The sequence below is a fragment of the Pteropus medius genome, unplaced genomic scaffold (assembly GCF_902729225.1).
Source record: "Pteropus medius unplaced genomic scaffold, Ma_sr-lr_union100, whole genome shotgun sequence".
Taxonomy (NCBI): domain Eukaryota; kingdom Metazoa; phylum Chordata; class Mammalia; order Chiroptera; family Pteropodidae; genus Pteropus; species Pteropus medius.
The window spans coordinates 4,397,007-4,469,095 of NW_024351730.1; the positions used below are offsets into that span (position 1 = coordinate 4,397,007).

At 32.9% G+C, this 72,089-nt stretch overlaps 1 long non-coding RNA gene and 2 pseudogenes across 1 annotated transcript; all 3 read left to right on the plus strand.

Annotated features, from left to right (window-relative positions):
* Positions 1–5,684: 5,684 nt before the first annotated feature.
* LOC120588025 (uncharacterized) lies at positions 5,685–46,175 on the plus strand. Its single transcript, XR_005649119.1, has 3 exons — positions 5,685–5,984; positions 43,579–43,645; positions 45,112–46,175. It is a non-coding gene; the product is annotated as an uncharacterized LOC120588025 (long non-coding RNA).
* On the plus strand, positions 33,758–33,865 carry LOC120588681 (uncharacterized; annotated as a pseudogene).
* A 16,077-nt stretch (positions 46,176–62,252) lies between the features above and the next one.
* On the plus strand, positions 62,253–62,371 carry LOC120588450 (uncharacterized; annotated as a pseudogene).
* The last annotated feature ends 9,718 nt before the right edge of the window (positions 62,372–72,089 follow it).

Consider the following 72,089-nt stretch of genomic DNA (forward strand, 5'->3'; position numbering starts at 1 on the left):
TAAGTAAGAATCACCATTGGGGGAGGCTGACTGAAGATAACATAGTAATTCTCTTTACGATTTTTATAATTTCTTTGAGTCAAATTATTCTAAAATAAAAAATGTTGAAAAAAAGAAAAGTCCTAAAATCAAATTATCGCTTTCTCTGTTATTAGTTATATGCATTTGGGTATATTATTATTCAACTTCTTGTCTAGGGCTCAGTTTTATCATCTGTAAAACGGGAAAATAATATCGTATCTATTTTATAGTATAATTGTGATTAAATCATATAATGTGTGTAAGTGCCCAATACTGTATATAACATAAACATAGTGATAAAACACTCAATTCCCTACTTTTTCCTGTAGCTTTTGGTTGTTAAGGTCAAATGAAATCTTGTTCAAAAAGAAGGAAACAAAATGTCTATATCTGAAAGCATTATCTGAACAAAGAAGATGTTCTCTATCCCTTGAAAAGATCTCAGTTCTCTTAAATTGTTTATCTTCTTCTTGGGTTCTTACAAACTGATAACGTATAAACTGCTATATCACCAATAGAGAACTAATTCTTGAGTTTTTTTTACTCATATCTAATCAGTAGATGCTATGGCCTAAACTTTATTGGCTTAGTTGCTTTTTCTTATTTATATATTTAGTAATACTTGATTTAAACATTTCTTTAGTAAGCAATTTTTAACTAATGTACATTTATTACTTTTTTTCCCCCCAAGTACACTGTTTGTAGGCCATGGATATTCAGCATTTTGGGCTTTCCAAATATCTGAAGGTAAAATAATCAAAATCAAAATTAAGAAATCCCCTACTCTGAAGTGATATCTTCTCAATTAGAGTATACATTTCTTGAGGGTAGAGACCACATTTTTTTTCCAGAGAGGAAAAATAGCAAGAATCTAATCCAGGGTTGGGCCAGTTTAATTCAGTGGAGAGTGGAGAGGCATAGGTGTTAATATTCTTCCCTCTTTGCCACACTTTAGTAATTTATTTGAGATTCTAATTAAAAGAGCATAATTATGGAAAGAAGCAGTAAGTTCCCAGAAGTCCCATTGCATTAGGACCAACTGAGGAGATTAGAAATCTTCATTTCAAAACAGAAAATGGAAAGAAAATATAATGAAAAGAGACAAAATTCAAGAAAGGCATGATGTGGTGCATATGTACTTGGTGACCATATATCTGTGTCACAGAACAAGGGGACACTCTGTGAAAGATCAAAAGGAATAAATTTAAGATGTGTAAAAGCGTGCATCTATTCTCATAGTGTATACTAAGGCTAAGGTATGCTTTACCACGAGAGCTGGATAAGAACAAATCCACAAATGTTTAGGTAAATTATACCTTTATAAATCTAAATCACAGACTTATATGAGTCTTGTATATCTTTTTAAAAAAACATTCTATAATGCATATGATACAGTTGATTTCAAATAACATGAGTTAAATAATGTATATGGGTAAATAAATGAACTTACAGACTCATTTATTTGACACATTTATTGAGTGGCCTCTACCGAGTTTCTCACACCATTCCAAGAGCCTAAAATTTATCACTACGCATAACAGATGCAAATCCTTGTGCTCAAGAAGCTTATATTCTAGTTAATAGAGAAAATAATAAACAATGTTAATTAAAATATTTAGCATACTAGATAATGAGAAGTTCTGCATGAAAAAAAAATGAAGAGCGAAGAGGTTAATGGGAATGTTCATTTAAAATAGAATATTCAGGAAAAGTCGCACTGAAGTGATATTTGCATAAAGATATGAAGCAGGTGAAACATCTGGCAGTGTTTTCTAGGCATTTCAGAGATGACAAAAAACAATATGACTGAAGCAGAGAAATTGAATGATGTGAGTGTGAGTAGCAGATGAAGAGAACAGGAAAGTAAGTGGGTTATTTTGAGGGGCAATCTTCTCAAATTTTAATTTGCACGTAAATCATGTAAATGTCACATTAAATTGATTAAAGTGAGTCAGGAGGTCTAGAGAGTTTGCATTTCTTAGAGCTTCCAGATGATGTTGATGCTATGGGTCTGTAGATCATACTTTGAATAGCAAAAGATTGGGGCTTTTGTGCCCTTGTAAGGACTTTGGATTCACTTTGAGAGTTGTGAGTGAATTGTGCCTTCACCCTGTTAGGTTGACATGAGCATGGGAACAAAGGAATAGAAGCCCCACCCAAAGACCTCCTTGAAACACGCATTTTATAGTTACAAATCGCCCCTGCATCCTGAAGAACAAAGGAATAAACGGCCATAAACCAATAGCTGGTTAAATCTGGCCACAAGTACGTGTGCAACAGTCCTACACTGACCTTTTTACCTCAGTCTAAGTATACCATCATTATAAAATCATGCCTATGCCCAAACATTCTAATTATATCTAATAAATCTAATTAGACTGAATTCTCAGTAACCACATGCACAGTAGGCAGAGTTATATAACAGTCAAATGTCAATCAAAATCACTTCATGTGCCAATCATCTAGAATTTGTAATCTCTCATCACAGCCCAAATATAATATTGACTTCCCCACTTCCATGAGGTTACAGCCCTCTTTGCTGTAACCTGCCCCTTCTTTGAAGCGTGCTTTAATCATACCTTTTGTTTCTTCGTGATTACAGATCTTTTGGGTGTGACCCTCTTCTTCTTTAAAACATACTTCAGTAAATCTCACTTTTTCTAAATCTTGCTAATCTGTAATTCTTTACTGTGTCAATGAAAATAACAGAGGTACCCCTCCATGCTACTGTGGCACGACAGAATTTAGATCACCCTATGGTAACACCCCCAAGCTATGTTCAAGTTCTTACTCCCAGCGCCTGTGAATATGACCTTATTTGGAAATTGAATCATTGCAAATATAATCAAGTTAAGCTAAGGTCACAATAGATTAAGGAGGGACATTAATTCAATGACTAGTGTCCTTATAAGAAGGGAGAAATTTGGACAAAGAGATACACAGTAGAGAAGCTCATATGAAGACAGAGGCAGAGATTGCAGTGATTCAGCTATGAATCCAAGGAACACTAAAGATTGCCCATGACCACCAGAAATTAGGATGAAACAAAATATAATCCTCCCTTATAGCCCTCACAGAGAGGACAGCCCTACCAATACCTTGATTTCAGACTTCTAGCCTCTAGAACTGTGAGACTATAAGTTTCTGTTGCTTTAAGCCACCCAGTTTGTGGTAATTTGTTATAATAGGCCTGGGAAACTAATATACCAAGTGAGGTAGAGGATAAACCCATTAGAAGATTTTAAGAAGAGTGGCTTGATCTGACATATTTTAAAAGAATTAATTATTCTGCTGCAGAGATGAGAATAAAGTAAGTGGACAGGAGCAGTATATAACTAGGAATATAAGTTCAGAGGTTATAGCAGTAAACCCAACTGGATAGTGAAGAAACGACGGTGATTTGAATCAGGGGGGTGGTGATGGTGGTAAGACATGGACCTAATACAAAACTGTTCTGAAACTAGTATCAACAAGATTTGTAATACGGTGTGAATTGTAAAACAAAACAAAACAAAACAAAACAAAAATATGAGAGTTAAAGAAAAAATTAAGATTTGGAGATTTAATGAGAAGGATGAAGTGTGTTAACTGAGATGGGGAACATGGTAGGAAGAAAAGTGGGGAGAATAGTAGAGGGAGATTAAGAGCTGTTTTGGATATGTTAAGTTTGAAATGTCTTATCATGCTTCCAAGTGGAGATGTTAAGTAGGCAACTTGGTGTGGGTCTAGAATCTAGAGCAGAAGTTTCAGCTGGAGATATAATGGATACAAATTCTTAAGAGAAATCACCATGTTTGGAAAAGATGCTGCTACATTTTGAGATGAGCATCAGCAAGGACAGTTATATACTTCTAAATCATGATCTTTAGTGCCACTTGTCATAAATTATACTGGGGCATATATCTGATCTGTGATAGTTCTGACATTGGTTATACAAATTATTAAGATGTGAGAGTCAGCATATAGACTTTTTCTCCTCGTGGCTTGTTATGGATTGAATTGTGTCCACCACAGAATTTGTACATTCAAGCCCTAATCCCAAATGTTATGGTATTTATGATGATATTTGGAGATGAAGTCTTTGGGAGATAATTAGATTTAGATGAGATCACAATGTGGGGCCTTATGAAAAGATTAGTACCTTTATAAGAAGAGCTCTCTCCCTGCACTTCCCATGTGAGGACAAAGTGAGAAGTTGGCTTAAATGTAAGCCAGGAAGAGGACTCTCACCGGAACCCTACCATACTACCAACCTGATACCAGTCTTCAAGCTTCCAGAACTATGAGAAAATATCTCTTCTGATTGTATGTCACTTACTGTCATACACAGACGATGCCACATTACCTCATTGATAACAACACAATTTTCTAAACTTCCTACAAAAAAATTCAATTACAAGTTCTATTTTGTAGATCTACAATAAATTCAATCATAAGACCTGTTTATTTATTTTTAATTTTATTTCATTAATTTCAAGTACATAGTACATTGGTTAGACATTTATATAGTTTATAAAACAATGCTCCTAATTGTTCTTTCTCTCCTCTAGCTCTACATCTAGCCATTACATTAATGCTAAATGCATTTCCTAAGCCATGCTCACCATCCCCATGACCATGTATCAACTACTGATTTGTATTTCTTTAACCCTTTACCCCATTTTCCCAGTCTCTCAACCTCCAGCCCCTCTGGCTATCACCAGAGTATACTCTATATTTGTACGTCTATTTTTTTATTAGTTTGTTCTTTTTGTTCCTTAGATTCTGCATGTATGTGAAATCATATGGTATTTATCATTCTTTTTAAAAAGATTTTGCTAACATTAGCTATCTTTGAGGCTACACTTTGTTTAAATTAGATTCTATATCTCACCATATGCCACTTATGGAGATTCTCTGTGTTTAATTATTTCTGTATAGAGATTTAAATAAACATAGTTTCTATCGTCTAATTCAGTGCATCTCAAAACTGTGGGCAATGGGTCAATAGCATCAGTATCATCTGCGTTTTGTTAGAAATGCAAATTATCAGGTCTAATCACAGACCTACTTTATCTGAGATGAGGCCCAGGAATCTATTTTTACAAGCCCTCCAGGTGATTCTGATGCATGCTACCATTTGAGAACCACTGTTGTAGTTAGTTAAATAACCAAAAAAAAAAAAAAAAAAAAAGATAGGCATTGATGTATGTATCCTATGAAACTTAATATTTCCTGATTTTCTAAAGAGAGTACATTGAGAAGCAGGTCTATCTTAGGTCCCATTGAATAGATTCTATTATTGAATATTAAAAAACGATTTTCTTGTATGAAGCTATTATCATCAGTCTATCTCAAGGTGTATATATCCTCTGGCAATAAACTTGAACAAGTCTCAAATATACTAAGAAATTAACCAACACATAAGGACATAAATGGGGAAATTTCTCTTTTACTTAAATATATGAATTTGAAAACATATATAAAAAACAGAAAGAAAACAAATGGTTTAAATATTCAATTAGTTTCAATATATTTTAAAAAAGAGCATATGACCAAAATTATAATCATGAACTAAATTCTAAGCCTAATGGGATTTTTTCCCTCTTTCTCTTCTGCACCTGCATAATGGACATGACCCTTAGCAGCTCTATCAATAATAGAAATAATGAGCTCTTCCATTGAATTTCACCCTTCAGAGTCATTTAATCTAATCACCAACTCTCTCATAAAGGCTCAGTAAAATTGATAGGTATTACTGACTGATTCTTCCTGGGTTTGTTGCCCTCTGATTGCATATGTGATGCCTAGGAAGTTCCAGTCCCTTCTTTCATACTTCAAAGCTCATATTTTAAAAAATTTATTTTTACACTAAAGAAAGACTGAGGCAGGAGAAGAATTGCAAGTGAATTGTCAATTTTAGAGGCACTTAAGAAGCGTAGAAAAGAGGAAGAACAAGGTCACCCCACCAGTGGGCTGCAAAGGTAGGAATGATGACACAGCATTGTCTGCACTTTCCCTGTATTTACGCTTGCAGTCATGCTTGCCTTGTCTGGTAAAATTCTCCTTAGGGGAGTATGGCTTCAGCTGCTCCTTCTCAATTACGGCCTGCTGTGCCATATGGAATAGTTAAAACCTTTCAATCTTGCCTAACACTGTGCATAACTAAGTATCATATGGTGGTAGTAATTGGGAAAAATTACTCAAACACTTTCAAAATTGGCAAAATTTTCATTGTCAATTTGGAGACCCCTGCTCTTTAAATGTTTTGGAATTCTTTTTAAAGCAAGTATTCTCACTGGCTATTGATCTGTGACAAACTTTCTATTTTTAATTTTTTCTTTGGTAAGACAACTTTGAAAGAGAGTGGAGAAAAGATAAATTTGGCTAGAAAACCCTATACTGACTATGACTAAGATTTTATTAGTTCAAAAAATGCAATATTTTCTAACTACAAACTTGGCATTTTCAGGTTCTATCTACTATATCCATAGAATAGGAGTTCAATTTAGATGTTAGAGAAAAACTTACATGTTTCTGATATTCTGATTATTTCTGCTGTCTATACTTAATATAGTCATTTTTAAACTTATTATTCTATTTGTATAAAGGATTATCAGCTTTTTCTATCTACATAAATAATCAGATAAAAAATTAATTATTGTTAAAAGAAATCCATTAGGCCATAATTAATAACCCCAAATATACTGATTATCAAGATAATTTATTGCCAGAACTTCTACCAAGGATATTTTCAGCTTAAGTTGAAGGGTTTCTTTAAATTTTGAGAAAGTTTTTCAAGCCATAATAAAATTTTTGTGAGTTTTACATTTTTCATTCTTAACATCTGGAGATTGTTCTGTGTTATTTTCCTATGTTTCTTTCAGATGCTATTCTATGATTTAGATTTTTTCAATTCTCAACTAAATGCAAAAAAAGTTTTTACCTCCCACTAAGTAAAGACTAATGTGATATAGTACTCACTCTTAGAGAACTATGACAGTATTTGGAAACATGTAGGAGACACTCTTATCAGACTGTTTCATCTTTAAATATTGAATTCAAATGTTACCACTCACATGAATGTTTTTCTGATTCTGAGAGGATGTTTTGTCTTTACCAATGTGGTAGCAATCATTACATCTGAACATTGAACATTATCTGCTTTTGCATCATGAGCCTTCTGTGAGCCTTTCAGGGCAGGATTTGTGTCTGATTCTTCTTCTTCTTTTTTTAACCACAAGTGATAATAGGCATAACCTTTGACTTTCCAGTGTTAAAATGCACTAAAAACATTTTTGTAATTATAATCTTAAATGTACACATAAATAAAGCCAAAATTAGACACATTGGAAAGGTAGGCATTGCCTGTGTTATTGAGGTGTTCTCAGAACCTAGAATTGAAAGTATCTTGGAGATAATTTAGTTCAATTTTCCTGGATTTCCAGGTGAAAAAAAAAAATGAAGGTTTAGAGAGTTTACATGACTTTCTCTAGGGTGCAAACTTAATTGATGTCATGTTTTGTGTCCATTATAAACTTTTGGGTCAATGATAGGTAATTGTAACATGTAAATGATTAGGTAATGTCATCAGGCAATTGAACATTATTAGATAATTAAAATTCCATTAATAAATTTTGCTCAAAACCAATACATTGTTCCACATAGCACCATTGTACAAGTAGAATCAAATTTTTGCTTTGGCTCTAAGCTCAGCAAAACCAGTTTAGACAATGGCTTCTTACATATAAAATGAGAGTGAATGAATGTATGTGTGCATGTATGTGTGTGACTGGACTCTGACACCTCTTAGAAAATGCCTAAAGTTATAGTTTCTAACACTATCACAAAATAATCAATACTATAGACTAAGAAATAGTATTATGTGTATCAGAGTCAAATAAATCTCAGAGGTGGATGAAGAGAGAGTTATATTGCAAAGCTACTGCCCAGTAGGATGGCTTTTTCAAGAATATGTATGACACAGTTTTTTTCTCCCTTGGTGAACAAAGAGCTTGTCACCTCCTCAACATATTCATTCTCTCATGTGTGGGGTTGTGTGACTCATGCTGACTTTCAAAACTTAAACTGCAACAAATTATTTGAGAAATACCTTTCATTATAATTATTTTTTGAGAGAAGCTTGCAAGCTGAATTAAGAGTGAGTCACAGTTATTGCAACAGCTTACTTTTTTTGTTTAATATAAGAGGGATGTTTTGTCTTGGAGATTATTTGCTTAAATTGTATTGATTATATATTTATATTTCTCTTCTTAATAAATTGTCACATGTTCAGTATTCATTAGCAAACTCATTTGCCATTAATATTTTCTACTGAGAGTTTTGAGAGTGAAATTTTAGCAGCTTTCTAAATCCAAAGTTAGTATCTTAAATACATTTGTTCACTTAGTCATTCAGTTTTCTTTGAGGTACAATGAGGTGCCAGATATTGTCATTTTCCTGATATATATGTGAGGCTCTGTAGGTATTTAATAAAATTTGAGCTACTTTGAATATTACCTTTACAAATTTCAAATGATTAAGGTTTTCTTTCTTCCTCCCCTCCTTCTTCCCCATCTCCCTCTCTTCCTCCCTCTGCTTTCCTCCACCCTCCTCTTCCTCCTCTTCCACTTCCTCCTCCTCACCCTTCCCATCCTTCCTCCTCCTCCCCCTCCTCCTCTTCCTTCTGCAAGACTACTTCATAGATTGCATTGTGTCAGAGGGCACATGCCAAATTGTTCTCTTTTAGTGATGTTAGCACTACAGATAATCATTGCTTTGATTCATTAATTCGTCAAGCACTGAAAAATCATGGTATTCAAATTGCATTGTTCTTTCTTCATTTATTAGTCGGATTATTTTTATAAACAGAAACTTGTCCTCTGCAAATTTTGGTTACTCTTAAGTACACTTTCTAGAGGACAGACAGGGTAAATGTTCTGTTTTTCCCCTTTATTTTCCAGTTTTTACAATAATGATTTTGTTTTCTAGCATATTTAAAATTTGACCACTGAATTTTTTTTTTTAAATATCATCATGAACTGATGGAATTAAATATTTTAATGTATTGTAATTCACTGCATTTATTATCTTATTGGCACTCAAATGGTTCTATCTGACCTAATGGAAGCTTATTAAATGATCCTTTGCCACTGAGGAGAAAAAAAAAGATGGCTGTAGTCATCCACACTCTTAGTAGCTAACTTTCAAGTGGAAGTGACTCAGCATTTCTCCCCTTCTGTAACCATGTGTCCAATAGGCATGTGAGAGCTTGTTATCTGGCAGTATGCCACTATTGTTTAACCTGTGTATAAAAGGCGCTGCCACCCTGTGAGGTTGGCTGCACTCTTGCTTGAATAAAGAGCTATGTCACAGTTACCTACAGTTCCCTGATTTTCTTCTAAATGCCAGACCCTGGTACTCCGGAACCTCGAACCCGCAGCAACACAGTCAGACCCTAGTAGTCTCTGACAGCTTCCTTAATTTCTGGTATGACAAGATATGCCAGACTCATTTTGTACATAGCATGATCTGGACGAAGAATCTGTCATTTCTCTCAGGAAACTTGTTTTTTTTAGTGAGAAGTTGTACTTAGCTATGAAAATCTGGATATAGATGTGCTCATTGCTACTGAGTGGTCATTGTTTCTAGGCTTTATTCCATCCTACACCAATGACAGTCTTGGAGTACAATACTAATACTACCAAATATGTAATTATTAAAAATATTCTAAGTTTATTTTTCCAGTTCTTTTAGTTCCTACCAAAGGTTATATCCCATTAAGGTTGTACAATCAAATTACTACACCTTAAAATCAATTGGAATATGTTTTCTATTTGTATTTTATGCCATTATATATTTATGTACGTTTACTTGTTTCATATTAATTTCAGTTTTTAATGACTTTTAAAAAAATTTTTGTTTTATAATTAAATGTTTATATTTTTCTTTCATAAAATTCATAAAACGATGTTTATTCAAAGAAATCTAGTTTCTATTTTCCTATTCCCTCCACTCTCTTTCCTCATTATAGGCAAACATATATACATATATATATACACACATATATATAATACATATATACATGTATGTATATATGTATATATACATATATATATACATATATACATATATTTATATGTACATATATATGGTTTATTTATCTATTTCTTTTTACTATTAGCAATTGGACACATATATATTATCCTCCCCTTCTTAGATACTTATAAGCATATTACATACATCTGCACTGGCTTTTTTATTTAACAATACTATATATTCTAGCAATTACCACATAGTTCTGTTGAGAAGAATTCCTTATTTCTTTTAAGTTATATTATTTTGCATTGTGTGACTATTCCATGGTTTATTTAATGAAACCCATGTGGCGGATATTTGATTTTTTTTTCTGTTATATACAGAGTAATTAAAATAAAATCTTTGAGTAGACTAGGATCCCACTTAGCCTCTAGATCTAACTACCAAATTACTGGAGAGTCAGATGAAAGAGGGACATATTAAACAATATTCAAGGATACAATTAGTAAAATTCACAATGTGGGAAATCCCACAGGAAAAATTACCTGAATTCTTCAACCACAAAGACAAATATGTAAGAAAAAAAGAAGATAGAGATGTAGATTAAAATGGAATTAGATGTTTTTGCAGTTATAATATGTAGATAATATTCTGGATCACAATTAAAACAAACTATTACAAAAGAGAGTTGTGGATTGTGTATTTGTTGACATTAAAGAATTATTTTTAATGCTTTAGATATAATAATTGTATTGCGGATATGTTATACATTTTAGAGATACATGCTGAATACTTATTTATAAAATGATATATCTGAGATTATTTCAAAATAACCTTGGGAGGGTAGAGATTGGTGCCAGTATAGATGAAGGAAATGTAGATATGAATTGACAAATGTTGATGCTGAGTGATATGTATGTGGTGGTCCATTATACTACTTTCTCTTACTTTGTTTATCTTTGAAGATATCTATATAATATTCTAAAAATTCAAGTATCTTTAATTAATTGAATATTCTCTTCCAGGGCAGGGTTATAATAGGTGCATAGTGTAATTTTCTTTAAAGATTCTGAAAATCTACATTTAATAAAGGCATTTATTGGCTTTTAGTTTTTTAATTTAAATTAAAAAATTTTAAATAAAAAAATTATTGGCTTCTAAAATATAAGAATTTGACTTAATATATCTTTTTCATGTAGGAACTAGTTTAGTTAAGCTTCTTAATATTGTAATGAATAAAGTATTATTTAGGATGCTTAAGTGTATAAAATGGGAAGGAAAGTTAGTAAATCAAGAATATGAAAATGCGGATAAAAATAAATTCCAAAATAGAGTGTTCATAGATTTTCCCCCTTTGATCATGATTTCTTCTCCCACAGGAGAAAAAAAATAAGATTGTTAGCTGGGACATCTTATGTCTTGTCCAAATTCTAGAAGCCATACTGAGAATGAAGTTGTAGATAGGCACACCAATTTAACTCCAGTAGCCATATTCAAAAAAGCATGACAGAAAAGTTGAATGAAATAATATGTGTAGTACAGGGAGAACTTAGTTAGTATATGGTGATATAATTTAGTACCCCAATGACTTTCAAAGGATCTACTCTGGTAAATTAAATGATGTAGCACACACATTTAAGTAGATATAATACTAGTATTCGAGAGGCTAGGAATATCAAAGTTTCGAAAGGCTTTATCAGAACATGGAGCAGAGGCCAGTCATGGGAGAGGGAAATATCTACAATTTGGTAACTAAAAAAAAGTTTTTTTCCTGTTCTTTCAGATCATACACAGTTTCTTTTAATGGTGATTATAGATAGTTTACTATTTAAAGTAAGGTTATTTACATTTTGACGTTTTACCTACCATCAAACATAAAGGGAAGAAGCAGGAAGTCAGAAATTGTCGAGTGTGTGAACTGAACTCCAAGATCCACAGCTGTAGGGAACCTGCTTGATTTACACACCATTATAACTCAACATCTGGCCCAGAATCTGGGTTAAGACAGTAATGTCCATTGCCTAAATGAATGTGTGCATGCTGCATAGGGTGAGAATGTAGACAAGGTGAAGGAAACCAATAAGCAAAAACAAATAAATAGGTACAAGTGTTAACTAGCTCATTCATATTCTCAGAATGGTTTACCACCTTACGATCTGGATTTCAAAATTATATTTTTAAACTTTCCCTTCCATCGCAGAACTCACAGAGTGAAACATTCCTTGACACAAATTTGCTCAGCTTATCATCTTTCCCTGAGGCTCTTACCTGCAAATTTAGCCTAATCATTTCCTCATTCATTCATCTTGTCAGTTTTTTTTTCTACTAAAAACCTGACTTTGAAAATTTTGTCATTATGTAGTAATATAAATATATCAATTTTATCAAAGATGATATTTAAAAAATTGCTCTTCTTGATAGAAGTCTTGTCTTGAGTCAGGTGAGAAAAAAATTCAAAATGGTTGTATTTAATATTTTGAGCAATATAGGTATAGAAATACTTCCTATATAAAGTAAGTCTAGACATGTTAGTAGGTGGCTTAGTCAATTACACGCCCCCAACATCTGGAACCTTAAGTCAGGTTTCATCACTGAAAGTGAAGGCAGACAAAGCTTATAAATTTATAATGAGAAAGTGCCTTCTTATTTTTTGAGAAATCTGTTTTAAAGTAAGAACTGACAAAAAAAAAAGAACAGTAAATTCCAGAGGCTGAAATTATACCTGTTGAAGTTACATGTGTTGAAAGAGGAGAGTGAGGTAGCAGCTTCATTTTTAATATCAATACTATATTCATATATTAATTATTAATTCGACAAATATTCACTGGGTATATATTATGTGGCAGGTAGTTTAGCAGATACTGGAGTTATAATGGTGAACTAGAAAAACAAGATCCTGGTGTGATTTAATGTGATTCTAATTTTGGAATGCAGAATAGGTGGGGTGGACACAGACAATAAACAAATAATAAAGAAAAGCATTAATTCTGTGTAACAATGAGTGTTGTGATTACAACAGAGGGGAATAAATGACAGAGATCAACAGAGTGGATATTGGGAAATTGCTTTCAATAGTGTGTTCAAAAAGGATGTCTTTGAGAATGTTTTTTATCTGAGATCTAAGATAAGAAGCTCTTTAAGTTAAAGCTATACAGAAGAATAGAAAGAAAGAGAGTGAGACTGGAAAAATATTGTTCTGACCCAGAGATTTTTGCACTTCTTTCCTCTGTCCATAAATAACTTGAGACTAAAGAGTGGATGGGGCTCCAGCATGAAAAGTATTTTAGGATATTTAAAATCCAAGGAGATAGTTACTGAAGACAGCTCTCTTTGAGATACTTTTAATTTTTAGAGACTATTCAGTCTGCTTTGTGGAGAATAGATCGAATGGATCCAGTGAAAAGAGAGACATGAGACAGGAGGCCATTTGGTCGACCAGGTGAGAGAACATAGTAGCTTAGAGTGAAATAGACATTGCCTGCATATATTTTGGAGCTAGAGCAAAAGGTACCTCTAAATTGATTTGATTGAGGGTAGGGGGTTGTGCTGAGGGTATATCATGCACATCTGTTTCATACTGAATTGTGTAATGGAGCTGTTGGACAAACCAGTTGTCAGAATGAATTTATATTCAATATTATAGTAGCAGCTTTCATTATGGATAACTCATTTTTCTGCAATAAGAGAGGTAATATGGGAATGTTACTGGTTTCCTTGAAGCTAAACTGTGCAATAGTGTCCCACTACAATTAAATTTCAATTTAACAGGTTTGTTTAAGTTTCTATTATAGGCAAGACCCAGTTATAGATGTTGCAAAAAGAATACCAGCTAACAATCATGGATACTTTCCACATGACAGATGCTATATCAAGCTCTTTACCTGATTACTCATGTAATGCTCATAAACCTTAAACATAAACACCAGTATTATTATCCCTATTTTGAAGAAAATTAAATGCAGAAAAGTTTTTTGAACTTCCAAAATCCCTCAACTATAAGTGGTGGAGCCAGACTTTAACCTCAGTAATTTGTCCCTTAAGCATGACATAATGGCCTCTCACATAACAAGATTAAGACTATCCCACATTTACATTATGCTTCAAGACTTTTCTATATGAATTAACTCAGATGTTCTCATTTTATTCTCATCTCATTCTGCTAATAACCAGAACATATCTCTGTGTGAGAGGGGGATTTCATTTGGTAAACGAATGTCTGTTCATGTCCTGCTCTGTATTGTTTTCTATAAGTGTCAGAGAAACGATGTTGCAGCCATCAAAAAATTCTAGGCTTGAATTTCCTCTGGTTAGTTATGTGAAATTAGCAAGGTATAACCTCTTCAGAGTTCCCTTTCCTCAACTATAAAATGGAAGACATTTTAAATGTTGTTAGTGACTGATTTATAAATAGAAATTAATTTTAGCAAGACTGTTAGTTGATCAAGCAAAATAGCCAGATATAAGATCAAGAACAAAAAATCAGTAACTTTTCTCATTAACAGCAACAAACAAATTAGAAAATATAATAGTAAAGAGTAATAAGGACTCCTTTCACAGCAGTAACAGAAACTCTCAAGTACTCAGCAAATGAACAGCCTTAAAAAATTCAAGCTATTTTAGTGTACCGTGAGAAAGTTTTCAAATGTTAGTAAAGGGCACACAAAAGACCTGAATAAATGGAAATTTTTATTATGTTTATACAAGGGAAAACTCAACATTGTTATTGTCATGCTGGTTCTCTAAATTCATTTATGTTGTAGTTTCAGTTAAGATTTTTATGAGATTCAGCAGTTTTAAAAATTCAGAAAACTAGCAATGAAATAATTTAAAGCATAACATTAACAATGAAATAATTAAAAAAACCCAAACAACAAAGAGTGGCTTGTTATACCAAATAGCAGTATATCATGAAGCTTTATAAATTAACAGTGTGTAACATTGGTTCATGAGTGAACAATGGCTTAATAGAATAGAAAGTCCAGAAAGTCCAGGTTTATGTGTATGTGCATATGTGTAATATGTGTGTGTATATTTTTTCATACATAAATACAAAAAAAATAAAAATTAGTGAGTGAAAAAAGTTCAATAAATGTCAAGAAGACTATCACTATAACATAAAAATATCATTATAATGTAAAATTAGATTTTTACTTCATAAACATGTAAAACAAAAATCTAAATAAATTTAAAGCTTAAACAGAAGGAAGCAAACAACAGATGATAATTAGGGAAATATAGGTTAAAATAGAAATACTCTTAATTTTAGAAAATTTAAGCAGTTACTGATGGCGATTGTTTGTGGACTTTTGGGCAATGTGCTACTCATACAGTAAAGAGGGAATGTAAACTGAATTAGGAATTTTTGAAGGCAATTTGCTAGTATTATTTGAAACAAAAATTTCATTAATGCCTGAAGTAGGTAATTTCTCTTGTAAATATATATCTTTGATAAAACAATGGAGGAAAATCTTTTACTAAGGTCATTAATCCCATTCATGATGGCTTGACCCTTATGATCTAATTACCTTCCAGAGGCTCCATCTCCAAACATCTTCACATTGGGTATAGATTTTAATATATGACTTTTGGGGGAACACAAATGTTCAGTTTATAATACACAATTAATCTGGTGTAAAGTTCTTTTAGCTATCTCTCAACAATTTAGATCAAATCTTGCCCTTCCTCACCATTTCTACCACTATTTTATTAATCTATGCCATCAACTCCTTTTATCTGAACTATTGCAGTCAGCTCCTCTATTTCCATTCTTGTCCTTCTACAATTGATTCTCCACTCAACAGTTTTGACTTAGCTTTTTAAAATACAAATCAGAGCATGTTATTCCTCTGTTCAAATCCCACTAAATGTTATTTTTCTCTCCCATTTATCCCCTGCCATTTTATTGGCCCTTGCCCATCTTTATACCATGACACCTACCTTATGCTCCCTGCTTTAGTCCAGTTGACTTTCTTGCTGCTCCTCTAATAAATACCTTTCTCTTTCAAGGACTTTGTATTTGTTGCTCCTGCTGACTTTTTCCCTTAATACTCTAGGTGTTCATATTATTCATATCTTCTTAGAACTCACTTCTTGAGGAAAGCTTTCTCTAACCACTCTTTTCATTATATCATGTCACTTTGAGCTATCCACTCAGGAAAGTTTATTATCTCTAATATATCTTGTTCACTTGTCTTGCCACTAGTTCCTTACTTTGTCTATTTTTTTTTTCTTCAGTGTGCTTAATTTCTACATGTTCTTATATATCCATATATTTCCTTTTTATTATGTTTTCCCTTTTAGATTATAAATTCTGTAAGGACAAGAATCTTCATCTGTCTTATTTTCATCAAGTATCTGGAACAGACAAAACACAAAGAAATATTTGTTAAGCAAATGAATAGTTATGTGAATTAAAGCTTTGTTTTTGGCACAGTGTTATCTAAGTCTTTATATAAAGGAGGAATAAGCCTGTGTAAGAGTAGTAATTCACCAAAAGCAATGAATAAATTAATAGGAGAAAGAAATGCTGGATGGCAAAGAATGGAAAGTAATAGGGTCAAGGTCATAAAAAGGAATTAGTTTTTAAAGAATGGGAGAAGAAGAAAGGCCACAATACTGGATTTGATAACGAAGGTAGGAGTCATATGATTTGGTAAAAGTGAGGCAGAACATGTTTAGTGAGAAGATTGAGAAAAGGGGAGAAATGTTAGCAACAGCCCATGAGTCTAATGTGATTTATCATTAGCACTAGTCCAGCTAAGATAGATAATTAAATTGGAAATTTAGGGGTTATTTAACTAACTTTCTTGTTCTATTTTTAAAATTCACTTGGCTATCTTTTAGGTTATAAGAAGTTAAGTAATATTCATGAATTATTGGAATACAGACTAGATAAATTTTGTTGGAAGGAAGATATCTGTAGCCAAACCTGCTCCAATAGTCACAAAATTTTCTTTCTATTAGTCATGAATCCTTCCATCCCACTTGCATTGGATTAAGGTCATTTAAGACAGGTATTACTGTAAAGAACAGAAATATAAAATGTACCAATTGGTAGGCACTCATATTTTGGTTATATGATACAAATACATTTATTTACATATTTGTTTATTTGTTTGTTTTTTGTATTAACCTAACTTGTATTTACCTGTTAATGATATCAAATACATTTAAACTGCATCAATTTAAATACCTGGTTGAGGTGGATTTGACATGGTATTAATGAAGGTTAAGTTACAGGACTCCTCATTTTCACAAAGTTTCTTCCACAGACCTAAGAAGATCCCTAAGAAGAATCCTAGTGATGTATTGACTGGGTAACTTATTATTATAAAATGTGGTGAAATAATATGTTTAAACCAAATGGATTTATAACTATAACTTTTCTCTGTTATAATCATACTTTTCCTTCCATTGTGTCAGTCATGGGCATATTTGTGTGCTAACCAAGGGATATTGAGTTGAGAATACATTTTATTGGACTGAGTGGGATTTTTTCAGTACTTTTCAGTGACATTTCTGTATGGTTTATTTAGGGCTAGCCATTCTGATATAGTAATGACCTCCAAGAATACTTCATCTTCTCACTCTTAAACCTTTCCTAGTACAGTGACTTGAAGGTAAAGGAACAGAGGCCCTATTGGGTCTTAAACACGTTCTATGGCACATGACACCAGAAAAATGTGTGTAGTGGAGAGATACAAATTTGAAATATATGACATCAGAAGCTAGTGTATCAAAATTCTTCCAATCAGTGGTGCAAAATTATAAACAAGGGATTCACTTCTTATTGATGACTAAGCAAAACACTATTCCTTCCAGTCTGGAGTATATAAATAAGAATAAAATGCAGAGTGCACAATTATGATTAAATTATACTCTTTTGCTCTTTTTGATCAGAATTAAAAGAAAAAAAATGGTCAGAATTCTTGGGTTCATAAGGGAAAAACACATAGCAGCACTATAAACAAATAGTATGTTTATGAATGACATTTCCTGTTTTATGTATCATAGATCACAGCATTGGATCATCTTTTAAAGTATCTGATGCATCTTCTAGTAATTCCAGGCAAAGCAACACCAAATTTTCTATTGACACATAGAAATAGCCAGAAAAAAAAAAACCACAAAATTTTCAGTACAAAATTTCATGTATTAATAAGTTACTATAGATAGTTTGCAAGTACTTTACACACTACTATAGCTCAATACACAATGGCCGCAATTTTAAACTGCATCAACGTTTTCCTTGTATATGCCTTAAACTCAGGGTAGTTTTGTATATACTTTCAAAATATTTGATTATACTAAATCTATCTTGGTAAAAGCCAAAAACGTATACCTCTCCCCACTCCCCACTAACCTCAGACATTAAAAATGTAAAAAATTTATTTCTTCATGGAAACTAAAACCCACGATGGTTAAAAATTATGAAAATAAGAGAAAGAATCACAATTGCTAAGAAAATGTAGACTACTAAAATCACAACAAAATTGATAGCAAATTATGTGATAAGAAAATATTTGCAAATCATATATCTGATAAGGGGTAATATTCACAATATATAAAGAATGTATACAACTCAATAGTAAACAATATGATTTAAAAACAAGCAGAGGAACTGAATGGACAGTTTTCTAAAAGAGACATACAAGTGACCAACAGGTACATGAAAAGGTGCTCAACATCACTAATCATTGGAGAAATCAAATGGAAACCATAATGAGATATCACCTCACACTTGTTAGAATGGTTATCATCAAAATGAGAAGAGAAAAAAAGTGTTGGTGAGGATGCAGAGAAAAGGGAACAGTTTTGCACTTTTGGTGAGCCTGTAAATTGGTTCGGCCAATATAGAAAACAGAATAAAATTTCCTCAAAAAAATAAAAATTTCCATATAATCCAGCAATCCCACTTTTGGGTATACATCCAAAGGAAATAAAATTACCACCTCAAAGAAATATCTTCACTCTCATGCTCATTGAAGTATTATCCACATAGTCAAGATATGGAAACAACCTAAGTGTTAGTCAATAGATAAATGCATAAAGACTTTATGAGATATATATATGTATATATGTATATACATATATATTTGTGTGTGTATACACACACACACACACACACACACACACACACATACACACACAGTAGAAAGTAGTAAGAAAGATGGCCATCTTGGTGTTTGCAACAATATGGGTGAACCTCGAGGGTATTATGCTAAGTTAAATAAGTCAGACAGAGAAAGACAAATACTGTATAATATCATTTATATGTGGAAGCTAAAAATGCTGAATTCATAGAACCAGAAACCAGAGCGGTAGTTACCAGGGGCTGGAGGGTGGAAGAAAAGTGAAGATGTTGATCAAAGAGTACAAACTTCCAGCTATAAGGTGAATATTTTCTGGAAATCTAATGTACAGCATAGTGATGTAGTTAATAATAATTATTTATATACTTGGAAGTTGCTGCATAGATCTTAAATGTTTTCACCGCAAAAAGGAATTGTAATTATGTGATATGATGCAGCTGTGAGCTAACACTAAGGTGGTGATTTTTGCAACACACGTGGATCAAATCAACATGTCATACTCCTTAAACTTACACAGCATTGTATGTCAATTACATCTTGACAAAGCTGAAAAAAAGAAAATTTGGGAATAAAGATACATCTAAACAAGGAAAATAATAAAAAAAAACAGAAGGTGACAGAAGTAATGATAAAGAAAAAGACAAATTTATATGGTCAAACAGAGCATGAAGAAGAGTAACGGCTTTACTTGGATGAGTTTGTTAACTGATAAGTACAGTGATCTTCAATAAATACTGTAATGAGAATAACTTTATTCAACATTAACAAATAATAGCTTGTTTATTCACAGTCATAGTTCTAGAATATTTTTAGAGAATCAAGGATAATATATAATGGAAAAAAGATTATTCTGAAATATATTTGGAAAAATATGAAAATACTTCAAACTCTTACAAGATCCTTGCTAGTAACTCTAAAATTTGCTTATATTTTTGTTTATCAGCTATTTATAAATAAGACAGATAATGTACATATTAGATTGATCTTCATACTGGATGAATACATCTAGAATCCTTAAAAGTTATAATCAAAGAAAACTATTTATTTGTACTTTAAAAATCAAATGAAAATTCACTAGATCATTGTCTTGAATATACAAGATAGAACATTCATTTCTATACTAAAATGCTAAGAGGAGTAGTTTATTAAATTTTTAAGTGAATGAGGTTTATTCAGAGGTGAAGATACAAAGGAGCATTTTTTAAGTAATTTAAATAGTATGATAGTAGTTAAAATTAATCCGTATTTTTCACAAGCACTTTAACAATCCAAAATAAAAAAAATGATTTATTTATCAAAAAGAGTTCATGAAAGATTAAAATAATTTAAGTATGGATAAAATAAAGTGATAAATCTAACAAATGAAGCATGAATTAAATGCTACTCTATTGCAGCTTCTTCATTAGACATAACAAACACTAATTAGTTGATAATTATTGTGCACTACTATAATAATGCAAAATTCTCTGAAAATTTTTAAACTTTTTTTGCCAACTGAAAATTATCAATTGGTGATTGTTTTTAACAAATGAATTCTGTTAGCTATTATTGTAAAATGTTCTTTAGCCACATTTGTGATCAGTCATACGACTAAAAGGTGATGATAAATAGCTGCTGCACACACTGCTTATGAACATTAACAAGTAGTTAGCATATGTATAATGTGCTCTTATTCCCTTATTCTCAACAGAGGAAAAGCTGCACTCATAGTATCTGAGGGTATTGACTATTTTTGGTATTTTACAATAGTAATTTTTTTTTTGCATTTGAAGTATTGTACGGACATGTCAACTCCTTTTTTAAAATAATAAGTGTAATGAGATGATCTGCCTATTGTAAAACTGCAAGTCCTGGAACATTGCTACAACATATTAAAGACTCTACAATATATTTTCAAATACATGGAACAGAAGCCTATACATAAATAAAATGCAAACTATTCAAAAACTTGATAAAGCTCAAATCATTCATTTTAAACTCTAAGTCACAAGACATTTTTAGAACATGTCAGAAAAAATATAAGAAATTATGTGCTTCTGATTTACATGTGTAGAAAAGGTATCTTGTTTTGTTTATTTACATTTATTCAGTAAAAAAAAATCAAGGAAATTAAGTAAAAATTGCTAAATCTAAGAAAATATAAAATCAAAGGATGGAATTGTTAGAAATTATTCTGACATCAAATTATGACAAATGTTTACATAATACCAAAGACAGCAATTTAATAAGAGGTGAGATAAAATCTGAATAACAGTAATGAATAGGCTCTCTTCTTGTTTATGCCTTTAAACATAGGGAATGAATCATACACATTAAAAATATTTTTAACTTTATTTACTATTTGGATTGCAGTAGTCACTGAATAAGAAAACTCGAAATGCAGAAAAATATTATACCTCATATACTAAAATACTTATAATTCCTTCCAAATCTGACTATAATATGAGAATTCTTACAAAAGTACCAAAAACAAGTTGTACAGCTAAAATAAACTATTTTAAATTATTATTTATAGAAAATTCAATCAATCATGCTTTCTCTCCAGAGCAAATTATGACATAAATTATCACTGTGTAAACAGTTAATAAAAAAGAATGTGTCCAAAAATCTAGAATAAAAATGTATTGGGGATCCTTGGAAACATGACAGAGTGAAAGACATCTCCAGTTCTTTCCCCTTAAAACAACAATAAACTGAACATCTAAAATTAAACAAAAACACCCAAACTTCACATGAGTATGTCTGAGCATGGGATCTGCATATAAGAGATACCACAGGACAAAATCCTAGATGTAGGGCAATAGACTGGGAGAAATAAAGAAGCTGCATCTCTCAGTTGCTGGAGCTGTCTGTAGGAGGAGGGAGAGTAGAGAAGGAATGGCAAGTTCCCTGAACAGCACCCTGCCTGAGAAAGCGGTGAGCTGCCCAAGGCCAGCTGCAGGGCCCAATCATCAGGGCAGAAGTCAAAGAAGCAGGATGGCAGAAAAACAACAGTTGATTTTTATTGGCCATAGTTGCAAAACCGAGGTTGAGCCGCAGACCCCAACCCCCAACCCAGAAAACGCCTAATGCCATACCATCCGAGACCAATCACTGCAGAGCCCCAGGAGAATCTGAGTAAACACTACCAAAACTGTTGCTAACATTGACAGGGACTGAAACTGAGGGTAGCGAGCGTGATTAAATATCTATCAGAAAATAAAAAGCCATTTTTAAGGCTTTATATAAGCAAGTATCCATGAGGCTTAGACGCTACCTACTGGAAACCAAAAGAAAAGTGCCTTATTTGCAGCAGGCTAAAGAAAGACTTTTATATAATAAATCTTTCTGGTAAAAAAAAGCAGAATATGTTTCCATTAATGCCTAGGCAGAGAAATAGTCCATCGAACACCATGAATAACCAAGGTGACAAGGCAACTCAGAAAGAAAGAGAAAAATCTCCAGAAAATAAGCTTACAGATATAGAAATAGGCAACTTTAATGACAGAGAATTCAGAATGATACTTCTGAAAAAAACTCAGTGAGTTCCAAAACAAGTCATATCAATAATTTCAGGAATTAAAAAAAACAGCTAGATGAGAAGAGCAAGGAAACTGAAACCCTCGAAAAGAACAGAATAGGTCTTCTGGAGAAGAAAACACACTGCAAGAGTTGAAAAATGAAATAGCAAGCTTGGGAAATAGAGTCGACCAAATAGAGGAAAGGATCAGTGACATCAAAGACAGAAATCTGGAAATAAATCAGAAAGAAGAAGAGAGAAACCAAAGAATGAAAAATAATGAAAGAGAAATTCAAGAACTATCTGATATTATCATGAGAGGAAATAAAAATAATGGGCATTATTGATGGTGAGGAAAGAAGCAGAAACTAGAAAGTATTTTCAGACAAATACTGGATGAGAATTTCCCAAATCTAAGGAATGAGCTGGAGCCTGGAATTCAAGGAGTCAACAGAACACCCAATTATCTCAACACAAAAAGGCCTTTACCATGACACATTGTATAATAATTATTAAAATTCAACAACAAAGAATTCTCAAGGCAGCCAGGGAGAAGAAAACGGTAGCTTATAAAAGAAAACCCATTAGATTATCCTCAGATTTCTCAGCACAAACCTTACAAGCCAGAAAGGATTGGAATCAGATATTTGAATTGTTAAGTGAAAGGAACTACCAGCCTAGAATAATGTATCCAACTAGGATCTACTGTAGACATGAAGGAGAAATTAAGACCTTTCCAGATATACAAAAATTGAGAGAATTCTCCACTACGAATCCTGCATTACACAAAATACTGAAAAGTGTCAACTTATCTAAAGCAAATGGAAAAAAAAAGGAAAAAATTAAGAGTAAAGTGACTATTAGGCAAATAGAAGCAGAGGAGTGCAACCCTTACTAAGAACAGAGCATTATAATTTTAAATAATAATAAGAGAATTGTTATAACAAGATAGTAATGAATGTTCAGCATATATAGGGACAAATTGAGATAACAATGACTAAAAAGGAGAGATTCAAAGCTCCAAATTCGCAAAGGGGAACAGAGATAAGGCACGTGCAGAAGAAAATAGATGACTGTATATACATAAATATTCTTTACGTATTCGTAATGGTAACCACACATCGAAGATTCAGACCTGAAGGATATAATATAGAACAAGAAGAACTAGAGGCAAAACCCACAAAAATCAACCAAAATCAAGAAAACAAAGGCACAATGACAAAGAAGCAGTGGAAACCATGAGCTACTAGAAAGCAAAAGATAAAATGACTACAAGAAGACCTCATATTTCAATAATCGCCCTAAATGTAAAGGGAATGAACTCATCAATAAAAAGGCACAGAGTTGCAGAATGGATCAAAAAACAAAACCTAACCATATGCTGCCTCCAGGAGACACATCTCAGTTCCAAAAAAAATATAGACTCAAAGTGAAAGGGTGGAAAATAATATTTCAAGGAAATGGCATTCAGAGAAAAGTCGGAGTAGCAGTACTAATATAAGACGAAATAGATTTCAAAATAAAAAAGGTAAAGAGAGATACTGAGGGACACTTCGTAATGATAAAGGGAATTATGCGCTAAGAAGACATAAACTGTATTAATATCTATGCTCCTAATTAGGAAGCCCCAAAATATGTAAAGCAATTACTAACAGAATTAAAGGGAGAAACAGAAGGGAACACTATCACAGTATAGGACCTAAATAACCCACTGTTGGATATGGACAGATCATCCAGACTGAAAATCAATAAGGAAATAACATCCTTAAATGACACATTAGAACAACTGGACATAACTGACATTTACAGAGCCTTCATCCCAAAACAGCTGCTTATATATTCTTCTCTAGTGCACATGGAACATTCTCAAGAATTGACCACATACTGGGATACAGAGATAGCCTCCAAAGTATAAGAGGGTTGAAATCATACCAACCATATTCTCTGATCATAATGCTTAAAAATTAGAGATCAACTGCAAAATGAAAGCGGGAAGAACCACAAATACATGGAGATTAAACAACATGCTACTGAAGAAAAACTGGGTCAGAGAAGAAATAAAAAGAGAGATTAAGAGATACATAGAAATGAATGATAATGTCATTACAACATATCAAAACTTTTTAGACATGCCAAAAGCGATTATTAAGAGTAAAGTTCATATCATTACAGGCTTATCTCCAAAAACAAGAACAAGCCCAAATAAGTAACCTAATGATTCATCTTAAAAGAACTAGAAAAGAAAGAACAAATGAAGCCTAAAGTCAGCAGAAGAAAAGAAATATTCAAAATTAGAGCAGAAATAAATGAAATTGAAAAAAATAGAAAAAATAAATGCAACAAAGAGCTTGCTCTTTGAGAAGTTTAATAAAATTGACAAACCCCTAGCTAGACTCACTAAAGAACAAAGAGAAAGAACACAAATAAACAAAATCAGGGATGAAAGAGGAGAAATTACAACTAACATCACAGAAATACAAAGGATCATACAAGAATACTATGAAAAAGTATATAACACCAAATTTAATAACCTAGAAGAAATGGACCAGTACTTAAAAAAATACAATCTTCCTAACCTGAATCAAGAAAATGTGGAAAATCTAAACAGACCAATTAACAGCAAAGAAATTGAAGCAATCATCAAAAACTAACTAAAAAGTAAAAGTGCAGGACCAGATGGTTTCACCAGTGAATTCTACCAAACATTCAAAAGAGATTTAATACCTATTCTCCTCAAATTCTTCCAAAAAATCAAAGAGGAGACAATACTTCCCAACTCATTTTATGAGGCCAATGTTACACTGATACCAAAACCTGGTAAAGATAACGTACAAGAAAAGAAAACAACAGACCAATATCTCTCACGAACACAGATGCAAAAATCCTAAATAAGATACTAGCAAACCGAATACAGCAATGTATTAAAAAGATTATACAACATGATCAAGTGGTCTTCATCCCAGGGGCACAGGGATGGTTCAACATACGCAAATCGATTAATGTGATACACCACATAAATTAAAAAATAAGAATCATATGATCATACCAATAGATGCAGGAAAACTTTGGAAAAGATATAGCATCCATATATAATCAAAACACTTAACAAAATCGGTATAGAAGGAAAGTACCTTAACATAATAAAAGCCATATATGACAAACCCTCAGCCAACATTAAATTTAATGGTGAAAAACTAAAAACCTTTCCTCTAAGATCAGGAACAAGGCAAGGCTGTCCGCTATTGCTATTCTTATTCAATATAACTTTGGAGGTCCTAGCAAGTGCAATCAGACAAGAGAAAGATATAAAATGCATCCAAATAGGAAACGGAGTCACTTGTCACTATTTGCAGATGACATGATTCTATATATAGAAAACCCTAAAGACCATACTAGAACACTACTAGAAATAATAAGCAAATACAGTAACATCTCTGGATACAAAATCAATGTTCAAAAATCCATAGCATTCCTATACTCTAATAATGAAGTGTCAGAAAAAGAAGTGGAAAAAAAATTCCTTTTGCAATTGCAATAAAAAGAATAAAATACCTAGAAATAAATTTAACAAAACAAGTGAAGGACCTATATAATGACAACTATAAGATCCTATTAAGAGAAATTGAAGAAGATACAAAGAAATGGAAATATATTCCGTGTTCTTGGATTGGAAGAATCAACATAGTTAAAATGACCATATTACTTAATGCATTATACAGATTTAATTCAATCTCCATCAAAATCCCATTGGCATTTTTAAAGGAAATAGAATAAAAAATCATCAGATTTGTATGGAGGCACACAAGACTCCGAATTGCCAAAGCCATCCTGAGAAAAAAGAACGAGGCTGGAGGCATCACTCTGACTGACTTCAAATTATACTACAAAGCAACAGTAATCAAAATGGCATGGTATAGGCAGCAAAGCAGACACATGGATCAGTGGAACAGAATCGAAAGTCTAGAAGTAAACCCACATTTATATGGGTAAATATTTTTTGACAAAAAAGCCAAAAACATACACTGGAAAAAGGAAAGCCTCCTCAATAAATGGTTTTGTGAAAAATGAAAAGCCATCTGTAAACGAATGATACTAGACTGTTATCACCACACACCAAAACTAACTCAAAATGAATTAAGGACCTTAATATAAGATCTGAAACAATAAAATGCATTGAAGAAAACATAGGAATGAAACTCATGGACTTTGGACTTAAAGAGGATTTTATGAATTTGACCTCAACGGCAAGGGAAATGAAAACAAATATAAATGAATGGGACTATATCAAACTAAAAAGCTTCTGCACAGCAAAAAACTGTCAATAAGGTAAAGAGAGAACCATCTGAATGGGAAAATATATTTGCAAACAATGTCTTTGATAAGGGCCTAGTATCCAAAATACACAAGGAACTCATATGACTCATAATACACACACACACACACACACACACACACACACACACACACAAATGTACCAATCAAAATGGACAGAAGACCTGAACAGACACTTCTCCCTCCTTAGAGGACATACAAATGGCTAACAAATATATTAAAAGATGCTCAATATTGCTATCTATTAGTGAAATGCAAATCAAAACCATAATGAGATACCATTTCACACCTATTAGAATAGCTATAATCAACAGGTCAAGTAATAACAAATGTTGGAGAGGAAGCAGAGAAAAAGGAACCCTCATACACTGCTGGTGGGACTGCAAATTGATACAGCCACTATGAAAAACAGTATGGAGTGTCCTCAAAAAACTAAGAATTGATCTAACATATGATCCAGTAATCCCTCTACTGGGTATTTACCCCAAAGACTTCAAAACCCATATTCGAAAAGATAGTTGCACACCAATGTTCATAGCAGCATTATTCACAATGGCCAGGACATGGAAGCAAATGATGTGTCCTACAATAGATAATTGGCTAAAGAAGCTGTGGTACATATATACAATGGAATATTACTCAGCCATAAGAAGAGATGAAATACTGCCATTTGCAATGACTTGGATGGACCTCGAGATAATCATGCTAAGTGAAATAAGCCCGACAGAAAAAGTTGAAAATCAACAAAAAAACAGGAGACACAAACAGAGACACATGCACAAGGACTATAGACTAGTGGTTACCAGATGTAGGGGATGAGGGACAAGGAGGTAGGTAGATGGTTAAAGGAGGTCAAATACAGGGTGGTACTGGAGGGTGATGTGGGCAAAGGGGATCAAATATATGGTAGCTGAAGGAAACTGGACTTTTGGTCATAAACACAATAGAATATACAGATGTTAAATTATAATGTACACCTGAAAATTATATAATTGTATTAACCAATACCACCCCAATAAACTTAAATAAACATATATCACCAAATGCTAAAGACTCAAAACACTTGTAATATTAAACATTAAAATAAATGTGAGCTATATATACATTTAAGAAAAATTAATAAAAACAAGTAAGATAATCATTTACCAACCTACTTACTATAGCTCAGGGTTGTGAGTGGCCTGAGGCACTCCCCACAGCTCAGGACTCAAGGCAAGAACCCTCTCTGGGCAGGACTCAGGGCATGCTCACACCTCAGACTGAGGCAATTTAAACATGCCAATTTGCTTAATGTGCGCGTCTTTGGGATATGAGAGGAATCCAGAGTACCCAGAGAAAATCCATACAGACATAGGGGCAATGTGCAAACTCCACGTCAACAGTGGTTTCAGCTGGGAATCAATTTTTTTTTCATGAACATTATAAGGAAATAACATTGAATGAAATGATGTTATTTGAGGACCTAAAAATGAAAAATAACATGGTCATATCAATAAATGCAGAAAAAGCACTTTGAAAAATCTAAGACCCACTCATGATAAAATCTCTCAAGAAAGAGGAACAGAGGAGAAATTCTTCAACTTGATAAAAGCTACAAAAAACCTATAGCTAATATCACCCATAATGGGAGATACAAGAAGCTTTCCCATTAAGATCAGGAAAAAAGCAAAGATGTTTCTTCTCGCCACTCCTTTTCCACATCTTATTGGAAGTCCTTATTAATGCCAGAAGGCAAGAAAATGAAATAAAATTTTCAATAATTGGGAAGAAAACCACAAAACTGTTTTTGTTTACAGTTGACTTGATCATCCACATAGAATATACAGAATATACAGAATAATTGACAAAAAAAAAAATTCCTGGAACTAATAATCAATTATAGTAAACAGCAAATGAGGAAAATATACAAAAATCAATTACTTTCCTATATACCAACAACGAACAAGTGAAATTTGAAATTAGAATACAATTTGCATTAGCACATCAAAAATGAAATACTTAGATATAAATCTAACAAAATATGTACAAGATATATATGAGGAAAACTAAAACTTTGGTAAACAAATTCAGAGAACTAAATAAATAGAAAAATACTCCATGTTTATGAATAGAAAGACAATGTTATCAAAATATCAGTTTTGTCCAACTTGATCTATAGATTGAAAACAATCCCAATAAAAATCTCAGTATAATTAATGAATATTGACAAACTGATTCTAAAGTTCATATGGAGGGGCAATATTGAAGATGAAAATTAGAGAATTGATATTATCAAACTTTATGAGATAAAGTTATTAAGATAGTGTGGGATACTGAATGAATAGACAAACAGAACAATGGAACAAATAGAGACCCCAGAAACAAACCCCTATAAATGTAGACCACTGATCTTTGACAAATGAGCAAAGGCAATACAGTGGTGCTGAAAAAACTGTACATCATGTGCACAGAAAAAGAATCTAGACACAGACGTTATACCCTTTACAAATATTAACTCAAAATGAATTATAGATCTACAGGGAAAATGCAAAACTATAAAACTCCTAGAATATAACATAAGAAAAAACCTATATGATCTTTGGTATGGTGATGTCTTCTTAGATACAATATCAAAGACATGATCTATTAAAGAAATAATTGATATGCTGGATTTCATTTAAATTAAAATCTTCTACTCTGTGAATACAATATCAAGAGGTTAGAAGACAAGCACAGACTGAAGGAAAACATTTGCAAAATACACATCTAATAAGGGACTGTTATCGAAAATATACAAAGAACTATGAAAGCTCAACAATAAGAAAGCAAACAGTTAGATTAAAAAATAGGCTGTAATGGATTTCCATTCAAGATAGCAGGGTAGGTAAACTCTGTGCTTGCTTCTTCTCGTGACTACATCAAAATTACAACTAAACTACAGAAAAATCATCATCGAGAATCACCTGAAGTCTAGCTGAACAAAAATCCTATAACTAAGGACAAACCAAAGAAGTCACCTTGAGATGGGTAGGGAGTGTGGCGGAGAAGCAGAAGGGGGCTGGTTGCCATATACATGTATAGCAATTAAAATAGGGAGAGATATCTTGCTTGCAGAGATTCCACTGGAGGAGCGAGGAGTCCCAGCTCCACACCAGGTTCTCCAGCCCAGAGTTTCAATGCCAATAAGAGAAGTTCCCACAACTTCTGGCTTTGAAAATCAGCAGAGGTTATGGCTGAGTGAGATGGAGGGTTGCGGAAGTCACAGGTGGCCATCTTAAAGTAAGGCCTATGCATGAACTTACTCATTTGCTGTGAGATCCAGCACTGGGGCAGCAGTTTAAAGGCACCAGGGACATATGGGTAGAAACTGAATTGTCTGGCTTCTAGGCAAAGGCTGGAGGGGCAGTTTTTTCTGAGACAGAAGTGCTGACAGGATCCATTGTTTCTCTGTTGAGACTTCCCCCCTCATTGTGTGCAGATGCAGGCAGCTGCAATATCTGGGTGTCCATCAATCTGGCTAACAAAGGTCGTCCTACCCAGGCAATTCCCTGAGACCCAACCCCTCCCGATTTGCCGGACCACCCAAGCCAATTCCAGTGAATTTTCTGTACAAATGGTCTGTCTTGGCTCATGCTGCAGACTTTTCTAAAATCTCTCAAAGGTTCAGAAACCCCAAACAAGCAGCATCTGGCTTTGGCATGCGCCATACTTCTTGTTGAGAAGCCCCAAGCCCAATAGTGGTGGCAGCCAGCCTTGGTTTGTGCCTTGGACTCTTGAGGCACTTCCAAACCCAGCATGGGTGGTGGCCACCTTCAAATTGCTTGGTGGCTTATGCCAGGTGGCCCCAATTCAGGTACAAGCTCGGCTGAACTTGACCTGTAGTAGGACCTTTCCCAGGAGAACCTGGGGCCAGTATACACAGTATATGGCTTGCTGGAGCACCAGATCCAAAGATGATGCACCCAAAGGGCAGCCTGAAAAGGCACCAGAGCCCTACTAAGTGAATCCTGCTCCATAAGGTCAGCCCTTCAACAACAGCTCTACTGTAGCCATGGCCAGTCTTCGCAACCAATGAGCTTGAAAGTCAATTCCCCCCATCAATGTGCAAACAGCAACCAAAACTCAAATATTACAGGAAGGCACACACAACTCATAGAAGGGACACACCTGGAGTATCACTGGGCCCCACAAAACACCTACTGCATAAGGCCACTCTACTAAGACTGGGAGACATAGCAGCCCTATATAATACATAGAAACAAATACAGAGACACAGGCAAAATGAAAGACAAAGAAACATGTTCCAAAGGAAAGAATAGAACAAAGCTCCAGAAAGAAGAAATAAACAAAATAAGCAATCTACCAGAGGCAGAGTTAAAAACACTGATCATAAGTATGCTCAATAAACATAGGGGAAGAGTAGATGAAATCAGTGAGGACTTTAACAAAGAAATAGGAAACACAAATATGAAATAGTCAGAAATGAAGACTACAATTACTGAAATAAAGAATATATTAGAGAGAACCAATAGATTAGACAAAGCAGAGGATAGAATCAGCCATTTAAAAGATAAGGTAGCAGAAAACACCCAATAAGAACTGCAACAAGAAAAACAAATTTTGAAAAATGAAGATAGTTTAAGGGACCTCTGGGACAACATCAAGCATAACAACATTTGCATCCTAGGAGTATCAGAAGGAGAAGAGAGAGAGCAAGGAGTTGAAAACTTATTTGAAGAAATAATGATGAAAAAATTCTTCAATCTGGTGAAAGAAATAGACATTCAATCCCAGGAAGCACAGAGAGTCCTAAACAAATGAACCCAAAGAGGACCACACCAAGACTCATCATAATTAAAATGTCAAAGGTTAAAGACAAAGAGAAAATCTTAAAAGAAGCAAGAAAAAAGCAATTAGTTAACTACAAGAGAGCTCCCATAAAGCTGTCAACTAATTTCTCAATAGAAACTCTTCAGGTTAGAAGAGATTGGCAAAAAATATTCAAAATAATAAAATGGCAATAATTGCATATACAAAACCCTTACATATGTTGCCTACAAGAGACTCACTTCTGATCAAAAGACACACACAGACTGAAAGTTAAGGAATGGAAAAAAGATAATTCATGAAAATGGAAATAACGACAAAAATCTGGGGTAGCAATACTTATACCAGACAAAATAGACATTAAAAAAAGGCTATAACAAGAGACAAAGAAGGACCCAGTAATACCAATTCTCGGTATTTATCTGAAGAAACGCAAAACACTCCTTCGAAGGGACATGTGCATTCATATGTTCATTTCAGCATTATTTACAATAGTCAAGATATGCAAGCAACCTGGGTGTCCATCAACAGATGAATGGATAAAGAAGAAGTGGTACATATATACAATGGAATATTAGTCATAAAAAATAATGAAATCTTGCCAACTGCAACAACATGGATAGACCTAGAGGGTATTATTTTGAGTGGAGTAAGTCAGATAGAGAAAGACAAATGCCGTATGACTTCACTTACATGTAGAATCTAAAGAACGAAATAAACAAACAGGAACAAACTCATTGATAATGGAGAGCATTTTGATGGTTGCCAGATGGGAGGAGGACTGGGAAATGAGTAAAAATGGGGAAGGGATTAAGAAGTACAAATTGGTAGTTACGAAAATAGTCATGGGGATGTAATGTATAGCATAAGGAATATAGTCAATAACATTGTAATAACTATGTGTAGTATCAGATTATTGAGACAATCACTTTATAATTTATATAAATGTCTAATCATTATGTTGTACACCTAAAACTAATATATTTATGCCAATTGTAATTGAAAAATAAAAAATATATTTACCAAATGAGCCTTAACAGACACCTCATCAAAGAAGATTTGCAGATGGCCAATCACATATAAAAAGAAGCTTCATATCATATGTCATCAGGGAAATGCAAATTAAAACAACAATGAGATACCATTACACATCTATTAAAATGGCAAAATCTGGAACATTGACACCACTTAATGGTGACAACTATGTGGTACAACATGAACTCTTACACTTTGCTGGTGAAAATGCAAAATGTTATGGCCACTTTGGAAGACAGTTTGGCATTTTTAAAAGTAAAACTAAACATATTCTTGCCATACAATCCAGGCATTGGATTCCTTGATATTTACCCAGAGAAGCTAAAAACTTAAGTCCAAAAAGCCTACATACACATTTCTTGCAGCTTTATTCATAATTACCAATCTTGGAAGCAACCAAGATGTTCTTCAGTAGATGAATGGATAAATAATACCAAGACAATGGAATATTATTCAGTGTCAAAAAATGAGCTGTCAAGCCATGAAAAGACATAGAGAAATTTTAAATGCATATTATTAAATTAGATAAGCCATTTTATAAAGTCTATATGTGTATTATTCCAACTATATGATATTCTGTAAAAGGTAAAACTATAGAGACAACAAAAGATCAGTGGTAACCAAGGGTAAAAGGGGCACACAGATTTTTAGAGCATTGAAAATACTCTCTATATAATTATAATGCTGAATACATGCCATACTTTTTCTAAATCCGTAGAATGTACAATACCATGAGTAAAGCCTTAGGTAAAATATAGACTTTGGGTGATTATGATGTGTCAGTATAGGTTCATCCTTGGCAAAATGTGTACCATTCTGGTAAGTGATTAATAATAGGGGAGGACATGTAGCAAGGAGCAGGGGTCAGGGTTGTATGAAAAATCTCTGCACTTGCCTCTGAATTTTGTTGTACACCCAAAACTGCTCTAAAAATAAAATCTTAAAAAGTTACATGATCGCTTCTTGGCCTTTTGGCTAAGATCAAGACTAGTATCTATTCTTATCAGTTTAAAATAGTCAAATGAAAAAAATAGTCAAATACTATATCTAAAGTCTACCTTATCAGTAATTATATTATATATGCAAATAGATTAAACACTAGAATTAAAATTCAGATACATCCCAAATGTATTATAAATTTTACTCAACTATTTGTTGCCTACAATATATACTTAGATTCAAAACATAATTAGGTTTAACGTAAAAGGATGGAAAATCATATACCATAAAAAACAGTAACCAAAAGAGAGTTGGAATGCCTACAATGCTATGAGCAATATTAAATCTTGACTCCTTGAAAAAATGACTACTTTAAGACTAGAAAAGAAATTACACAAAATGAGTCTTGAGCATCTTATAGTGTCAGAATGTTAGGAAGTTCTCAGACACATATACATACATACACACATGCACACACACACAACACACCACACACACATAATGGGAGTATGTTAAAGATGTCAAAGGGACACAGGGACCAACTGAAAAGAGATCCTAATGGCCAAAGCTGGAACAATTTGAGCAAAAAAAAATCTATAAAATATATAAAATGGTATTTGGTTATAACTGAAAACATTAAAAAAGTGTGATTCCAACTAATATAAATAAATGTCTGAATAAATATATAAATGGGAGAGAATGGACAAACCTCCCCCATAAAGAAGAATTCCAAAAATGTCTACATATACTCTGACTGAAAAAATGGAGCATAATTCTCCACTACTTAAGTGTGGGCTCCATAGCTAAATAAAGTATGGATTTTAGTTATAATGATTATATTGGTTTATTAATTGTGGCAAATGTACCATATTAATGTTAGGTATTAATAATAGGAAAAACTGGGTGTTGAGCATATAAGAACCATGTAGTGTCTTCACAACTTTTCTGTATATCTAAAATTAATCTAAAACAAAAAATATATATTTTAAAAATAGTTTATGCATGTTGGTATAAACTGAAGGAGACAAGAATAGAAGACTTGAACATTTTGCTCCCATCACTCACAGAGCAGTGAATGAAGTCTTTCAAATCATCTGGTAATGTATGGTAGGGGGAAATATCCTAGAGGGGGAAAAATGAGAAAATTTATTCAGACAAGAATTAGAAAAGTCTAAGATGAAAATGAAGACAATATAAAGGATAATGCAATGAGTTGTTGCAAACTATGAACATTTTGGAATCAACAATATATATTATTATACAGTTTTCTTTATCTATTAACATTATAGGCTAATATATTCAAAGCTATATATATTGTATTTCATGAGAAATTCAAGGGATTTGTCAAAGGCTTTTTTTTTTTTTCCCTGAAATGTTCTCCTAATTCACTGACTTAGAACTTTTTTCTACTTGAGTCTTTCTTGACTAGAAGAGGACAGTGAATCAAACTTTAGCATTCATGCAATTTTGTAGAAAGATGAATTAAATGAGAAGGATGTAGCCTGTTTAAAATTCAGATTACAGACTGCTCCCACCATTGATTCTGACTGGGTTGATTTCTAGTACAATCATGCTGGAAGATGGTCATGTTGATTGTCTTTAAAATTCAACTGGAGAAATAAGAGTTTATTAAAATCTCCATGAAAATCTATTTGTCTTACCTCATGAAAATGTAGTTCTATGCACATACAGTTCTATTTTCCTGGAAATGAAGAAATGGAAAGTAATGGACTGATATTAACCCCTTAAAGCATAATATTTGTATTTTTAATTGAACTGTCTAGGAATCCTATATTTTTATTTAATTTGATAAAGTATTTAAGCCATAAGTGAGACACTTGAGAGGAGAAATTAGTTTTCAATTTTAAATGTGCTATGGAGGGTCTGAAAATATAGCTATAAAATTCTTAAAGTCTAAAAAAAGATTCATTTATGCAAGATGAGTAAGTTCTAGAGTTGCTGTGCGACATCGTGCCTATAGTTAATAACACTCTTTTGTGCACTCCAAATTTGTTAAAATGGTCAATCTCATGTTAAGTATTCTTAACAAAATAAAATAAAATCTTAAATAGGTCTTAAAAAATAACCACCAAAAATAATTTTTGTTCTTTGGAGCTTAAGTAGAAATCTGGTAAGGGAGAATGAATAGATTTGGAAATTACATAAATCTAGAATTTATTTACTCTAAAATATTAGTTAAGCTGCTTAAACTTTTGAACTTCGGTTTTCTCACATTTCATATGGGAATAATAATACCTCAAGCATAGAGTTCTTAGGCTTATTCACTAAGATATTATGTGGAAGCATTTGGTAGATTGTCAGGCACAAACTTGGCACTTTGTAGCCAGGAATATACAAATCACTCATTATATTAGATTTAGGAATATTAGCCCTCGCAATTTAAAATTTGTTAGAATGGTAAATGCCATAAACAAGGGAATTTAAAAAGTGGCCATAGGCCACTACATTTCAAGCTGGAGATACCAAATTTTAAAAAAGTTAAGTAACGTGCCCAAAGACATAGATTTTGTTAGTGCTGATTTCAGGCTCACAGCAGATATTTAGTTAGGTGAGTGACATGTACCCTATAGCACACCACCCAGGAATAATGTTTCCTACTATTTTTACAATAACTAAAGGCCACTTTTAAACTGAAAATCATATTTCTGGTCAGTTTAACTATTTAAATAACTTTTTTAGGAAAATGAATATGGAAAGCAAAAAAACTAACTAAATATGATCATTTTATTAAAGACAGATTTTCTTTCTAGTTAACTGTTGTAGAATAAGGTTTTTAATTTTCTTTTTCCATTTTAGAACCTATTGGGAATGCAAACAGTCATTTAAATTTAAGCTTAGATTTTACCCCAAACAGTAGGAGGTATAGCTAATCCTTACTAAAGCTGGTGAACATTCATTTTCCCTATCCAGATATTACAGTGGATCAACTTGCTAAAATCCCCTTAGGATATGATCATGATTATATTATTTGGCTGATTCAATAAACAGGAAGAATAATTGCTAAGCTCTTCAGGGAACTGGTTGGGAAAATTATTCCCCAGATAGCCCTAGCAATTATTTACTTTGCTTAAACTTTCTTCTATTTTTGAAAATAATACTTTTCAATGTAATAAGTATAAAAATATTTGAAGATTTGGACATCATCTACAAAGACAGTTAAATACAACTCAACAATGGTGAGGAAGGAGGTTTCTAACACATCTTGATTCAAATGTGTCAATAGAAACTTCTCTTTCCTACCATAAGTTTTTTCCCATGATAATGGAGCAAAGACCATACGAGATACAGATATTAAACTTATAAAAGAGAGTGGGACAAAGGATTTTAGACAAATATGTTACACCAATTCTAGAGCATATGGCTGGATGTTGAAATACTCAGGCTTCTGATCTGTGCTATCTCTTGATATTTAAGCTCCCTCTTGGATATCTAAACCCTCTGCCTTTGGGATTTCATTCAATCACATGGCTTTAACTATCATTTGCATACTGATGACTCCAATTTATCTCCTACCCTAACCTCTTCCTAAATTCTAGGCTTAAAAATCAAACTGACAATTCAATCCCCATTTAAATATTTAATTGGTATTTCAAAATACACCTGAAACAAAAAAGCTAGACATTTTTCTAAAAAATAAAACAGAAACACCTATCTTTCCACATCTTCATCTCAGTAAATACTTTTAGCATCTACTCAGTTAATTAAACCAAATCCTGGGGTATATTTTTGAGTTCTCTCTTTCTCTTATACCTTGTATCCAATTCATTTCCTAATCAATTTTACTTTTAAAATATATCCCTAGTTTACTATTTGTTATATTCTCTACTGATACTGCAGTAGTCCAAGCCATCACCATTGCTCACCTAGATTTCTACTACAGCCTCTGAGCCCACTGTCCTCTCTTTAATACATCTACAACATAGCAAACTAATCCTTAGACCTGGTATTTTCCTTTTTATGAGTTCCCCGTGGCTTCATTTTGTAAGTGGAACAAAACTGATTCTTACTTCAACTTTCAAGGCTGATGATATGGCCCCTGCACAACTCTGCTCTCTTAACTAACCAAAATGGCCTCCTTTTAAGCAAACTTTGTAATTTCTGCTTCATCTACCTAAATAGCTCTATACCTGGATTCTTTGCCTCATTTATGTCTTGGCTTAAATACCACATCTGGAGAGTAGATTTATGGAATTAATGTCTAATTCTAAATGGAAGCTAAAGAGAAAAAAACTAGTGTCTAGGAAAGAAAAATGTAGATAAGTTCAGTGGAAGCTCTTCCTCCCCTACTAATGGATATCGGAAAAGAGGTTATAGCAAATTCTGTTGGAGTTAGGAGTTAGGACTTAGGGAAACTCTTTGAGTTTCCTTCAGTGAAATCTCTTTTAACCTGCCTAGCCTCATTCCCAGTCCCTTCACCAAACTGTTCTTATGGGACAAGGAGCAACTTAATCTGATAAACTGGACTTGTGTATCCCTGCCCCATTTCTTTCCCCCAAGAAACCCTATTCTACTAGATTCTCCTTGCTACATAGTTTATAGAGATAGCTTCTGCCTTTGAATTGAGTCGGTAAATTGGCCTACATCCCACTGAACTGCAGATATGTCATACCTTAATATCTGCTTCATCTGCAAAAGTTCTATATTGGTCTATATTTGCCTTATGTCACTTAATATATCTTTTAACTGCTCCAATATTCAAGTGCAGGAGAGGAATGGCATCTGTCAGAACTTCTTAAACTCCAAAAGCAGCATGTGCTCTTCCAGCATAGGTAACTAAAATGAACTACAGCTGGCTGTGAGCTAGAATCTGAAATGAAGCCTTGGTCCGACCTGAAACCAAGCAGTTGCACTTCTAGAAAAGGCCTTCTGTTTCAACATTAGAAGAAAAACTAATAATTGACATTTAATTAAAAAAAATATATATGACACTAACTCATAGCATGTAGGAAGGCTTAATAATTATATTTAAGTAATGAACAAATGAATGAATGGTGTTCTTTCTTTCCCTCAAGTGGCATAAGATACACATAATTCAACACCAGTAGGGATATAATTTGTTTGTCCCTGAAGATACAAACACAGCAGTAAAGCATACACGGCCACAAAATATATCCATTTATTCTACTTTTAAAATATATCCCTAATCCATCACTTATATTCTCTACTGAAAGTGCACTGTTCCAAGCTATCACCACTGCTCACCTGGATTCCTACAACAGCCTCTGAGCCCAAGGTAAGAGCAACCAAAGAAGATGAAAGACTAATGAAAATTATTCCAGTGGACAAAATTTCCAGACAATAATGACAAATGAATTCTTTCAGAAATAGAAGCAGTACATATACCTGAGTATTTTAGAGGATGTACACAGCAAACCAGCAGTGAAGAGACATATGAGAACATGGGGAAAATGGCAATCTGAGAGAAATCAACAAGAAATACAGATTTATTCGTAGTACATCCACCAAACCTGGAGTAATTCTTCTTCTAACAGCTTTCTTTTAAGCAACTGAACCTGTTGGGTTATATTTTGCTAATTGCTTTTTTCTCCCTTGTCTTCCCTAAGGTTGGAAGTAAACATTACCCAGTAAGTAGCCTAAGAAATATTTCCTTGAAATTTTATTTAAACTCCACAAAACAGTGAGTCTAACAATGAAGAAAAAACTAAAACTAAAAACAGATCATACACCTTTTTATTCAATTATTTTGCTAGCTTCTCGCACTAAACAATGATTCCATAAAAGTGGCAAACTCTTACTTTGTTAATTTCCATGAGACATTTAACAATTCTCATGACTCTTTTTTGAACAGAGACCTAAGCCTTTTAGGAAGAACTCCCAATTCACAGCTGTTTAGCATCATATTATCATGGTTTGTTATGACATCTGCCTAGATTTTCTCTTTGAAGACCAATTACCTAGTGAGCAATCAGATCAAGAGTAGTCAGTCTAATTCAATCACTTTAATGACCCAGATAACTGGAATAGTGCTGGTAATTTTGATGATTAAACTGACAAATACAATTCAGTTGGGCAAAATTGATACAGCTCAGTGCTTGGTTGTGATGTCAACACACATACATAACCAAAAATGCCTCTGAGCCAGACCAAAGCGCTTTATAGATAGTTCATAACTCTCTTGCCATTGCATTGCATGCCAAAGGTCTAACACTTTTGACAGATCTGTCATAGTAATGAATTGTATTTTCCATATATCTTATATAGCCTTATCTTAGTGAAAGAATCAAATTGCACCCTAATTCAATCATATAGAATTTATAGATAGAGTTCTGAAATATGATTAAAGTAATCACAATCGCTTATCACTCTGATAGGAAAAGGTTCCTTTGTTGTCAAAACAAACATAATGCCATATAATTTGCAATTTTGGAGAACATTTTAGAAAGAAAATCTGGAACACCTGTTGTCAAGGCTCAGGAAAATTGCCAGTAGCATTTTAAATGGTGCCTTTACCTGTTTCACACAACAGCTGAGTCTCACCATCTGGGCTAGGCTGAAATTCCCATGAGTTCAGACAAATGGTCAGAATAGCTTCCTTTTGCTAGTCCTTCAAGCAATGAGCTGCTTGGAAAACTAAAAATGCATTTGATATCAGAAAGCAATCTCCAAATGCATGAAGCCCAAGTGTCATAAAACGATGTAAAGAGTATTAGGCTTGCACTCCATACAATCATTTCTAGCGTAGCACTGTATTAGAATGGGGATTAAGCCAACAGAGCATGTTCATTTAGAATTGTGATAACTGCCAGATGCACAGCAGTATAAATACATTTCTCAAAATAGAACATTGCATTTTTTTAATGGACTACTAAATAAATAAACATGTTGTGAATGTTTCAGCAAGTCAGACAACAGAATACTTTAGAACAAAAACAACATATACTCTGAGATCATAAACTTTTCCTATGAAGCACTTTAGACAATGTCAGTGAAATTGAACTACACTAAAACCATTTTATCCTCAGAGACTTTGGAGATTTCAACTTCATAATTATTGATTAAATTAAAAACAAAAATCAGAAAATTATTGATTTGTAGAATGAGCAACATTTTTAATAAGATAGAATATACACGCAGTGAAATGCACAGATTTTTTTTTCAGTTTGAATTTTTAAAAATTTTAATTTTTAATTTTTTTATGGTGACATTGGTTAACAAAATCCAATAAGTTTCAGCTGTACATTTTAACAGTAAGTGAAATACACAGATCTTATGTATAACATCTCAACTCATTTTACAAGTGCATGCATCCACATATCCCACATGGATACCAGATAAAAAATATTTCCAACACATGAAATTCCTTCTTCATGCTGTTCTAGGTCAATCTGCATAAACTACTATTGTTCTCATTTCTTACATCAGATTTACCTGTTATAAAATTTCATATAAATGTAATCATGTAGTTCATACATTTTAATGCCCAGCTTATTTTTTTAAACTATATCTATGTCATTGAATGTTTAAATACTGTTTCATTATATAAATGTACCACATTTAATTTATATATTTTTTGGTTGGAAGGTATTTAGGATGTATCCAGTTTTTATCTATTTTCAATAAAACTGCTATGAACATTATCGATAAACGCTTTTGTGGAAACGTGTTTGGGATTTTCTTGGGTAAATATCTACATGAAATTTCTGGGTCATAGCAGAAATATATGCTTAACTTTATAAGAAAATGCCAAATCTTTTTCTGAAAATAGCTGTACCATTTACACTCCCATCAGTGGTGTTTAAAATGCCTAGTTGTTTTATTCTCATCAATATTTAATGCTGTCAATCTTCTTAATCCAACCACGAATATAATCTCTCATGTGGCTTTAATTTGCATTTCCTAGTATATAATATAATAATAATATATTATATAATATATAATATATAATAACTAGTATTGGTAAGCACATATTAGTAGCCCTATGTATATCTTTTTTTATAACATTTTTTTAAAGTTTCTATCCCTTTTTTATATGAGGTTGTTTGTCTTTTTATTATTAATTTGTAGAAGTAGCTGATATATTTAAAGTACAAATCCTTTGTCACATATATGCATTGCAAATTTGTTCTTTCAGTCAGTTGCTTATCTATTTTAATAGCACCTTTGATAAGATATTTTGATAAAATCTAATTTATATTTTTATTGTTTATGAATTTTGATTCCTAAAAAATATTTGCCTACCCCAAGGAAGATATTTTAGAGCTCGTATGCTTAGGCATATAATTTATTTTAAATTAATTTTTGTGTATGGTGTGATATAGAGTTTGAGGGTATTTTTTGCTTTTTCTTCCTTAAATGTTTAATAAAATTCAACAGAGAATACATCTGGGACTGAAAATTTCTTTGGGAGAAGTTTTTACTAATGAATATGAATACTTTTACAAATATAAAACTATTTCAATTTTTTATTTCCACTCATGTCAATTTTGTATTTGTTCACTTTATCTGAATTGTCAAATTTATTGGCATAAATTTTTCATAATAATCCTTATTAAATATTTTGTAACTTTAGGATCTCTAGTTTTACTCCCTTTTCATTTTTGATGTTTACCTTTTGCGTATTCTTTTTTCCTTGATTATTTAGTCAGGAGTTTATCAATTTGATTAATGTTTTCAGGGAAATTATTTCAGATTTTATTGATTTTCTCCATTGTTCCTTTTTTTTTCTATTTAATTGATCTCTATTTTTACCTTTTTACCTTTTTCATTTTACTTAGTTTTAATTTGTTCTTTAACTTCTTAAGGGAAAGCTTAGATCATTGATTTTAAAACTTTGTTGTAATACAACATTTAAAGATAAAAATTTCCTTTTAAGTATTTTTCTATCTGTATCTCACAAATTTGACAAATTTTCATTATTATTTATTCCAATGTATTTTTACTTTCACTTGTGATATTATTTTGACCCACTAGGAAAAGAGAAATTTTTTAAATTACCAAGTATTTGAAAATTTTCTAGATATCTTTTTGTTATTGATTTTTAATTTAATTCAGTATGGTCATAAAATGTATTCTTTAAGATTACAATCTTTTGAAATTTATTGAGGCATTTTATGACTCAACATAGGACCCATAATATTGAAAGTTCTATGTACACTTGTAAAAAAAATTTTCTGCAGTTCTAGGGTAAATTATTCTTTAAATGTCAGTTAAGTTGATTAATATTATTGTTCATTTATAACCATATTGATTTTTTTCTTCTTTGGCCATATTTTTTCTTTTAAACATTAAAAGAAGAGTTATAATATCTCCAAAATCATTATGGATTTGTCTTTTATTCTTTTTATTTATGTCATTGTTTGCTTCATTATTTTGAAGCTACATTATTAAATATATACATATTTAAGATTGTGAGCCTCTTTGATGCATTGATTCTTTCATCATCCTGTAATGTTTTTATCTCTGATAATATAGTTTTTCTTAAAGAGAAACTGTTTTATTATTTATATGGCCACTCCAGCTTTCTTATGGTTAATATTTGTCTATTTTTTATTCCTTTTACTTTTAATCAGTGACATTTTATTAAAATGCATCTCTCGTAATCAGTATGTAATTGTTTCTTGCTTTTAATCAAGTCCAACATTCTATATCTTTCAATCAAAGATTTAATGCATTTACATTTAACTTTAATTATTGATTTGATTGCATTTAGTTTTACTATGTTACTATTTGCTTTTAATTTGTTTAATATTTTTTCTTCCTTTTCTGCCTCTTTGCATTAATCACATATTTAAATATTTTTACCATAGCGTTTTATTGCCACTATTATCTAATCACCCTCTATTCACTCCATTACAGGAAGGATCTGTTGCCCTAAATAGGTGGAGATGACCAAACACATGATAGTCAATTCTAGACATATAAGGTTAGCAAAAATTCCTTAGCCACATATATTCACAGCCTCAGGGGAAGCGAACATTACAAGCCATACAGGACGATATGGGGTTGCATTAAGGATCAGAGTAGATCAACATGTGCTGTAGGAGATAGGCTTTGTAGTGACAAAAATGTGTGTGACCCTTCATTTTTGCAGGAGGATGTGATTGGCTTGTTTGAATAATTTTCTGGGCTGCAAAGAGGTGAAATATATTAGGTTAAAAATCCAATAGAATATAAGTGGTCTGGTTCGTAGGGAAACTAACCAGGGAGGAGCCTTTTCTGCTGAGTAGGGGGCACATTTAATGAGAGAGAGCAGGGGAACTCAGGGCTAGACCTTTAATGCATTGTGAGCCTCAAACATATCAAGGATGTCTATCATGAATTAATATTATGCTACTTTACATACAATTTAATAACCTTACAATGATATAGTTCCATTTATCACTCCACATTATGTTATTATTATCATTATTATTAATTTAAACCACTAAATATCATTTGTATTTATTTCACCACATTTTTATAATTTCTAATGGCATGTTTTCCTTTATATATAGCTCAGAATCCATACAGTATCATCTTTCTTTGGCTTAAAGAACCTCATTTACTTCTTATATGGCTAGTCTGTTGGGGACTTTTTTTTTCTTTTTCTGTTCTTGTTCTTCTAAAGCTATTATTTCACCATAATTTCTGAAGATTTAGCTGAATAGAGAATTCTTGGTTGACAGATTTTTGGTTTTTTTTTTTCTGCACTTTAATGATGCACTTTCATTACCATCTGGATTACGCTGTCTTTAACAAAAACTCTGCTTTATTCTCACCTTTGTTCCTGTCTGTGTTATGTGTCATTTTTCTTCTGCCTGCTTGGAAGAATTTCTTTCTCTCTTTGATTTTCAGGTGTTTGTGCATAATATGCCTATTTGATTCTTTTGTTGTTGTTTTTATCCTTCTGAAGATTCACTGAGCTTCTTGAATTTTTCATTATATTGAAAATATTTGTCTTTATTTTTTTAATGAGTTTTCCACCCACAACATCTCTCTTCTTTCCTTTGGGTCTCTATTTACATATATATTTGATTGTTTAATATTTTCCACAGATCTCTGACAGTGTGTCATGTTTTCAGCCTTTTATTTCCTATGTTTTAGTTTTCATGGTCTCTATTTACTTGTTATAAGTTTATTAATCTTTTCTCTTGCAATGCCAGTTTTTAAATTCTATGTGGTGATATTATTTTTCAGATATCTTATTCCTCAATTCTAGAATTAAATTAGGCCTTTCCTACAGTTTCCATTTATCTATAAATATTCCCTATATTTTCCCTTAATATTTTAATCTTTTTCACAAATCCTTAAACATACTTAAAATTACTGTTTTAAAGACAACCTACTAATTCTATTATGTCTGTATTCTGTAAATCTGTATTATTGATTGTGTTTTTCTTCTGTTAACAGGTCATGTTTTCCTGCTGCTTCAATTTTAATTGATTGTTGAGTATTACGGCTACTGCATGATGATTGTGAATGGTGTTGCATTTTATTTCAGCAAAAAGCTAATATAATGGCAGATCGTCTTGTCCTTCGTAGGCTTTTTTTTTTTATGTATTCTTTTTATTCTCTTTTTATGATGAGGAAACCGAAGAACAGAGAGGTTAAGCATGAACCAACATCTCACAGTTCTTATCCATAATGCTATATTGACTCATAAAATGATAATGGAAAGTGTTTTAATCCATTTTAACTGAAAAATAATTAAATCTCCTAAACGCTGTTAGGAAATGGGTTAACTTCTCTGGAAAAACAACGGAAATAGTTCCTTAAATTTCATTTGTACCGAAACGATTTTTTAAAAGATAATTTTTAGTGTGAATCTAAAGAAGCCCAAATTCTAACACTATTCTTTTAGCTAAGGCATGCCTTGTCTGCTATCTCAATAAAAGCTCTGAGAGTTCAGTGAGATCTCTCCACTCCAATTATTTTAGAATACCTATATCTTCCTGAAATTTGTGACCAATGGAATTTTCATTTGGTTCACAGTTTCCCACTTTCTGGTATTCTCTGCCAAGCCTCAAAGAGTCTCACCCCATGAACGCATAGCTTGCACATTTGGCCCTTATTTCTGGTTCCTTGTCCTGCGAAATACAGCCTCATCTGCAGTCTCAGCATTTAATCCTTGCCTCTTGAGCCTAGCAACACTGCCATATTCTGAGCCCTATTTTCCCTTGCTATTGTCCACATAATGCTTCTAGGCAGAGAACCAGGAAGTTTCTGAGGTTCACCACTGTGTCCTTTTTCTCTCAGAGATTATATCCTGTACTGACTCTATTCTACAGCCAAAAGTAAATTTGTATGCATTGTCTCCAACAGTTACTTCATGATATGGCAAGCAAAAGTTGTGAGTAGCAATTTTAGTTCCTTACTTTTAAGTATTGAAATTACAAAAAGATGATGATTTTATAGTGCCTGAAGCTTGCAAAATTTAGAGTATGAACTCTTTAAAAAAAGAATACAAATTTTAAACACATGGTTAGGCATGCATGTGAACATTTGGAGAAAAGAAATCACTGCAAATCACTTTTAAAAATTTTCAAAAATGCAAGTATCACAATAAACAGAAAATAATCTATTGATTTTTATTAATTGCTTATGTGCCAATAATACTTTTAAAAAAATGTCTATTGTGTGTCCTGTTCATTTGTTGCTTTTAGGTTTATATCGCATATATAAGTGATATCATGTGATTTTCAACTTTTTCTGTCTGGCTTATTTCTCTTAGCATGATTATCTTGAGGTTCAACCATGTTGTCGCAAATGGCAGTATTTCATCTCTTCTTATGGCTGAGTAATATTCCATTGCATATATGTACCACAGCCTCTTTAGCCAATTATCTGTTGTAGGACACTTCGGTTGCTTCCATGTCCTGGCCACTGTGAATAATGAACATCGGTGTTTAAACATCTTTTTGGATATGATTTTTTAAGTCTTTGGGGTAAATACTCAGCAGAGGGATTTCTGGATTGTATGGTAGATCAATTCTTAGCTTTTTAAAGGAAACTCCATACTGTTTTCCATAGTGACTATACCAATTTGAAGTCCCATCAGCAGTGTATGAGGGTTGCTTTTTCTCTGAATCCTCTCCAACACTTGTTATTACTTGTCCTGTTGATTATACTGATTCTAACAGGTGTGAGATGATATCTCATTGTGGTTTTGATTTGCATTTACCTAATAGCTGGCGATGTTGAGCATCTTTTCATTATTTATTGGCCATTTGTATGTCCTCTAGGGAGAAGTGTCTCTTCAGGTCCTCTGCCCATTTTTTTATTGGATTGTTTGTTTTTTGTTGTTGTTGTTATTGAGTCGTATGAGTTCTTTGTATATTTTGGATATTAGGCCCTTATCAGAGATGTTACTTGCGAATATATTTTACCCTTCAGATGGTTGTATTTTTACCTTGTTGACAGTTTTTTGCTGTGCAGAAGCTTTTCAGTTTGATGTAGTCCCATTCATTTATTTTTGCTTTGACTTCTCTTGCTTTTGAGGTCAATTCATATAATCCTTTTTAAGCCCAGGGACCTTGAGTTTCATTCCTGTTTTCTTCTATGCATTTTATTCTTTTGGGTCTTATATTCAGACTCTTACTCCATTTTGAGTTAGTTTTGGTGTGTGGTGATAGACAACAGTCTACTTTCATTCTTTTGCAGGTGGCTTTCCATTTTTCACCATTTGTTGAAGAGGCTTTCCTTTCTCCACTGTATGTTTCTGGCCTTTTTGTTGAAAATTATTTGCCCATGTAAATGTGGGTTTACTTCTGGACTCTCGAACTCTACTGTTGGTCCGTTTGTCTGTTTTTCTGCCAATACCATTTTGATCACTGTCGCTTTGATATATAATTTGAAGTCAGGCAGAGTGATGTCTCCAGCCTCGTTCTTTTTTCTCAGGATGGCTTTGGCAATTCAGGGCCTTTTATGCTTCCATAGAAAGCTGATGATTTTGTTGTTCTATTTCTTTTAAAAATGCCAATGGAGTTTTGATGGGGATTGCATTAAATCAGTATAATGCTTTAGGTAACATGGTCATTTTAGCTATATTGATTCTTCCAATCCAAGAACATGGAATATCTTTCTATTTCTTTATATCTTCTTCAATTTCTTTTAATAAGGTCTTGTAGTTTTCATTATATAAGTCCTTCACATGTTTCGTTAGATTTACTCCTAGGTATTTTATTCTTTTTGTTGCAATTGCAAAAGGAATTATTTTTTCCTACTTCTTCTGACACTTCATTATTAGAATATAAGAAAGGTATGGATTATTGAATATTGATTTTGTATCCAGAGATGTTACTGTATTTGCTTATTGTTTCTAGTCGTGTTCTAGTATGGTCTTTAGGGTTTTCTATATATAGAATCATGTCATCTGCAAGTATTGACAGTTTCACTTCTTTGTTTCCTATTTGGATGCCTTTTATATCTTTCTCTTGTCTGATTGCAGTAGCTAGAACTTCCAACGTTATATTGAATAACAGCCTTGCCTTGTTCCTGGTCTTAGAGGGAAGGTTTTTAGTTTTTCACCATTAAATATAATATTGGCTGAGGGTTTGTCATACATGGCCTTTATTATGTTAAGCTATTTTCCTTCTATACTGATTTTGTTAAGTGTTTTGATCATAAATGGATGCTGTATCTTGTCGAAGGGTTTTTCTGAATCTCTTGATTTGATCATATGATTCTTATTTTTTAATTTGTTTATGTGGTGTATCACATTAATTGATTCGTGTATGTTGAACCATCCTTTGTGCCTCTGGGATGAAGACCACTTGATCATGTATAATCTTTTTAATTTGTTGCTGTATTCAGTTCGCTAATATCTTATTTAGGATTTTTGCATCTGTGTTTGTGAGGGATATTGGCCTGTAGATTGTGTGTGTGTGTGTGTGTGTGTGTGTGTGTGTGTGTGTGTGTGTGTTTTATCTTTACCAGGTTTTGGTATCAGAGTAATATGGCCTCATAAAATTAGTTGGGAAGTATTGCCTCCTCTTCGATTTTTTGGGAAGAGTTTGAGAAGAATAGTTATTAAATCTTTTTTGAATGTTTGGTAGAATTCACTGGTGAAGCTATCTGGTCATGGACTTTTACTTTTTGATAGGTTTCAAGTTCCATACTGCTGATTGGTCTATTTAGATTTTCCAGTTCTTCTTGATTCAGTCTAGGAAGGTTGTATTTTTCTAAGTACTGGTCCATTTCTTTTAGGTTATTAAATTTGATGTTATATACTTTTTCATATTATTCTTGTATGATCCTTTGTATTTCTGTGATGTCAGTCATAATTTCCCCTCTTTCATCCCTGATTTCGTTTATTTGTTTCCTTTCTCTTTTCTCTTTAATGAGTCCAGCCAGGAGTTTGTCAGTTTTATTAACCTTCTCAAAAACCAGCTCTTTGCCACATTTATTTTTTCTATTGTTTTTTGTTGTTGTTGTTGTTGTTGTTCTCAATTTCATTTATTTCTGCTCTAATATCAATTATTTCTTTCCATCTGCTGACTTTAGACTTCATTTATTCTTCCTTTTCTAGTTATTTTAAGATGAATCGTTTGGTTATTTATTTGGTCTCGTTCTTGTTTTTGGAGATTGGCCTGTAATGATATGAACTTTCCTCTTATGACTACTTTTCCCGTGTCTCAAAAGTTTTGATATGTTGTACTATCATTATCATTTGATTCTATGTATCTCTTGACCTCTCTTTTTATTTCTTTTCTGACCCAGTTATTCTTCAGTAGCATGTTGTTTAATCTCCATGTTTTTGTGGTTATTCCTGGTTTCTTTTTGCAGTTGATCTCTAGTTTCAGAGCATTATAATCAGAGAATATGATTGGTATGATTTCAACCCTCTTATATTTGTAGAGGCTATCTCTGTGTCCCAGTATGTGGTCAATTCTTGAGAATATTCCATGTGCACTAGAGAGGAATGTGTAAGCAGCTGTTTTGGGATGGAAGGCTCTATAAACATCAATTATGTCCAGCTAATCTAATGTATCATTTAAGAATGTTATTTCTATATTGATTTTCTCTTTGGATGATCTGTCTATATCTGACAGTGGGATATTTAGGTCCCATACTATGATAGTGTTTTGGTCTGTTTCTCCCTTTATTTCTGTTAGTAATTGCTTTACATACTTCAAGGCTCCCTGATTGGGAGCATAGGTATTAATAAGTGTTATGTCTTCTTGGTGCATGATTCCTTTTACCATTATGAAGTGTCCCTCAGTATCTTTCTTTACATTTTTTATTTTGAAGTCTATTTCATCTGATATTAGTACTGCTACTCCCGCTTTTCTCTGAATATCATTTGCTTGAAATATCATTTTCCATCCTTTCACTCTGAGTCTATGTTTGTCTTTGGAGCTGTGATATGTCTCCTAGAGGCATCATATATTTGTTTTTTGTTTTTTGAGCCATTCTGCAATTGTGTGCCTTTTTATTGGTGAGTTCAGTCCATTTACATTTAGGGTGATTATTGAAATATGAGGTCTTCTTACAGCCATTGAATCTTTTGCTTTCTGGTAGTTCAGTGTTTCCATTGCTTCCTTGTTCTTGTGCTTCTGTTTTCTTTATTTTGGTTGACTTTTGTGGGTTTTACATTTGGTTCTTCTTGTTTTATGTTATATACTTCAGTTCTGAATCTTTGGTGTGTGGTTACTATTTCGAATATGTAAAGGATAGTTTTACATATATATATATATATATATATGTAAAGAAGGAAATGGATGAGTGTGTGTATATATATATATACACACACTCATCCATTTCCTTCTGCGCGTTCCTTATCTCCATTCCCCTTTATGAATTTGGATCTTTGAATCCTCCCCTTTTCAGTCATTGTTATCTCAATTTGTCCCTATGTATACTGAACGTTCATTACTATCTTGTTATAGCAATTCCCTTCTTATTATTTAAGCTTATAATGCTTTGTTCTTAGTAACGTTTGCACTCCTCTGCTTCTGTTTGTCTGATAGTCACTTTACTCCTATTTTTTTTTTCTTTTGTCTTTTGTTTTAGGTGAACTGACCCCTTTCAGTATTTCCTGTAGTGCCGGCCTCATAGTGGAGAATTCTCTCAATTTTCGTATGTCCAGAAACGTCTTAATTTCACCTTCAAATCTATAGAAGAGCCTAGCTGGATATATTATTCTCGGCTGGTAGTTCCTTTCACTTAACAGTTTAAATATTTGATTCCATTTCTTTCTGGCTTGTAAGGTTTGTGTTGAGAAGTTCAAGGATAATCTAATGGGTTTTCCTTTATAAGTTACCGTTTTCTTCTCCCTGGCTGCCCTGAGAATTCTATCTTTATCGTAATTTTAATACAATGTGTCTCGGTGAAGGCCCTTTTGGGTTGAGATAATTGGGTGTTCTGTTGACTTCTTGAATTCCAAGCGCCAGCTCATTCCTTAGATTTGGGAAATTCTCATCCACTATTTGTCTGAAAATTCTTTCTAGTCCCTGCTCCTTTTCCTTGCCTTTGATAATGCCCATTATTCTTATGTTTCCTCTCTTTATGGTATCAGCCAGTTTTTGAATTTCTCTTTCATTATTTTTCATTCTTTGATTTCTCTCTTCTTCCTTCTGATCTAGTTCTAGATTTCTAACTTTGATATCACTGATCCTTTCCTCCATTTGGTCGACTCTATTTCCCAAACTTGCTATTTCATTTTTCAACTCTTGCAGTGTGTTTTTTTAATCTCCAGAAGATCTATTCTGTTCTTTTTGAGGGTTTCAATCTTTTTGCTCTTCTCATCTAGGTGTTTTTTCAATTCCTGAAATTATTGATATGACTTGTTTCGGAACTCACTGAGTTTTTTTCAGAAGTATCATTCTGAATTCTCTGTCATTTAAATTGCATATTTCTATGTCTCCAAGCTTATTTTCTGGAGATTTTTCTCTTTCTTTCTGAGTTGCCTTGTCACCTTGGTTGTGCATGGTGTTCAATGGACTATTTCTCTGCCTGGACATTCATGGAAACATATTCTGCTTTTTTTTCCAGAAAGATTTATTATATAAAAGTCTTTCTTTAGCCTGCTGCAAATAAAGCACTTCTTTTTTCTGGTTTACAGTAGATGGCGTCTAAGCCTCGTGGATCCTTGCTTATATAAAGCCTTAAAAATGACTTTTTATTTTCTGATAGGTATTTAATCACACTCGCTACCCTCAGTTTTAGTCCCTGATAGTATTAGCAACTGTTTCGGTAGCGCGTGCTCAGATTCCTCTGGGGGTCTGTGGTGTTTGGTCTCAGAGGGTATGGCCTGAGGCGCCCTCTGATTGGGGGTTGGAGGCTGCAGCTTAGCCTTGGTTTTGTAACCATGGTCGGTAAAAATGAAATGTTGTTTCTCTGCCATTCTGCTTCTCTGACTTCTGCCCTGATGATTGGCTCTGCAGATAGGCCGCCACAGGGAGCTCATAGCTATCCCAGGCAGGAATGTTCAGGGAACTTACAGCATAAACTTGCTGCTCTTTCTCCCCTCCTCTACCTACTTCAGGGGGCTCTGGCAGCTGGGAGAGGCAGCTTCTTTATTACTCCCAGTCTATCGCCCGACACCTGGGGTTCTGACCTATGGTAGCTCTTATGCTCAGATCCCACGCTCAGATGTGCAGTTGTGCAGTTTGGGTGTTTTTGTTGAGTTTTAGATGTTCATCTTATTGTTGTTTCAAGGAGAGACATCTGGGGAAGTCTCTTATTCTACCAACTTTCCAAAGATACCTGGTGATATTTTTGTGACCAGAAATATGTTGTGAGAACTTAACTCTTGTTTATATCAATTAGTCTGTGTAAAATTGGTTATATCATATGTAGTTTCACTTTAAATGGCAGTTCCAAAGAACTTATAAAAGAGATTAAATAAGGACTTCCTATAATTGTTTTTGAATCTTAAATTAGTTTTTCATACCTGGGATAAGTCCTAGTTGTTTGTAGAGTATAATTATTTTTATACATTGTTAGAAAGATTTACTTTAGAAGTATCTGCTATATTTTCAGACTGATGACTATCATATCTATGACCAAAGTGTCCTTTTTAAGACCATAAAATAGAATGAAAATCTTACTGTTATTTTATTTTATTTTATTTTATTTTTGTCTTCTTTCTATCGTTTCATACTTCTGTGAGTCATTCATTGTTCAATGCATTGTCCTGTCATCTTATTTGGTTTCCTTTTCTTGCACATGAAAACACCTGTTTGTCAAGCCTAGCTCTATGTTCTGATTTGCTCTAGTAGGCCACAATCTACAAACAGACAAATATGCCTATCCTAAAGCTTAGCATCAATTAAACAGTTCCATTCCAAACTACATGGAATGTGAACAGTTTCGAAAAATCGTATCTATACTAAAAGTTGACAAAATTATTTTAGTGTAATCTTTTTGGATAATGAAAAAGAAAATTCTGAGTTAAAGCATAGTGTAGCATAAGAATACTGAAAAGAAAGAGGAGAGATTCATTTAAAATTAATGCATGTAGAATTTTTTACTTAACTTAGAGCATTCAGAAGTATTTTTAAGGGATAGAATTCAAATGTGAAAATACAGAAATTCCATTTATATGTATAAATTAGTACTATATTTATAATAATTATATACATATATTATTTTTTTCCAGAAAATACATATTCTGTCCCATCAGTTATTGGTTAATTTCAGCTTCTTATGGAAAGAGAATTTTACTCTGAGTGTAGTCTTTAGTGAATTCATAATTGTGCTGTTGACCTCTTGGGCTCATGTTCTTGAACATTTGTCAATAAGTGCCTACATTAATGCTTTTCATCTTTTTTTAAATGTGATTTAATGCATTATGTTTGTATTGGAATAAAAATGTGTCACTCACTATTGAGTATATCATTCTGAAAATGCAGCTTTGGTGCTATTCATTTTCACATGAAAAAATTCCAGTTCTTCTGGGTACAGAGAAGCAGCTTGTCATTTTGTAACCATGGAGACCTACTGAGGGTTTAGAACTTCAACTTGTGTGCTCTACATCAGAACAAAATAGCTCTGGAAAGATCACAGAAGTCACAGTTCAGCCTGTAGGGAAACAAGTGTTAGACAATGCACACTCAAGGTATTACAGATTCACACACTTTAGATTTAGTTCTGATAGTTAGTGCTTTAGGTCAAATCTATTCAAAATTAGTACAAAACAAAAAGAAAGCAAATTGAACCGTTATAGAATATTTCAAGTGAGTATATTTTAAAAGACAAGGTAGTGAGTAAAGACAAGGTCATTATCTATAAAACAATAATCTCTTCAGACCAATTTGAAATATTTTATCTGATTCTGTAGCCCATTTGACCTTTCTTTGTTACTTCTATGCATCCTTCCATTCACTCACTTCATTTAAAAATATAATAAAATAAGGTCCTTTTCATGTGTTACAAATCACTATATGATTTTATGCCTGCTACCATTTCTCCTTCCTCCTGTCTCTTTACTTTGCATCTGCTCTTGCCTCTGCTTGCTGGGTCTTTTGCTCAGCTGTATATTTGACTCATTTTCCCTTTGTCTTTCATCAATCTTTGTATCACTATCCTGCTTTTTCTGCTTTATTTCTCAGCTCAATTTTTTGCTTTCTCCAAATATATATGTCTCTCTCTCTCTCTCTCTACACACACACACACACACACACACATATATTTGTTGATGATCTGACCTCCCTAGTCCCTACCATATTCCTTCTAGAATCTAAGCTCCTGAGAGAAAATAACTTGTCTGTTTTACTCACTACCTTATCTTCAACACTTAGAACAGTACCTGACATCTGATAGGTGCTCATAAATATTGAATGAATTAATGAAAAAATTAATATCTCTATTTTCTTTTTATTGTAAGTACAATGCTGTGCAATCAGGTTAAATTAAAATCTATCAATTTTCTAAGAGTTTTCAAACTGAGTAGTGATAAGAAAGCAAAAATGGTTGTAAAAATGATTTCACAATACCCTAGCACCTTTGAATTGTAGTGTAGGGCTAGAAAAGCCAATCATCCCTCCTCCCCACAAAATCCTCTAGACAATTAACAAATTTCCAATAAATAAACAAATAAATCAACTTTACTTTAAGTATGCTAGATTTTTTAAGTTATAATAAAATATGATAAATTCCAGTGTTTTATAATGTCTGCGACAGAAAACATAATTGTATGCTTGTGAATATTTCAGCCTAATCCAATTACCCTCCTCTCTTCTTCAAATTTAGATTTCTAATGATTTTAGTGTTTTTCTTAACAGTTACAAGTATTAACTCAACGTTCAATCTTACAGCTTTGATTTTAATTTTATTGTTTTTACTTAACCCCCCTTCCTATTAAGTTGGCCATCAAATCATGTATGACTCAGAGAGGAAGAGGTCCTTTTTTCTGCTTCTACTTTCAGTTCCAGGCCTGCAATAAGGATATGATGATGAAGATCCAACCACATCTTGAAAAAGATGAGGATGGTAGTAAGAATGTTCAGATCCTCCAAAGACTCCATGAATTCACTATATTAGTTACTGAATATTGCTAATTGTCTTCGTTTAAATGAGATACAGATGAACGTCTATCATGTGTAAGCCACCCTTATTTTAGACGGCCTGTTACATTCATTTAATCCCAGTCCTAACTGATACATACCTCACAAATAAATACTTTTCATTCTATTGCCATCTTTCCACTGGATGATTGTAATAGTTTTCTAGTTTGTTCCTGCTCTTCCTATTCATGCTGATTGATTTTTCTTAATCTTGGCTCTGGTAGTTTTTCAACTCGAAAGCCTTTTATAGCTTACTTTTGCCAACATAATAAAACTATCTGCCTTCATCTGACAGTTAATATTTTCCATAATGTTGTATTAACCCATCTTGCTCACCTTAACTTTCTTTATTCTTTCTATTTGCCTTACATTGTCACCACAGAGAACTATGCCTTTATTTTAATGGGTAAGACACCACCTGACAATAGCTGCCACATCATTTACTGTGTCTGATCAACCCTTGCTCTGCCCACTCTTCCCTCTGTACTGCTGTAACATGTTATCTATATTTCTCCTGTAGTACTTATCGCATTCTACCTAATATTTTGATTATTGATGTAAATTTCTTTTGAGTGTAATGGTTCTATTTTATTTAGTTTAAATACTCCATAGATTTTTATACATAATGAGAACTCAAGAAGTAATTATTAAATAAATGAGTGGATGGATTAATGAATGCTGGCCACATTTCTTTTCCAGTTCTTACTTTATTTCACACTCTGATTTCAACACTGGCAAATATATTTTTCTTGAGACTACAGTAGAATCTTTGATTATTTTTTCATTAATCACCTCGACTATATTCCAATGTGATTCCTAAATGATTTTCTGAGATACAAAACAATTGAGTTTTTGTGAAATTTACTTTTCTCCTCTCTGTGGAAGACCCCATCACTGAAAAGAATGTGTGCTAATATATGCTGTCTGCTTCTTTTTGTTGAAAGAATAAAGGTGAAGAGAAGAAAAGTGAAACTGATACATGCACACAATTTTTAAAATAATTTTATGCATTCTTGGTATTTTTGTTTTGTTACCTAGAAGAAAAATATTTTTTAGTTATCTTATCTTGAAATAAGAATAAGACATTTCTTTAGCCTGCTGAATCCTTTGTTTTCCTACTTGCATAATTTTATCAATATGATTTACCTATAACCTCAATACTATAACAACTAGTTCTTAGATGACACATTACAGACAATAAAAAAAAACAAGTTCATCTGGTCTTCACAATAATCTGGTGTGGTAAAGATGTGGAAATTTAAATTGGAACTTACAAAAGCAAAAAAAAAATTCTCATAGGTTATTTTTCTTAAGCACATATACACAAGTGACAAAAGACTCAGGTGTTTTGATTTCTAGTCCACAGGCATTTTTGCATTCCTACTTTCTTATTCAGTTTTGCGATGAAGCCATAGTTTCCCTCCCTCTCACGCAAGAAGTGGTCACATAATCAATTAGTCTAAATTAATCAAACTTATGCATATCAAATATATCTGCTTATACATACATCAATAAATAAGTGCCTTGGTTTTTTTCTTTTCTTACCCTACCTTTCCTTATTACTTTCTATCTACCAACATTGTTATCCTGATTCTAGACACCATGAACTTTCATGTGGACTACTGCAAAAGCCACCCTACATATCTCCCTGTTTCTGGTCTTTCTACTCCACGGTCCATTCTCTAAGCAGCAGTAATCATTTTATTTTTTATTTTTTGACATTCAATATTATTTAATATTAGTTTAAGTTGAACAGCATAATTGTGGACATTTATATAATTTATGAAGTAATCTCCCTGATTATGTACCCACTTTTACATAGTTTTTACAATATTATTGATTACATTTCTTACGTTGTACTTTACATCCCCTATTTTGTAACTACTAATTTGTGATAATTTTAAATAACTCATAATTTAAATAGATCATTTAAAATAATTCTCTAGGCAGAGTGATCATTTTAAATAAGTCAGGTCATGTAATTCTTCCACTTAAACTCCATCATGGTTTAGGGGGACCAGAAAAAATCCAGAATACCCAGTTAATTTGAATTTTAGAAAAACACACAATATTTTATAAATATGCATGTCTCAAATATTGTATATAGCATAACTATGCTAAAAATGTATTCAGTTTATCTGAAATTGATATTTAAATGGGTGTCTGTCTTTTTATTTGCTGTCTAGCCATCCTACATGAGTTCCCATTCTCTGAGAATAAAAGTTTCTTTCTACAGTCTAAAGGCTCCCTGACCTGTCTGACTTTGCCTCTTTCTACTTTCTCCCTCACTCTGATGATTATTTCCTAAGAGGTCAGAAACTTCCACTTTAGAGCTTTTGTTCTGACTACTATTTCAGCCATAAGCTACCTAAATCACCTATTTAATGCTGCAAACCATCTTCTCCACAGCATATTTGATCCTCCTTACTTACCTTAGTTCTACTCATTTTTCCATAGCACTCATCTATCTCCTTCTTGCATCTATATTTATTGAGTTTATTGTTTATTTTCTGCCTTTCCTCACTCAAAAGAGAGCTTTACGAATGCAGGAATCTGCATTCACCATTGTGCTCCAACCACCTAGAAAGGTACCTGGTACAGAGAAGACATTCAGTTAATATTTGTTGAATGAATTACTATAAAATGTAGACATGCAAGGAATGTGAATCAAAAAAACTGAATAACAATCTTCTATGCAATAAGGAGATGATAGAATGTAGATAATTATGGATCAAAAATAAAGGTTAAAAGATTGTATTCTCTTTATAGCTTATTTATAGACTTATTTGTGAGGATACATGTTTATGTAAGATAAATATTGTCCAAATTTTTCCATTAAATGTGATAAATACCAGTCTGGGTGTTGCTATTGCTTAAGTGCATCACTCTTTTGCTACGTATTATTTTCTGTTGGCTTTTAAGAACTGGAATGTTTCTGTATGGTTCTATTGATGTCAGTAAAATAACAAAAATGTTAAAATGAAGAAAAGAGAACAATGGGTTTGTTTGACATTTTCACCACAATCTCCTATTTAGAAGGGTCAACATTATTTTTCTGGGCAAGCACAGCAGAACAATCTGTACTAAATGTTGAAGTTTTCAGAAAGCTCACTCTGTTTATGTTCAACTATATTTTTACCCAGTACAATATTATCACATTCGTGTCCTAGATTCTAGGTCTCAGTCCTAAAGATTAGACAAGGTTCTTTTAAAAGCTTGCAAAGGAAATTAAAGTTTTCATGGTGGCAATGAGGCATAGAGGGAAAGAAAGAGTAATAACAGGTCTGTTTCTTATAGAATGAGGATTGGTTGTTATGTCTCTTGGACATACAAATAGATTATACATTTACTAAAGGTCAGCCCATTCTTAGGGGAAAATGAGGTGTTCAAAAATAACTGCTGGCACATCCCATATTAATTCCTATTTGCAATTATCAGATGCCAGAATATAGGCCATAACTAGTATCTGCTTTTTTATCACAAATAAGCAAAATAGATTGATGAAACAAAATTGGATGAGAAAATGGAAGAAAAGTGTTTAGGTGGAAAATGAGCATTTTGACTCTGTTTCTAAATTTGCTGTAATGTTTTTATTTTACTTTTGTAGCTAAAATAGTAATATGATATAAAATGAGAGCTATGGGAGAATGCAAAAGTGGCTGTGGCACATGGCCATTAGAGCTCAAAGACTTATCCAAAATGAGAAGAATTCTTTACGTGATAATCCTTCCTGAATAAAGCAATGGCAGGCCAGGTTTCAAATCTGACTAACCTAATAAAAGCCTTTTTATTTCTCTTTTAAAAGGGAAACGAATCAAGTTTCTAGAACTATAAAGTTCAAATTATAGTGATTTTTATTTAAATATTTTGTTAAAGACTCAGAATTATCTAAATTGGCCAAATATAGATGAACATAAAGAGAATGAATTACATAAGAATTATAAATAATATAAACACATGGTCATGATATATTTCTAAACTTCTATCTCTTGACCTATCTTTTTTTTTCTCTATTACAAGAAAGGTACCTATTTATTCCTTTTTCTAGGACTAAATAAACCTCATGGTTTGATATTGTCAGGAAATGTTCTTGGAGTAGCAGTAACCACAATTATTTAATAGTAAATGTTTTTATGGATAAAACACTTTACTAAGGAAAATCATATCTCTCAGTTACTTTACTGTAAAAGGCCTTGAACTAGACTTCTAAATTAACTTCTCTTCCTACAAGACTATTTCTTAATATCATAGCATTTCTCTTATTGTGTTTACAATGCAAAATCCAACCAATAATAGAGATAAGATTTTCAAATGATTCAGACTTAAAAAAACTTTATGAATATTAGAAATAGTGAAGTTTCAAAAAAATAAATTACAACACATATAACCATGTTATAACTGAATCTTATTTTTAAAAAATAAAATATAATTGGCAAATTAAAGAAAGATTACATTAATTTTTTTAAAGAGAAATAATACAGAAAAATGGAAGCATATTGTTTTTAATAAGAAAGATTAATTACTTAGTTGACAATGACTCCAAAATTTTTTACCCTAATTTTAGAAACATACACACACATACACACAGACTTAGGCACACATGAAGAAAAACATAGTTAGAGACAAATAGGAGAGTACAGGCTTACTGTGCTTAAATTAGTTATCCCATAATTCCAAAATAGAGTGCCTTACTTCTGGTTTTAAAATAATTTCTTTCTTCACCTAAAATATTTTGAGCTCTATCTATTCTAGTAATAAGTTATATCTGAAATGGTATTTTGGAATTGTGGGAAGGATATGCTATTAAAATCAAACGATATATCTTGAGTTCCAACATCATCATTTACTGCTTCCTTGACCTTGGAAAACTACTTTATAATTATAAACCTCTGTTTTCTAATTTATAAAATGGAATGCCAATTCTTGCTTCACTCTAAGCAATGCAATTCCTTTGGTATTGACAAAATCAAACTAATTCTAGTAGAGCAGGACAAGTTTCAAACTACCTTGTTAAATGGAGATATGTGTGATGTGAAGAGAGTGTACTCTAAATCATAAACTACTAAATCATAAGCTACTATCTCATTATTTACAGAAAATAGAAATGTCGAGTTACGGAGAAATCATAATTTGCACAACTTATTTTGCTGCTGCTTTCATTATGGATGATTATACTGTCGACTATCTTAACAAAGAGAGTGAAGTAGGAATTGCCAACTTATGCTTTACCTTAGAAAATGAATAGGTCCATTTGTATCATAGAGTGATGATACTGTATGTTAAAATATCATGAACATGGACATAGTTCTTCAGTGCTTCTTCCTCTTTTTCTTTCATGCTATTTTACCATAGTGAATCAAAGGCAAGCTTGGTCATCATCTCTCTGCTTTTTCTTCTCGCATACTGCAGCCACTTCAGCCACTGCTCTGGCTATGTGCTAGAGATGCTCTTCTACACACCACAGGTATGGCTGGGCAGAGAGGGAACCTCTCCTTTGCTGTCTATATTACTCTCCCTACTCATGTGTGTTCTGGGAAGAGGGCTGCAGTTATCTTTTGCATGAACCTGTTTGGGAATAAATTTAAAAATAACTTGTTTTATGATTCAGTCCAGATTACCTGAAAGGTCTGTATTTAGTTTTCAAAGACACATTCAAATAATGATAAAATGCTGCTACAATTTCCTTGGCAACTATCCTTTGTTCACTTCATAGTTTGGAGTTGCTATGTTTGATGCAGATCCCATAATCTTTTTTTTTTTTTCTTGACCTTATTGTCATCTCATACCATCATAACCTCACCCTGGTTCCTATCTTTTCGTATTTTACTATCTTTTTTTTTTTTTAACTTTGTCCCACATCTTTGTCCTACCTACTCCAGGATTGCTATACAGTCATAAGTCTCATATTTATACCTCTTACCTTAGGAAAGGGCTTGTGGATCCCTCAAATACTTCAGTATATAATGTTACTTGGTTTTCATTTTTCCAATAAAAAACTTTTCTTGACTCAATTTTGCTCAGCCAGAACTATGGAGTAAAGCAATTATACATACTACTTTTTCTTGAACAGTCCCAATTATACTTGTTCTGGAATAACTTAACAACTCCTTTTTTTTACTCTAAATTTTTTCCTAGTTTGTATAAAAATTATATGGTCTCTTACCTGTAGGAGAAAATGCAGATGATTAACTTAATTCATATTATTTTATGATGACTAGAAGTGTCATAACTCTCTTTTACACAAAGAACTCTCTGGAAACTATCTTAATAGGAAAGCAAAAAGGACTATATCTGAGACTTCAGTTAAACTATAAACAGGGTTTCTGCTGGAAATATGAGTAGTAAAATAAAAGCATAGAAAATATAGGGGAAAATATTCTATGTTATGTTTAATGTTTAGGGATAGAAATGTGGCTGTATAGTCAATCCTAAACGTATTCCTTGCCCATAAAATTAGAACTTTTAGAACTCTAGTTAATCATAAACACATCTTATGTGGGTTCTTATCTTACTTGCTTGAAGTTGCCACTTATGATGCTTGACATTTTCCTCTACCTGAGATGTCCAAAGACATACAAATGTATCATGCTCACCAGAAAGACTTGCACACTGATTTCTGGAAAACCTTTCACAATTATTCACATTTTACTATAACATACTTTTAAAGCAGTACATCTAAACACCTACTGCTTTAGACAAGTTGGTTGTTATTCATCTTCAGTTTAGGAAAGGCTTACTCATTCTTTGCAGACAAGAATCAGTTCTGAATACAAAAGCAGAAGCTTTATGGATATCAAAGAATAGTGTTATATCTAGGTGAATAGCTGTTTTGTAAGTAGTACAGTGACAAAGGTATAAATGGCACTACAAGTGGATATATTTTCTACAGGTAAAAAGATGTTGAAATTTACTCATAAAATGTTTATTCTCTCGTCCAGAATCCAAATAATGTGAAATGGCAAACACACGAGCAACTTTTGCCCTCTACTTTTATGAGAAAGAGATAGAAGACATTAAAAAGTTGATATCAAATAATTCATTGGGGTCTATGGCCATATCACCTTGAACAAGCCTGATCCCATCTGATCTTGGAAGCTAAGCAAGGTTGGGCCTGGTTAGTACTTGGATGGGAAACCACCTAGGAAGACCAGGTGTAAAAGATAAGGGATTGTAAGTTGACAAGATCCTTGCAATCTGTGAGGTCAACCAAGGGTTGCCTCATCTAAAAATTAATAATAATAATAATAATAATAATAACAATAGTAATAATAATTCATAGGGTCTATTTTATTATCCCTGCAGAAATCATCTAATTTTTTATCACTTCTATACTTGCACTGTAAAATAAGAAGTGATATTTAAGAGGATAAGCCTATAGCAGTGAAATATTAGAAGTTAAAAATATTAATGAGAACCCAAAATGTGTAAATTAATAAATGAGATATGATTTAATAGGAATAGTTCCTAGCAAATAGTAAGAACTCCATAAAAGTAATAAAAAATGAAGAGTCCTTTGTTTAAGGAATGTATAATTTAATAAAAGAACTTGGGAGGATACACAATACACTGTATATAAAACAGAGTAGTTTCAGCATAAAGAAATATCACTTTGCTTACCCCAGCTCCATTTACAGATTTCAACAAATATGATTACAAATCCAGTTTGTTACTCCTTCTGTTTGTTGATAATCCCTAGATAAGACCTTGACAAATAACAAGGAGTCCCTTTCTTTTTTTCTACTCAGCTTAGGTCCAAGTATCATATTACTTTTCCTTCCTCTCTAATCCTATAAAATAACATTTCCTCCTATGGATTCATTTAAAACCAAAGAACCAGCTTTAATAACTATAACTTAAACATTAAGGGATTCACTTAATTTTACTACAAACCCAGTTATTTCAACAGGAATATAACACACATGACAATAAATAGGGTCTCAACTTGTGGTCTCAACAGCAGATCAGGGATTTATGAAGTCCTACACTCTATGGCTATCGCTGCACCACAGGTCCAGCATGGCTCCCTGGGCTACAGACAAATGCAGGAGAGAAGGGTTATGCCCTGATGGTCAAATGACAAGTGGAAATTTACTCCTTAAACTCTCAAAAAAGTTGAGAAATAATTGGGAAGAGGTTTTTTATTCTTATTTTTTATTTAGAATTGGCAAGCTAGAATTACAAAAGATGCCAATAAGTCTATCTAAGCAGGTGACATAATTATTTTACCAGTTCCCATGAAGAGCAAGTACGGCAAAGCCAGCTAGCACTGTTTCTATTGTCACAGTGACTGGCATCACGAACTGGTAAAAATATTGAGATTAAAATAGAATCCAAAGGACAGAAAGGTTTGGGGAAAAATGTGCCACCATTTTATATTTTATGATGAAATACCTCTCCAATATAATTTTAGGTTGAGTCTAACATACAAGGGTAAAATTTAAGATGGCTATATTATACTATGAGATTATAATGTAAATGGAAAAATTTTTGTTGTTTTTTATGATTCGAGTACGCTAAATTTTTGAAATAGGCCTTGCAGCATACCACACTGGTTTAACATCCTTAGCTTATTAGTACCTTTTACTGGTGACAAACCTGCTTCTTAAATTAATGGTTAGTTTCAAGCCTTTGCTGAGAAATCAACTGACAAGCATTTATCTTATATCTGGGATATGTTTATAATGTTGCCCTTAAGGAATCTGCAATCTAATTGGGAGGCAAAATGAATATGCACAAAACAAAGAGAAAATAGTAAGGGCTAAATTTGTAACATGACTCAAACTGTGAGAACGATTCATATAAGAGAGACAATTATCTATAGCCATCAAAGAAGACTTTATGATAATGATAAATTTTAATTGTTTTGAAGAACTTGAAGAGGTCTTGAAAAATGAGAAGTTTTTAATAAATAAAAGATAATTAAAAGCAGTATTCAGATGAAAATTACAGTATTTTCAAAGATTGGGGCAGGAGTCATGATTCAGTGATAGGATAATGGTCTGAGAGCAGAAAGAAACTGATTTATGCCAGGAAGAGGATACATGAAAGAAAATTCTAGCTTCTCAAGTATCTTTAGAAATCTTAGATTAATTTCAACAGAAATTTACATGAAGAATGTTTAATAAACACTTGTATTAAAATTTGTGACATTATTTATAATTTTTTTTCTGTTATCTATTTTGAGATCCAAACCACACTGAGAGAAAGAAAGGAACAAGAGCAGTTTCATGGAGGTGACCATGCTCTGCATGTTCTACTCATAGCTTGGCTAATAGTATTGGTTAGGGGTGTTGGGATAGGTTGTGGTCTCACAATAAATGTAAACAAATATTACTACTACATGGCCTGTATACTGATCTTATCACACTCTTTCACACTTGAATGAATGCTTCACTCAGGCTTTCTACTAAGTATGCAGTTTTTATCAAGCATAGTATCTAAAACAAAGATACAGTTCCAAATTAGAAGTTATAAAACATTTCATCTTATTATTCTTAAAATCAAATGAAATCTTATTAAAGACCCAAATCTATAAAACAGATAAACTGTAATAGTGATTTTAGATCTAATGGATAATCTTTGTCTGGAGCGAGCCTAAGTGCTTTATACATTTGTTGTCTCAGAAACCACTGTGAGGTAAATGTCATCATCTGTTTTTCTTGTGAGGAAATTGCTTTAGATTCCACATCCACTAAGTGGTAAAGCTCACGTCTAGATTCAAATTCATTTGATTGAAAAGGCTGCACATTCAGCCGCTGTCTGGGTTTCTCTCCAGTAACAGAGGACCTCCTCTGGTTTAAGCTGTAACTGAGTCAGGAGGTGCATGCCTGCTACGATCTTTTCTCACAAGAGGTATGTTGCCATCCTTGAGAGAACCCAAAGGATTATATGTAGCACAATCTGAAAATTATGAGTTTGGTTATTTTGAGTTAAGCAATTGTTAGTTAGGTAGCCATGAGCCACGGGAGCGAATGCCCAACTCTGTAACAATAGAAATGACAACACCGACAGTCCAACCCAAATGCTGTCCCTAAGACCTCCCAGAAAAAAATTCATTTTTTAAATAACAGTACTCCTACATCCTGGAGTACAAGGAAATAAATGACCATAGCATAGCAACCAGTTTAGGATAGCCACAAATGCTTATGCAGTAAGGAACTCTCTGACCTTTTTTTCACCTTGGCCTCATTATACCATCATTATAATGTCATAGATACATCTGGAAGTTCATGCATCTAATTATAATGAATTGAATTCTGGGAAAGTACATGCACAGTTAACAATAGGTTATCTAACAGGCAACTGTCAATCAAATGACCTCACACATCAATCAGCTAGCACCAACTTTGTAACCTCCCATCACGGCCCAGATATAAAACAAACCTCCCCACCTCTAAGAGGCTACAGCCCTCTCCCGTGTAGCCTGTTTCCCTCTTGAAATGTACTTCAGTAAATATCGCTTCTCCTAAACTTTGCTGATTAGTAATTCATACTGCATTGGCTGAAATGACAGAGGCTCTCCAGCACCACTGGAGCTATAATGTATTAAGATCTCCCCCAGTGGTAACACGATGAAATGATATTGCCCCAGACAAATACTATTTAATTCCAGATGTTTATGCTCTTTTCTTAAATGTAATTTTGATATTAACAAGAAAATCCAAATCTAACCTCAATTCAGAAATAAATATTTTTCAAAATTACTTCGAAGATTATTACTTACTGAAATACAGATTGTTTTTATTAATCATGCAAGAATATTGTAATTTTTTTGTTAGAACTCAGAATGTATGGTTCTATTTACATATCATTAAGGGTTTAGTTAGGTCCCTTAAACAATTGATAAAAAGGCTATAATGTATATGAAACATGGGATTTAGTACTAAAATAACTCAACATCATAACATTATTTGTAATGATATTTTTGTTGGGAAATGAATTCAAATAAAATTCGGGATGTCCAGAAATCATCTTTCTGCCTTAACCCCTCACTGTCTGTACATACACATACATTGCTATGAAAGGTAGAGACCTACATTTTCCCGTGTCCATTCTCCTTTTTGTGGCATTGGGATCAGGATCTCTTTCTGCTATAGCATAGTTTTGGTTATTACTATTAACTGAAGCAGATGTCTGAACAAAGTAAGGAGAATGTAGAGATGTAAGTAAGGATCAGGACTCTTGTATGGGGCAAGAAATCGGAGTTTAAAGTAAACTTTCCCGAGAGTAAAGTCAGACATCAAGAGAGAGGGAACTTTGTTGACTTTGTCCTTTTGGCAATGTTGTTCAATAAAAATATAATGTAAGTAACATATGTACATTTAATTTTGATAGTAGCTATGTTAAAGAACAGTAAATAAAAAGATGATATTAGTTTTAATAAACTATTTTATTATTTATTTATATCTAAATAACTAATTATTTATATCTAAATTATTTATATTTAAAACATCATTTCAATATGCGATCTATATTAAAATTATTAATAAGGTATTATTTTACGTTTTTAACTTTTTATTATTTTTTCAAAATAAGTCTTCATAATGTTTTTTATTTTATACTAATAGCATATCTTAATGTGGGCATTAAATTTTTAATGCTTAGAATGAGTTTAGAAATATGTTCAATGAAAAGAAAAGTACACCATTTGTTTTTAAATGGAAATTCAAACATATTAAATTCAAATTTTAGATCTTGATTTTTAGTAGCTACATTGGGAGTGCTAAATAACCACATATGACAAGTAGCTAAATAACCACATATGACAGCAGGACTAGAGGCTTAGGTCTCCTGGCTTTACCTATATTTTCCACAAAACTTTTACTAGGAAATTTCTGTTTGGGGGAGATTTTTTAGTGCTTTCAAAGGCATAAATATTCATTTGTACATTATTGTTTATATTTTGTCAAAATGGAAGGAGAGGGAATAGTAGGAATTGATAAATCTACATTTGAACATAATCCATTGGAGAAATATGCATTTTAGGACATGGCTGGCTCAGGAGGCCACTCCTTAATTATAAAGCATCTTCTATTAAGATACAAGACCTTAGGGAAGATCATTTAGATCTTATTACAAAATAAATTATTTCAACTATTTCCCAATTAAAAATAATTGAAATTTCTAGTTGGGAGTTTTTATGGTATACCTGGAGCATTTATGAAAGGTTAGGCCAGAATAGAATGCAGTAAGGACTTAGATGGTCCATGAGAGATGTAAGTACATGAGAATCATAAGTACATGAGACATACGACATTTAGAATACCGTGATATTCAAAACAGATATATGCACTTAAGTAGAGCAAAAATAAACTTTCAAATATAAACTTCAGCTTCCTGGAAATTTAAGCCAAAGGCTTATTGTATACTCTGGCTATTTTTGTTGTTGATAAAGTCAGTGCAGTGGATTGTAATAAGATAGATAAAATTCTGTCTGTAGCACAAGCACCTATTCAATAAGTGTCCAGTCCAGACAGATGAGGTGCAAAGCCAAGATGTGCCAGTTCACCAGCTTCCATGGGGTCTGATGGATGTTGCCATGTGAACAGCATTTTGTCAGAATATGCTTGGCTGAGGACAGTGACTATTTCCTGTGAATAAGACACAAAGCATAGAGATACATTTTGGAGTTAACCCCAAATAAGACTACTGAAGAAAATTTACACTGCTAAATGTTTTGTTAATGGATGTCAATATGGATTTGATAAATTTGAGGTTATTTTAGTGCACATCTGCAGCAGATAGCCTGTGCTTTTTAGCTGCTCTTATGATTTAGCTACAAGTATTTTAAATTCCAGCTGTCAACCCATAAGCACTGACCGTGAAAGTTAAGATTCACAAGCAGCATTGCCAGTGGCAAGAACACACTTGCTAGGGTCATCCTGTTATGGGAAATATGACTCTGCCGACATTTTTGTTCTGTGTTACTTAAAGATGCCAAAAGAAATTGCAAAAAGGAGACTTTATCCATTTCATTCTACTGCCAGAACCATGTACAGATCTCTCTTTCTGAGATAAAAACAATTTTGGGAAATAAATCAATAGAACACTTTGGTACAGTTACAAAAGTAATAATAATTTTAATCCTTGATATTTGCATAGGGCTTTGTTGGTTACACACCATTTTTACACCAATCATCTCATTTGATTACTAAAATTCCATGAGAAATAAGCAAGGCAAAATTGTTATTATTTCTATTTAATAATTGAAGAAACTGAGGCTCAGGGAAATATAAAGTAATATTTGTGCATGTGTAATTTGATGAGGTCCAAAATGACATCTTGAATAAAATAATAGAGGAAATCAAACTAAAAGTAATTCATTGGGGTTAAGAATATAGTATTCATACAGATGTCTGGTGTTTATTTTCTTTACCTTGAGGCTTCTGCCCTCAATATAGTGCTATGAAAAATAGCTTTAAAAGAATCCCTAGAATGGGAAGAGAGAAAAGCAGATATTATTTGAGGGGAGGTTACCATTGATATGCACTCTCTTCTTGTTTCTTAGTAATGGAATCTTTCATTTTAATCTGGCACGTGGTTTCTCATCTTTCATTGTACTAAGTTCTCTGACAAAAGTGGTGCGAGCAAATTCTCGAAAGTGTCCTTAATGGGAATATATTAGTCAGTAAACATCAGCCATTATATTTCTTCTAGGCATTAAATAAATTAATATAGAGAATTGGGAGCTTACCTAATAATTGGAAGAGCAAGAGAAGCGAAAGTCACAGAAACTTCTAGTGATTTTTCTCAGCTCGAAGTAACAAACTGGGTGGTTCTTAAGATTTTCTGGCAGTTGAAATTATGAAGAGTCTCTGGAAAGCTCCCAACAATTATCTATGTCAGCAGTAGCAGATTGAGTTGTTCATAGAGCTTACTGGGAAGCAGCTGTGAGTCATACACCTGACAACATATCTCACTATAATTGCCGGCAGAGATTACCATCTTCCTTTTTTTTTAGCTTCCAAATCACAAGTGAATGTCTCTCATTGGAAAACTCTAAACTGGAACCATTGGCAAAGGATTTAAGGAAAAGTAATTTCTGATTTCTCACAGAGAAAACTTAGAATGAGGTTGTGGTAATATTGGTATGTCAATAGACAATCCAATACAGCCCACCTCTTTGTTCAGCATCCATAAATGGCATTTAACTCATATTTAGCTTCCAAATTAATACCATAACAACACCACACTCTGCTTACCACAATGCAACTCCTCTTATGTAAATAGGCCTATGCAAAGTCCTATATGGCATTTATCTACCTTAAGATTCTGTTCATTGCTTTTTTAGCTCATTGTTTCTCTTTGGTGATACTATAACTTAAATATTGAATTGAGATGTTAACTATTATTAATATACCTAATATTCAATAAAAAGAGAATGTAAAAAAAGTTAATACTTACAAATAGGTATATGTCATAATCAAAAGTAAAATATACATAGCTACTTTTGTCCTATGGTCACACAGCTGTAGTTTACATTTAGAACTTCTTTCTTTGAATGTTGTTTCCTTCGCCATCAGGTATTACCTCAGCTGATCATGGTTCTTTACTGGGCAAGATCTAAATCTTATCTATTGAAATGTTTTTAGTGTTTATTACTCTGTCCATATTGCTTTGCCATAGCTTTTCATTACTTTTTAACTTCTGACTATAGGAGTCTTAAGTAGTGCTCTCAACAATATCTTGGGCTCCAGATATACCTTTTCATTACCTTTCCATTGCTCCCTATGTGATAGCAACTCTATTTCCTTTTGGTAACCAGGAACAACCACCCCAGCCAGAAAAGGAATTTCCTTATTTGCCTGTAGGTTCAGTGGCATGAAGAGTTCCAAGTGGCCTAGTAGAGATTATAGCTTCCATTTCAGAGAAACTCTTACTTAATCCCCTGGTAGAAAAAAGTCATCATTGGAGAAATTAAGTCTCTAAAACAAGCGTAGTTGTAGGGAGATAAAGCAACTATTTTTCTAGTTGGATCATTAAGGATGCTAGCAGAAGGGCCAATCCAATTTCTACCTTTTGATTACCAGATTCGAGATTCCTAACTAAAGAAGAAAGAGCATCATATATTAATTTCTGGTTTCAGAGCATATAGATGTTATTAGTTGCCACTGTCATTGAGTCCTCAGTTCTCATGAGGCAATTTCAGAGTTGTCTAACATATTATTACTTTATCTTTTTTTTTGACACTTTTCTTACAATCTAATGCTAACTTATACATTAATACAAATTTGTTGATATCTTTAAAATTTTAGTGCTCCTTCAAGTTGTCAAAAAACCTCACAGAAAATCCATTTTTAATTTCTAGATTAAAACTTCATATCAGTTTTATATAGGTTTGTGTTTTCAGTATGGTAAAGAATAAGAGGACATTATTATCATCACTTAGAATTTTTTCAAATTACACATTTCTAAGTAGTATATTTCCCTCTACATTCTAACAAGTTTTGGAAAAGGGCATGGATTAGAACCCCATTAACAGAAGAATAACAGAAAAGGAATGGGGTAAAAGCATATGAGCATAATATTAAAATTCTCCTGATGTTCATTTAGATATCATTTACCAGCATTGTTTAAGAGTCAAAGATATAAGGGTTTATTGCTCTTTCACTCAATATTGTTCTTCATACCTATATACCCATGATTTTGAAATCACATCTGTGTCCGAATCTATGATCTTGACTTTTTCAGTGTTTTAACCTACTTTCTAGACATATTTAACCTTTGATTATTTATTTGTAACCTATTTCATAGGTTATTGTGAAGATATTATGACTTAATACCCTAGTATGATTTAATAAGTACAGTAAGTCCTCAGTAAATGCTGATTAAAATATTGCCAATAGTATATGCAGTACCTTCATATAAAAACACCTGGACATTCTACAAACATTTAATGCACTTCCAAAATTTGCAAACTATTCTTCTAGATACAGGTCATTTACCTACCTATGCAATATTTGCAAAGATGTAAGTTGAAGTTAGTAGTTCTTGGGTAACACTAATGTCTGGGTCATGCTGCCCCTAAGAATGATGAAGATATTACATGTTCTATGTAATTGTAATCATGTTTTCTCACTTCTTTTTCTAAATAGTATATTTGGAAATTATATTTGAAATATGAGTTCAGAACTGAGAGTCTTTGAATGACATTCTAAGCAGTGATGTGTTAAACTGACATAACAATAGTCAACATTATTAGTTCTTACTGTGTGTCAGGCACTGTTCAAATTATTTTAATACGTTTGCTAATTTTATACTCATATTACTCATATACGATAGGTAATATTGTTATTCCCATTTTACATTAGGAAACTAAAGCACAAAAAGGTTATATCAATTAATTTTTGTTGATTAACAGATTACCTCGTAATTTAGTGCCTTATTATAACAGCCATTTATTTAGTTCGTGATTCTGTGGGTCAGCAAATTGGTCTGGGCTCAATCGGACAGTTATAATTTTGTGTTTTTATGGCTGGGCACTCTTATGCTTCTGTGGTTAGTTATGCATCAGAAGGAATGTAAATATTTCAGAGGGTTCTGCTTCTGAGTTAAGTAGATGTGCTGGGATGACACTTGTGACTGGGTCATGTGTCATTTATCATCCAGCAGACCACCCTAGGCTTGTTCTCATGATGGCTTGATAGAAGAAACGAGTGAAAGAGAGCAAGACTAAATTTTGAAGTGGCATGACTCAAATTCTACCATAGACTATTGATAAAAACAAATCATAGTGCAAGCCAAGATTCAAGGGATAGGTCAGTATATGCCACACTTAGTGGGAGGAGATACAAAGTGACATTGTAATGGGATATGGATACTGGGAAGAGTGTTATAGTCATTTGCTTTGTATCATTCAAACTGGGGTGTGTGGTGGGGAAG